This window comes from Lytechinus variegatus, chromosome 6 (genome assembly GCF_018143015.1).
Source record: "Lytechinus variegatus isolate NC3 chromosome 6, Lvar_3.0, whole genome shotgun sequence".
NCBI lineage: Eukaryota > Metazoa > Echinodermata > Echinoidea > Temnopleuroida > Toxopneustidae > Lytechinus > Lytechinus variegatus.
Window position 1 is genome coordinate 36,398,210 of NC_054745.1, and position 72,089 is coordinate 36,470,298.

At 35.5% G+C, this 72,089-nt stretch overlaps 3 protein-coding genes across 3 annotated transcripts; all 3 read left to right on the plus strand.

Moving 5' to 3' along the window:
- Positions 1-11,767: 11,767 nt before the first annotated feature.
- On the plus strand, positions 11,768-14,618 carry LOC121417784 (ankyrin-1-like). The gene is made up of 2 exons (XM_041611519.1): positions 11,768-14,246; positions 14,598-14,618. Exons 1-2 carry the CDS (start codon positions 12,141-12,143, stop codon positions 14,616-14,618), a joined length of 2,127 nt encoding a protein of 708 aa, XP_041467453.1. The 5' UTR covers positions 11,768-12,140.
- A 116-nt stretch (positions 14,619-14,734) lies between these two features.
- On the plus strand, positions 14,735-20,833 carry LOC121417417. The gene is made up of 8 exons (XM_041611114.1): positions 14,735-14,905; positions 15,522-15,679; positions 16,076-16,107; positions 16,492-16,824; positions 17,687-17,934; positions 19,905-20,033; positions 20,218-20,380; positions 20,749-20,833. The coding sequence occupies exons 1-8, from the start codon at positions 14,864-14,866 to the stop codon at positions 20,796-20,798; spliced, it is 1,155 nt and encodes a 384-aa protein (XP_041467048.1). The 5' UTR covers positions 14,735-14,863; the 3' UTR covers positions 20,799-20,833.
- Positions 20,834-21,582: 749 nt separating this feature from the next.
- On the plus strand, positions 21,583-43,888 carry LOC121417785. The gene is made up of 12 exons (XM_041611520.1): positions 21,583-21,863; positions 22,261-22,276; positions 22,708-22,967; positions 23,732-23,875; positions 24,160-24,453; positions 24,641-24,889; positions 26,023-26,370; positions 34,366-34,586; positions 39,995-40,132; positions 40,647-40,791; positions 42,556-42,583; positions 43,274-43,888. Exons 1-12 carry the CDS (start codon positions 21,668-21,670, stop codon positions 43,569-43,571), a joined length of 2,337 nt encoding a protein of 778 aa, XP_041467454.1. The 5' UTR covers positions 21,583-21,667; the 3' UTR covers positions 43,572-43,888.
- The last annotated feature ends 28,201 nt before the right edge of the window (positions 43,889-72,089 follow it).

The following is a 72,089-nucleotide window of genomic DNA, read 5'->3' on the forward strand; positions in this document are numbered from 1 at the left end:
CAGAATAAATGTAGAGTGATTATAGGATTATATAAAAGATGCAGAATAGAGAGAGGTCACCTGCTGTTCTGTATACCTCAGTCGTCAGTCTCAATCATATTTCAGATATTAAACACCCCGACAAAATTATCATTATAAACTGATTAATAGCTGGTTTGTGTGAACGGTATAAAGTCAAATTAAGATCCCCGAACAAGCGGAGTTCCCCTAAGGAAAAGTGGGAGGTCCCCTTTTGTTTTCTGTATACCTCATTGGTCACCACCCTGTTATTAAGTATCACTGTTACGCTGACAATGTCCAGTTGTATCCATCATTCGCCGCTGGTCAAGACAACACAGAACTGGTTATCAATACGTTTGAAGAATGTATTAACGATGTAATAGATTTGATATGCTCACACTCTCTTAAAGTAAATAATGCCAAGTCTTAATTCACGTTGCTTGGTTCTGGCACAGTTATCTAAGTATTAACGGTGTAATAGATAGGATGTGCTTCCACTCTCTTAAAGTAAATAATTCTAACTCTGAATTCATGTTGCTTGGTTCTAGTCTAAGTCATCTAAGCCCGGGGGCGGGGGGCACTCGACCAAAAAAGTGGTAGGGGTGTGCCGCGGTCGAGACAAAAAACGGGGGCCTTAGAGAGGGGTTATTGTAAAAAGGAAGGTCCTCGGAATGGTCTTCGGAACTACAATTTTGTGAAAACGGGGGTCCTTGGGACAGATCGCCAGCGTGTGAGTACCGTACGTGCGTATGCACCCCTATGAAACGGTGCAAGGTAAACATGGCAGAGGTAATAATGGCAGAGGTAAAAATGGCAGAGGTAATAATGGTAGAGGTAAAAATGGCAGAGGTAAAAATGGCAGAGGTAAAAATGGCAGAGGTAAAATTGGAGGAGGTAAAGATGATTAAAATAGGCTACATTATGATTATCATCCATGACCGGACTCTTGTCGACGAAATGGGCTATAAAAACTGCTTAAATATTATGTTGTTTTTCGTCATTTAAGATCTATACTCTGTCATTTATATGACTAAACTCAAGCATCTTTTTGCCAAAATGATTTCAATTAGTGACTGCATGATGAAAAGATCTTAAGCTCGTAAGCAGAACAACGCTTTACATACAAACCCAACGATTTTTAAATTGTAAACACCAATGTGTGCAGCCACTAACCCTCTGAAATGAACAAGATCGGGTCTACGTTGAACTACTTTCATAATTTAAACTGGATAAATAATGACTGAACATTCTGTATAAAAGTATTTTTGTTAATTTCCATATCATGATGGATCATGATGAATAGATTCACCAGTGATGTCACTGGCGGATCCATGGGGCACAGCTGGCCCGTGCCCCCCCCCCTTGAGAGGTACAATTAAAATCTTAGCAAATATGCTAACTCAAGTGTGCCCCCTTTTTAAGGGGGGTGGTGGACACTTGCCGTTCAATTGTTATGAGGATGGGAAGGCAAGGGCGGCCAAACGAATTTTCGTTTGGGGGTAAAGCCAAAAAAATGAAACTTATATGTAAAAATGGGCACTTTGGTTATATTTTCACCTTAAGATTATCTAACCAACTTGTTTGAAATGACTTCTTGTTATGGCCAAATGTATATTTAGCCTTTATTTTTCAGGAGAGAGTATAATGAGCGAGCGGCTGGGTGAAAAAAATCAAAGGTGAAGTTATAAAACTCGTTTTGGGGGTCAATTATTCGTTAAATGGCATTATTGCGAGGTGTTGCGAGCGTGAATCACAAGCTAAAACTTTAGGGAATTTCAATCAAAATGGAAATAAGTTTTTAAAAATGCGAGCAGATTTCTACTGTCACTAAGAGATGTACATCTAACTAAAGAATTAACACCAGCGCAAAACACGAGCTTAAACATACTGACCAAAAATGAATCTTAAAGAAAGAATTTAGTGACCTCTTTAGGATTATTTCACCAATCGAATAACTGAAAGTTCGAAGCGCAAGTTGAAAATTTGCAATATTCCAGCCTGAAAACTTAACTTTAATAAAAAAAAGTATTTTATTTCGAAAACACAAAAAACAGCATATTTATTTTTGAAAAAGGATCTTTCCCATTTTTGGAAAAATATGCATTTCCCGGTTTTTTTTTATTTCATTTTGGGGTGCAAGTGCGCCCTGCCTCCCTCCCGGCGGATCCAACTTTTGTCATATGGGGGGGGGGCATTTTTTCAGCCATATTTTCCTCGATCGGCAGCTTAAAGTATAATTTAATTTGTTTTTTTGAAAGGGTAGTCCTAACAGTCAATAATTAGCTTCATACTTATAAAATAAAGTAAATATGTAACAACATGATAAACCCTTTTTAAGTAATGCGAGCGCGAGCTATATTTTTTTAAATGGGCAATATGTTTCTAATCTTCAAAACGAGATGCCTATGTAACTAGATAATAACTGCGCGCAAGAAGCGCGAACAGAAATTATATATATAAGCTCTGACCTGATTTAAAGAGGACATTTTAAAAACCTTTTGCAGTTAGCCATGAAGACGATGCGTGTTTCATCCAATGGCGGCGGAACGTATTTTCCTTTGGGGGAGCCAAAAAAGGGGCCAATAGGGGCATTTTGTGGCAAACGGATATTTTCGCCATAAGATTATCATCTGTGTAAAAAGGTTGTGTGTTTTGTAGTAATTAAGTTAAGCAAAAATTTTTAAGTGATCTCTGATTGGTAAGTTATGTATTTACGTTTCATTTCTGCACTCTTAAAAATATTGGGTAAAAATGCTCCATGATGGTAATTATGTATCCAACCAACATTGGGCATTTCTTTTGGGCATTATTATTTATCCAGTGTGATGAAAATTTGCTCATTCTAAAGTAATTTCTGCTTATTTTTTAACCATACTGGACAATATGCTTCCCGCATTGTGTAAAATACTGCCCAAAATTGGTTGGATACATAATTACCCTCGTGCTGGTTAAAATTTTGCCCAATATTTTTTACAGTGTGCGAGCGTAGCGAGCAAGCGGTTTGGGGGAAAATGTAAAATTCGCCTATTTGGTCAATTATTGTTAAAAGGGCATCCTTGTGAGATGTTGCCAGCGAATCACGTGCTCAAACTTTTGGAAATTTCATGTAGGCCTAAAATTATAAAAATATTATTTACCCAGGGAAGCCACTTCAGTTCTGAAAACTGTTCTCCCAGCTATTATTATTATTATCCGTGTTTGTTACCAAAATGAATAATTTTCATTTTCGGAAATACGAACCCTATTCAATGTTCGGATTAACGAACCTTATTTCGTTTTCGGATAAACGAACCTTCGGAATTACGAACCTTATTTCGTTTTCGGATTGACGAACCTTCGGAATTACGAACCTTCGGAAAAACGAACCTTCGGAAATACGAACCTTCGGAACAACCGAACCTTCGGAATTACGAAGCTTCGGAATTACGAATGTATGCGGCCATTTTTACACCGAGCCTATGAAACGGGTATGCGTGCATGATGCAACTAGCGCGGCTTCCGAAAAAGCCGCGAAAAATATGCGAAGCTTTGAAGCGAATTTCTTCCTTTTTTTCCAATAAGAACAAAATGCCATTCCTTGAAGCGGCTTTCTTTTTTTTCTCTCAATCAGACAAAAATGCTATGCCTTGGAACGGAAATTTCGGTGTAAAAATGGGGGATCAAAGTCTAATGTTGGCTCCATTGAATAAGATTTTCTGTAATGTGAGTTTCAGGTAAGTGTAGAAATCTTGGGGTTGTGTTTGATTCTAATATGTCCATGTCTACCCAGGGTTGTGGTATGTCAAACAGTACAGTATCAATTACGGAATTCAGGGTTTATTATGAAGTACATCTCACCTAGTGTTCTAAAGAGAAGATTTCACATGCACTTATTACCTCCCGTCTTGATTTCTGCAAAGCTATACTGTTTGCGTTGCACAATCTGAGTTAGATCGCCTAAGGGAATGCCACATATTGCTGCCCGTATAGTAACTATGTCCCCCAAGGGGAATCTCATAACCCCTATACTTGTCTCTCTTCACTGGTTACCTGTTGCACAGCGCGTAACTTTTAAATCGCTTCTACTTGATTTCCATTCACTACACGGAACTGCTTCACAATATTTTTTTTTTCTTGATTACTCCTTACAATCCATCTTACAATCTTATGTCTGCTAGTTCATTCTTACTTGCTGTGCACTAATCTCATAATTCATGGGGGATCGATCATTTTAACATGCTGGGCCATTCCTATCTATGGAAAAAAAAACTTCCAAAAGAACTCCGCAATGTTTCTTGTCTCACCACTTTCTGAAAACCTGGCTATTCACACGAGCTCCTAGGTAATGATTATTCCCCTCTCCTTTGGTTGTAGGTTTTCTATCTTCCTTTCTTTTCTTTATTGCGCCACGGGCATTTTTTAATATTATTTGTTATTATTAATCGCCCGCCACTAATAGTCTGGTCTGTTAATTACCGTAATAAATTCCCCAGATTTGGACACGGCGGACAAAATCATGATTTTTTTTTCTCTCCAGACATTTGTATGTGTATAAGGAGTAAAAAAAACAACAACAACTGACGGTATGAACAGTGAAACAAATGGGTTAAAATGTCAGAATTTATTAATTTAAAGGGATCTGATACAAAGACTAGTGCTGTGGCAAAACCATATAACAGTCCATGATTTGGAATTTTCTTAGTTGTTAATTTAGACAATTTTGAAGAGGTATTCTGTTTGTCCTGAAATCCCAAATGCACCAAAATATCTGAATTCAGATGTATAATAGGCTGAAGGGCTGGTGGTGTGTAAACATTGGACTTGTGGTAAGGATATGCAATACACATTTTTCGCATGTGTTGGAAATTGTGCTGTCATGGGAACAATAACTTATCGTAAAATAGGTAAATATTTTGCAGTAAGAATTTCCTCGGTTTTTAAGCAATTCTCATGAAATTTTTCACACACATTGGTCTTGAAATTTAAATGTGCAATACGCATTTTAGGGTTTCAGAAATCGTGCTGCCATGCCCATTTTTTTTTCACTTCATTTCTTGTTTTGCAAATTAACAAACAAAGAAAATAAATACCAAAATATTTAATAATAATGTTTTTAAAAAGTATGAACAAGGTTACGGTATTTTCTATAACATAACGATTTTTAAAATGTTGCCACGGTAACCACATACATGTATTATATAGGGAAGTGCCAGAAAAACTTCCTGCGGATCAAACTTCTTGCCCGGTTTATAGCCGGTGCTCACAAACGTTGGCACAAGGTTCATTTTCCCTTCTGAATGTCATCCAAACTGCATTACAATGTTAACGTCATAGGGCTGGGGAATTAGTGATACATTTTTTTTTTGGGGGGGGGGGGCGCTGGAGGTCGTAAGAATTGACAACATTAGAATAAAGAAGATTAAAGGACGTGACCATCGGGAACTTGAATATGCTTCTAATAAAGTAAAATAAGAAGGGGGTGTTTCTTTGCATTTTTAAAGCAAAATGTTACTTCTCTTTACTGGGGGGGGGGGGGGTCCTTGGAAAATGACCACATACATTTGAAAGTTAAATTATTACGACTAGGAACTTTACCCCTGTTACAACCACAAATGTAATAATCGCCCACAAATGTAATAACGGGGTCTGGAAAAAAGACTTTGGACTTATATTATAATTTTCTTATCATCTGGGTCTGGAAATAAAGATTTTGGACTTTTGTGCGATATGAACGTATAACTATAGGATTTTAGTTGAGAACGGATTCGCCAAAAATCCCTTCAAATTTATTACATTTGTGGGCGATCAAAAATTATTACATTTGTGGGTAAAGTGCATTATTACATTTGTGGCTGAAATTATTACATTTGTGGGTAAAGTGTTATTACATTTGTGGGTAAAGTGTTATTACATTTGTGGGTGCAGCAACCCCCCCCCAAAAAAAAAAAAATAAAACAAAATAAAATGAATAAATAGAATAAAATAAAAATAAAAAATAAATTTAAAAATATAATAATTATAATAAAGAAGTAAAAATAATACGAAAATATTTAAACAGGTAAAAAAAAGGGTGTGAAAACTGATTGATATAATTAAAATATTTACTAAGGTACAATTTTCATAAATAACTAATTCCATTATTATCTGGCAACATTTATTCCACTTCAGTCACCACTATCTGGGGGTGCCAATTAAAAATTGCAGATGTAATTATGGTGGAGGCCGAAAATGGAAGAGGTAGTACAAAAAAACTAGAGGTAAAAAAATAACAGAGGTAAAAATAACATGCTACATCGACAAAGAAAAGAGACCAGAGCCTTTCCTTTCAACATCAATCAGAATTACTGAATTCGATTGGACTATTGCACAGGAAATAGGCCGAATGAACGAGTTACATATTATTTGTGTTATCATTTTAGGTTTGTGCTTTATCAGTTGATGTGATTAAAGTCAAACACTTTCCTGCCCAAAATAGCTTCAATTAGTGAGTGATGAAACGATTTATCTTCTTAGGGTCTCTGTAAGAATAGCGCTCCGGCCGCATGCATTCCAACAAATTTTAACATAAACACCAATGTGCACTACCATGAACCCAATAAATCAGAAAAGTGCGGGGATAATTCGGACCACTTGCAGGCGTTCCATTTTTGACACTTTCACGCCTTGACTAGTCATGCGCAAGTGTGAAGAATGCCATTTTTTACTGAAAGGTATGCATGATCATGGATAACAGAAGCATACAAAAACAAAACATATTGTGTAATAAAATGATTTCTTTGTTTTCTCATCCTAATGGATCCGAATAGATATCGATATGACACGTATAGTTTTAAGAAAATTATACGATTGTATCAATTATTGTTGAGTCTGTCATAGCGATACTTTATTGCAGCTATACTAGTCAAGTTTCCATGGTAACGTTCACCGCATGAATTCGAGAAATGTGAATCAGGGGATTGACATTTGGGGGAAAGTTTTTTTTTTCTTTGGTACCATTATACCGACCTGTGTAAAAGGAGAAGTTCACCCTGACGAAAAAAAGTTAGTTGTAAAAAAATAGCAAAAAAATATGCATTGGTGAAGGTCCGAGAAAAATCATTTAAGATAAATAGAAATATTTGAATCTTAAGTTCTTGATTTTATGACGTGTTATACGAACAGCTGTCCGAAGTGTATATGCCCTATAAATGTATATTTTATTTCTCAATTTTTTAACGGCTCATGACTAATAAATAATTGTTTCAGGAATAGATGTGAATTGACTATATATTGAAGGTATGACATTTCACTGCACATGAGAAAGCTGCTGCACATGACGTCACCAGTAAAAATTCTTATTGCTTTGTTTATCTTTGATAGATTTACTCAAACCTTAACCAATTTTTAAAAATGATTTTCTGCTTTTTACAATAAATTTTGCGTCAGGTTGAACTTCCTTTCCGTTAGTCCAACCTTATAATTTGTATTACCTTATCAGAACCTTTAATTTTTAATCCATACGCGGATTTTCTCTAAATACTTTTTATGCATGGGTGTTTTTACCTCTGCCATTATTATCTCTGCAAATTTTACCTCTGCCATTATTATCTTTGCCAATTTTACCTCTGCCATTTTAACCTCTGCCATTTTACCTCTACCGTTGTTACCTCTGCTACTTTCCCACCGGACCCATCTAAAAGGGCCATGGTAATATGAAAGTAATACATGTATATTCGTAGAGAAGCAAAATTCATCAATTCATCTAAAAGGGCCATGGTAATATGAAAGTAATACATGTATATTCGTAGAGAAGCAAAATTCATCATTTTCTCAATTGTCAGTGAATAAGTTTGTCTCTATTCCAATGGAAAAAAGTTTTGAACTATTATTTGAAAATGACGGCAGGTGCGTGCCCTCACCAATTAGGCAACTGAACCATAATATTCGTGTTTTGGCAATGAAAAATAAACGACGTAGAAAGCAGGGACGATGAAAAAAAATGTAACATTTCTTAACTCTTTGCACGCTGAGTTGATTTTAGGGTGATAATAATGACAATTGTTTCCATCTTATTTTCTAGTATTTAAGATTTCCATATTCCACTATTGATACTTATTATTATTACATACATGTTTAATATCCAAGAACTGTTGCCTTTTATTAGCTTATGTAATTTGAAGATATATGTAGGGGAGAAAACTTACTATTACGATTGTTGAACTTAATTGTTGTACGAATGTGCGAAATTGCAACATCAGCAAGCAAAGGGTTACACACCCAACCCCTGCCCCCTAAAAGAAGTAAGAAATATTTCGTTGACAACAAAAAATGCAAAGAACTCACTTATTAGTTTTCTTTAAGGGGGTTCTTATTTTCAGAGTGTTTCAGTTCCTAATGGTCACGGTCGTTAACGTTCTTTAGTTTTATGTTGTCAATTTTACAAACTCCCCCCCTGTTACACCCACAAATGTAATAATCGCCCACAAATGTAATAACGCCCACAAATGTAATAACACTTTACCCACAAATGTAATAACGCCCACAAATGTAATAACACTTTACCCACAAATGTAATAATTTTTGATCGCCCACAAATGTAATAACACTTTACCCACAAATGTAATAACGCCCACAAATGTAATAACACTTTACCCACAAATGTAATAATGCACTTTACTCACAAATTTAATAAATTTGAAGTGATTTTTGGCGAATTCGTTCTAAACTAATATCCTATAGTAATGCGTTCATATAGCACAAAAGTTCAAAGTCTATTTTTCCAGACCCGGTTAATGAAATATTACAGTACAAGTCTAAGTCTTTTTCCAGACCCGGTTTTTCAAAATTATAATATACGTCCAAAGTCTTTTTACCAGACCCAGTTGTTTCAAAATTATAATATGCGTCTAAAGTCTTTTTTCCAGACCCGGTTAATTCAAAAATTATAAATGCAAGTCCAAAGTCTTTTTTTCAGACCCGGTCGTTTCAAAAGTTATAATATACGTCGGTGAGGGGTAAAGACAACACTCTAAGCCCAAGCATTTTAAGTGGTTTAATTTTGAAGATTGGTCTCAGCTGTCATTTTTTTTCAATATTTCTTTATCTTTTAAATAACCGGGTCCAGACGAAAGACTAAGCATAATACTCGTGTTATTCCACAAGAATAAGAATATGAGTCTTGTTTTTAGGATTGTTTAAATCATGTTTAAATCACCGGGTCTGGAATAAAGACAACGCTATAAACATGTGCTTTTCTACATTTGAAGTTTTTCAGTTACCTTTTTTAATAGCCGGGTCTGGAGGAAAGAGTACGTTTTAAAACTCGTGTTATTGCACGAGAATAAGAATATAATGTCTTATGTTAGAAGATTTTGTTTCGTAACTGTTTTAGGTTTGGAATAAAGACAACACTCTAAACCTCTTTTAAAACGGGTGCATAGGTTGAAGGTTTGTTTGGTCTTAGACTTCTGGAGAAAAGACTACACTTGATTCTCAATTTACTCTTAGTGCATATATTCACAATATACACCGTATAAGTTGAAACAACAACAAAGACACTAATTCCACCAGTTTTAATTAACTGGGTCTGGAGAAAAGACTAAGCTCGATTCCCATTTTTTCCACAGGAATATCATTATCGTATCTTAGTTTGGACTTATAATATAAATTTTGAAATAACTGGGTCTGGAAAAAGACTTTGAACTTATAAAAATTCTTGAAACAACCGGGTCTGGAAAAAAGACTTTTGATTAATATTATAATTTTTGAAACAACCGGGTCTGGAAAAAAGACTTTGGACTTATATCACAATTTTTGAAACAACCGGGTCTGGAAAAAAGACTTTGGATTTATATTATAATTTTTGAAACAACCGGGTCTGGAAAAAGACTTTGGATTTGTACTTTGATGTTTTATTACCACGGTCTGAAAAAAAGACTTTGCATTTTTGTGCTATATGAACGCATTACTATAGGATTTTAGTTTAGAACGGATTCGCCAAAAATCCCTTCAAATTTATTACATTTGTGGGTAAAGTCATTATTACATTTGTGGGCGATCAAAAATTATTACATTTGTGGGTAAAGTGTTATTACATTTGTGGGCGTTATTACATTTGTGGGTGCAACACCCCCCCCCCCAAAAAAAAAAAATCGATAAATAAATAAATAAATAAAATAAAATAAATAAATAAAACATCGAGAAATATCACTGAAGGTGATTAATACACCCGCACTAGGATGTTAACGTTGTAATGGAGTTTTGAAGACATTTAGAAAGGAATATGAATCTTTACCCAAAGACGAATATTAGTGCCAACTTGTATGAGCACTAGCAAAATGAGGGAAGTAGTCTGATAAATTTCTGTCAATAGTATGTGGTAACCATGGCAAGGCAATGCCCGCCAAATGCAAAATAAGTCTCCTGTACATCTTTATATCAACCATTGTGTGTGCCGAATTTCATGAGAATTGATTCAAAGTAGTTCGAATCGCAAAATTCCCCCCCCCCCCCTAATTTTTACCGTATAGTATCGTTTGTGTCTTGCACATCTTTGCTTCAAGACTAATGTGTGTGCTAAATTGTATGATAATTGGTTGAAAACTGACAAGAATTTTAACAAATTTAGACATATATTATATTGTTACCATGGCAATACGATTTCCGAAACACACATAAAATGTGTCTTGCATATCTTCGCCCAAGACCAATGTGTTTCCTAAATTCCATGAGAATTGTTAAAGATAGAGTAAATAGTGCTAACTTCAAAATTTTACTTAATTTGTGTTATTTGTGTACTGTTACCTTTTTAACAAACTTTTCAACATATGCAAAAAAAGGAAGAAATGTGTTTCACATCTCTACCCCAAGACCAATGTAAAACACAAATACCCACAAACCCTTCACCACAACCACTACCATCTCTTCAGCCTGTTTATGCATCTGCATTGAGATATTTTTGTGCATTAGATTTTAGGACAAATAGAAAATCTATTCAAAAAGTTATAAAGGTGTGTATTAAACAACTAAGCGAAGGGAAATATTTTTACTGATATAGAGTTTTGCACTGGCACAAATCTGTATACCAGACCTCTTTAAATTAATAAATTCTAATATTTTGACCAAGTTTTTCACAATTCCCGCAGTCAGATTTGTGGGAGCATACCTTTATTTTAAATCCTTATCATTGATATATACAAAGGTCTGAAGAGAGAGAGAAAAAATGTCTTTGTGCACCGTGTCCACATAATTTCACTAACATACCACACTATAATAAATAATAATGATTACATTGATTTGGCGATGTGCTAGTTTTCATTGATTATGCACTGCCATGATTTAAACCGGACCCAGTAAATACTTTGCCTTTTCGGGTTCGAAAAAAAAGAAAGAATACGCATTAAGCGTATTGTACTAGCAAAATAAAGAAATACAGTTTAATCGACCTCAGCACAGATATCTCTGGGAACGGTGCAATGAACTAAAATATTTTTTGCAAATCTCTTGAAGTTTTCGTATAGACCTGACGATGTGTTGCTGTCTTGTAGAGTATGAGGCAAAGTCGATTCGACGCGTGATACGATACTATGGCCGGTAGGCCGATAACTCAGCAGAATCAAGGTATTCAGAGTGCAGTATTTCAAGATGATCATGGACCAGTTGAAAGTCCGTTAAAGCAAGAATCAAACATCAATCAACCTACCGCTGATGGAAGCACAATTCGACTACCAAGATAACTCCTTTGAAGTTTAAATTAGACCTGACTTCGCCTTGTATGTTCTATAGCACTGATGCGTGGTGCCATACGATCTTCAGAGTGCACCATCAAGTTACGAGGTGATCTCCAAGCAGTTGACAGTCTACAACACATTTTAAGTGGAGAACCATCATTCAATAGAAACACATTTCTGCAATCAAATAACTTATTTTCGGTTTACAGTTATGTAGACCTACGGTCGTCGGGCTCTTTTAGTTTACTAGCAATCAAGACCTTTGCATTTTATTGAGGTGATCAACAAGCAATTGAAACTCGACTGCAACAAGATTCAAACATACAATCAATCATACCAGAAGAGGAACACATTTCTGCTACTAAAAAAACTGATATGACGTTTACATTAGACCCAAGGAAATCGGGCTGTGTTCGAGAGTGCTTGATAAAATATAGTGAGTGACGTCATACAATGGCCAGTAGCGATTGTCAGAATCAAGATCTTCAGAGTGCAGTGTCGCGAGATGATCTTCAAGCGGTCAAAGGCCTATTACAACAAGGTACTGACGTAAACCAACCAGATAAAAATGGAAACACTCCATTACACATGGCTGCACAACGTGGCAAGAAAGATATCATAGAGTTTCTCCTTAAACATGGTGGTGATGTAGAGAAGGAGAATAAAGATGGAAAAAGACCCTTACATCTTGTCACATCGCATGGAAACCTTGAAGCAACGAAAGTAATACTTAGCCACAGTGGAAATGTGGAAGCAGAGGACAACACAGGCTACAGTGCATTACTGAACGCTGTAAAGAATGGTCACAATGATATAGTGCGATACTTCCTCAGTCAAGGCGCCGGCGTGAATAAGGGAAATTCGAAGGGCTGGACACCTTTATACATTGCAGCAGGATTCGGTAAGCTTCACATGGTGCAATACCTCATCAGTCAAGGAGCTGATGTTAGAAAGGAAAATCATGACCGATGTTTTTTTTGCAGACAGCGCCCGGGTGAAGAAGGCTACACTGTTTTGACTGAGAATAACTTGGTAGGGGAATATGAAGTGGAGGGGGTAGGTGAAGTGGGTCATTGTAAACTGCTAAGTGCTGCTTTCAATGATCAGCTTGATCTGATCAGTAAAGAAGAGGAGGAAGATGAGGTACTTGACCTGGACTGTGATCGATGGACTGCATTACATAGTGCTGCTATGAATGGGCACCTCAATATTATCGATTACCTGATAAGTCAAGGATCGGAAGTGAACGAAGGGAATGCCGAGGGTTTGAATGCTTTACACGGTGCTGCTGCTAATGGTCATCTTAATATCACCAAATATCTGATTAATAAGGGAGCTGAAGCAAATACAAGAAATGATGCAGATCATACCGCTTTACACGTTGCTTCCGTTTTTGGTCATCTTGATGTAGTCAAATATTTGATCAGTCAAGGAGCTGAGGTGAATAAGAGAGATAGTAAAGATAACACTCCATTACACAATGCTGCTCTCTTTGGTCATCTGAATGTAGTCAAATATTTGATCAGTCAAGGAGCTGAGGTAAATAAGGGAGATAAAGATGCTGAGGTGAATAAGGAAAATAATGAGGGCATAACTCTATTACAATGTGAAGCATACTATGGTCATCTGGATATGACCAAATATTTGATCAGTCAAGGAGCTGAGGTGAATAAGGGAGATAGTAAAGATGGCATAACTGCATTACACATTGCAGCACAATGTGGTCATCTGGATATGACCAAATATTTGATCAGTCAAGGAGCTGAGGTGAATAAGGCAAGTAATGATGGCATAACTGTATTACAATGTGCAGCATGCTTTGATCATCATAATTTGACTAAATATTTGATCAGTCAAGGAGCAGAGGTGAATACGGAAGATAGTGACGGCTGCACTCCACTACAGGCTGCTGCTGAAGAAGGTCATCTTGACATGTGCGATTATCTGATCAGTGAAGGAGCTGAGGTTGGCAAGGGAGATGGCGATGGTTGGACCCTCGGTAATGCTGCTCTAAACGGTCACCAATTCATCACCAAATATTTGATCAGACAAGGTGCTAAGGTGAATGATAGATATAGCAATGGCCGAACTGCCTTACACTTTGCTGCTCAGAATGACCATCTTGAAGTCACCAAGTGTCTCATTAGCCATGAAGCTAATGTCAATACAACTGATAATCAGGGATGGATCCCCTTGCACGTTGCTGTTGAATGCGGTCATTTTGATATGTGCAAGTTTCTGATTGGTCAAGGAGCTGAGGTTAATTATGCTGATAACAAGGGCTGCACAGCTTTACACTTTGCTGTTGAAAGCGCCAATCTTGATATCACCAAGCATTTGCTTCGTAAAGGAGCTGAGGTTAACAAAGAAAATTACCAGGGTGATACACCACTACACATTGCCATCAAACAAGAATACTTCGAGCTTGTTCAAGTTCTACTTTCAGGAGGAGCATGCTGCTTTTCTGATAACAAGGACGACCAGACGCCATTACATCACGCATTGACTCTTGGGTTCAAAGATATCACCGATATACTCCTTGCTGATTGGAATTCAAAGGTATTAATATTATTTTACTACAATCATCATCATGAATAATACAATCATTATTTTCCAGTAGTAGTAGTAGAGTACATGTAGTAATATAGTAGCGTTTAATAGTTAATTCAACTCCAGTTGACCACAAAGACTACACAGGCTACAAAATTTTATAACGGGTACAGGGAAATTAGATACAATAATGCATCATTTGAATTATGGCAATGTGTTTGACTGCATTAGAAAGCTTGTCGAGTAAACCGCTTTCGAATAAAATATAAGGTAAATTAGATTACAATGTAGAATATCTTTTTTTATTACATTCTATTTCAATTTGACATGATTTAATGTTTGTGTCTGGCATATCAACAGAAAGGGAAAAAAATCATCTAGTTTTATCTATGCTTTTGGGTAGTATACACATATTAAGATAATTTGGTCATTCTGGCTCACATACCAATTGAAAAAAAAATGCATTACGTATTTCAATCCATCAGAACAATCTACCGATTCTTCACATTGCTGTCCTCCGCGGTGATGCATCCCTAGTAGAGAAATTAATTCTTTATGGGTGTGATCTCAACACTCAGTCAACTGATGGTCAGACGTGTCTGCACAAAGCCATTAAGTTATGCTACATGACTGAGAGGACTATGAAGGAAACTGACACATTAAAAAAGGTGACATGGGCATGCATATTTTTAAACAAAAAAACAGGAATAAATGTAGAGTTATAGTTCACAAGAGGGAGAGTTTTTTGATAATCTTCCTTCTTGTTTCTTCCCCTTCCCTCTTTTTCACCAATTGAAAACTGATGCGGCCGGGGGGATTTTGCCACCAGGAATTACACTGTTTCACTTTATTATTATTATTAATGTATTCACCAATGAATTTCCTTTTGTGCCACTACACAGTGGGTTGAAATTAAGGCAAGAGAAACGTATGCATACCTCAACAAAAGCTTATAACAAATTTTTTTTTTTTTTTTTTGAGATATGTAATCAAATGAAAGTATTTTAACATTCCCTGGCATACTAATGGAAATTATAATGGTATCAAGATGGAATTATCACATTATATGTTTTGCTGACATAGACATAGTTGATACTAAATAAAAGCTGGACATATTTTCTAAGGTCACTTTCAAATCTCTAGATTAAAACCTGAAGAAGAGAGTTTTCCACTAACAACCTTTAGAATGGCTAAGTAATTAATCTACACAGAAAGGACATTCTTTTGACTTTAGTTTGAACGCAGCCCCGGCAGGAAAATGGGTGACTTGTTATTCTTTTACAGATATCCAATGAATACTACAATGGGGCGTTACCTCCTGAGAAGGGACTGGTGTTCTATCTTCTTGACAATGGAGCTAGTTTAGATATAAAGGACGATGCAGGCAATCTACCAATCGACTATGCTAAGGATCACGTGATCAATCAGATGATCTTGCTAAGGTTGCATTCTTTGATATCACTTGGTTTTATTTTATCAAAACTGCTAGCTAAATGTTTTGATATAATTTCTGAGATGTATCATGAGGGTCAACGAAAACGTATTTTATGCTTTCAATTGATTTAATTTGATTTTTTTTTCTTGAAAACATTAATACGAACTTCCTTCAGCTATCACAAAGCCAGCACTTATATTGCGAAATTTAAAGTTCTATATACATACGGTAAACAAATTCCAACAAATTGTATATTTTCTTTTGCAGAAGTTGATGCATTATCATTTTAGTAATTTGTAAATTGCATAATTTATGGAAATGCATGAACTAATTTACTTATATTACAAAACATAAAATTATTTAGATACTAAAGTAATTATGAATGTTATTTATCTTATTTTAGGTCACCTATAGAGGATATTGTATATTCAAAAGGTAAGATTTGAAATTTCAGACATTTATTATTGCTCCTCATTAAATTCACCCCCTAGATATTGTACCAATATTTGCTTTTGCTCACCATGAAAAATGTTTCCATCTCCAGGTATTAAACATTCAATTGACAAATTTCTTCTTAATATTACAGTCTAGTTTGACATTTCAAGCTAGTAAAAGTGTTTGATATCAGTTCCAAACGTGAACACGAATGGGAAAATGTAATGTTCATGTAACTAAAATTCGTCAAACAATTCGTAATGATAATTGCAGATTCTGTAATGTACCGTATTTCGTAGGGATATGTTTTATACTTAAATTTGTATGTACATTTAAAACTAAGTTTGATATTGTAATGCTGTTTTACTATCTTAAAAAAAATAGATGCACCACCAAGTACTAGTAATCTTTCCGTTGAAGTCAAGTCATCAAACAACCAAAAAGTTGATCTAGGATACCATGACGTGTCAATCTTTATCCCTCCTGGCGCTGTTCTCCATGATGACAAGGGCGAGATCACACTTACAGTCTTACGAGAGCTACCCGGTTTCGACCTTCACGAAGATGAATCAGTTGCCTGCTATGGAATCAGATGTGATCCTCCACATATGGTCTTCCAGTATCCTGTTGAAATTAAAATACCACACTCTTCAGTGGTCATTAATCCAGATCAAGTGAAACCAGACATCGTTTCTCGTGTATGGGACTCGGTCAATGGTAAGTTAATCTGCGTCGTCAGGTTTGATCAACTTTGTTTAATTTCATCAAAGTTAAGTCTCGCCCCCATTTCACGTCATCTGTATTGACTCATTTCTATTATCGTCACTGTCACGAACCCCTCCCAAGTCCCAAATGTCTTCGCCATCATCATTAACATCACCGTCATTACGATCATCATTATAATCATCACTTATCTTCCTTATCACCCTCCATACTTTTCTCAACGTCGTCATCCGCCATCATAGCAATTTCAACTCATCATAATCATCTCCATCATCACCAACATCATTGATAAACATATGGTCAGTCATTGACATCAACAGCATTAGGGTGGTGATTTTTATTAGACTGCCAATGCCATTTTAATTGTCGTATATAATCAATGCATACATAGTGCACCAAGAGAATGGTCACCACATCTCCTGAAGCACCGGGCATGGTGGCTCAGCGGTAGAGCGTCCGCCTCATGAACGGGAGGTCGTGGGTTCGATCCTCGGCCGAGTCACACCAAAGACTTATAAAAATGGGACCTTCTGCCTTCTTGCTAGGCGCTCAGCATTTAAATTGGAGAAGGGTAATAATAACATGTTATGTTATGCAGGGCCCGCTGGTAGAGCAGTTTCCTAACTGAAGTGGCTACCCTGGGTAAATAAAACGTTATTATTATTATTGTTATTATGGCAGCACGAGACCTAGCATAGCCCTCCCAGAATTGCGTGCAAGGTTTTTTTTAGGGAGGGGGAAGGGGGGGGGGAGACGAGTACTTCTTTAAGGTTCGAGATTATTATCTTAATTTAACAATTAATGAGAATCGCCAGGCATGTAAATTTAATTGTATAAATTATTTTATCTCCATAAGATCTACCAAGAACTTCAAGACAGAGATCATCCAACTCATCGGACGAGCCACCATTCTGCAGAATATACGAAAGGCATCTAGAGCTCTACATCACCCACTGTGCTGAGTGGTGGGTTCTTATTCCTCTTGAACAACAGGTGATCCGACGGAAACTTATGTGCACTCCATACATCCCAGATAAGATAGAGAAGAGTCAAGAATTTTCAATAAATCTCCAGATGTATAACGATCTTCCTGGGACCGAACGGGTAAGAATAATCAATGTTGATGACATCTTGGAATACTTTTCAGGATTTCATAATTTAGCAATCACCACTTGTCATTAAAACCCTACTAAAATTTCACCTTAAGTTTAACTTTGTTTTGCCACAATTTTCATTTTGAGCTAATGGCTTGGGCTACATATATATATATATTAGTATGGTGTCAAGCTACATCATCTGTTCATCACTTCAATCGTAGATGAGGTAAAAAACTTGCATGTCGAAAGGAATTTATTGATTGCTCGCCCATTTTCATTTTGTTGTCTTGATTATACCATGGTAATTATATGTAGAACGAAGATATGTTTATATTTGGTGCTTTCATGATAACAATAGAAACAATATAGGATTAATACAGTGCGTCCCAGAATAAAAAACCGAAACTGATAATAAGCGATGATTTATTCTAAATTTATTCATAAAAACAATAGACAAATGACCTACCAATGTAAAGCTTAGAATCTCCTCTTTCATCTGATATTTCTTAGATTATTCCTCATTCAGGCATGAGTGAGCAAAAACAATTTGAAGAAAGGAAACTAAAAACTCATTTGGTGGGGGTATCTAAATGTCAAAAAGAAAATCACATGCCTAAAAAGTTCAATATCTGCTCTTTTATTTGTGACCTTAATCACAAAAAATGGCCAAGAAGTAAAAAAGTAATGTTCCCTCTACACAATGGTTGTATTTTAATAATTTCATTAAATAAACGTGTTTTCACCGGTTTCCCACAGAAGCTATCGCATGGTTAACAAAAGAAATAAAGTTAAATGCCAGTTTTGGTAACGATATGAAAATGAGTTCGTACAAAATCCAATGAAATGACCACCAAAGTGTCTGTTTGTGTAAATAAAGAATATGTGCCAAAGGATTCTGGTAGAAATTGTTTAATTGCTGAGAAATTAGCAAATAAGCACATGATTCGGGTCAAGCGTTGGGCACGACATTCAAAGCAATAATAATACACTGTCCCACGTGCGTTTATCTGTGTTGGTGATCTTCAGTGTAATTATTTTTCAGCGTAGATTTCAAGATTTCACAAAGTTCAGTTTATATGACTGTACCAGATCCAGATCCTCGATGATATACTGACAATTAAGCCTGGTTTTATAGACTTTCTCATGAAATCAGTTTTTACTGCAACTACTGGCATTTCTCTTTAATGCATGGCTGATCGTCAACAAAACGGAGTGTCGAGTGAGTTCAAACGTCAGCCTGTAAAACCTCTTCATTTTATGAAATTATTGAAATTCAGCCTTTATTTCAAATTACCAGAACTTTTTTTTATTTCTCGACCATTTTTTGTAATTGAGGTATCAAAATAAAGAGCAGATATTGAACTTTTTAAAAATGTGGTTTTCTTTTTGAAACCAAGATACAGCCCAAAAATGACATTTTGGTATCCCTAGCCTTCTTCAAATTATTTTTTTTTCGGTTTTTGTGGGACGCACTGTATAGCGCACATATCGTCTTTAGAATATCAAGGCGCTTCTACATGTCTGGGCTACGCTAGACTACCGATTCCGGTGCTTACAGCTTTTTGAAGAATTACTTCCTGCCGGTACCTATTTACCTCATCAGGGTTGAGTGAAACAAAACTGAGTGTAAATCAGTTGCTGAAGAAAAACCCGCCATGACTGGGAATCGAACCGATGTCCATCATATTGAAAGGCGATAGACTTAACCACTAAATCACGACGTTTCAATACTCTTATGATTATTGGTATTATTGTATATTGTCTTGATCATGTTGATCAAGCTATTGACCCCTTCCAAATGGGTGCAAAATTAACTTACTTGAAAATTTCTAAAAATGGAACTGAAATTCAATCGATTTTCAGATAATTTTGAACAAGTTGCATTTAAAATATATCCACAATAATTATTATTATTATGGTAAAGTGGTAAATGTAATATATTTAATGATGCTAATTAAACATCAATATTCTGAACAGATTTTACGAGAGGAGGCGAAGCAACAATTTTACCACAGATGTCACTGCTCAGTACCTTTCAGCATTGAACCCAGGTCTGGTGACGTCATCATCACGTGCCAACGTGATGGAGAAGAAATCGAAAGCCAGGTAAAGTTAACATGCATGATATATTGTTATATTGGTTTATATTTATAAAATTTAAATGCGACATACAAAACAAGTATAAAATCCTTGACTATTAACTGAAATAAAATACATTTTAAAAAGGGGTCCCTATGGTTTCAAGAAAAATATTTTCAGCAATATGGTGTTGTTCTTCTTTGTCAAATAGGTCCTCTCTGTGAGGGATCTTCAAACCAAGTTGAAACAGTGCGTTTCACTATACGTACCTCCATGTACAGATGATGTTGACTTTACAGCGATTACAATAACAATTGCACAGTCTGGAAAGCACGGGATATCACGATCTATTGCTTTTGTCCCAAGATACATAGGTAATAAAACTGTCCTTATTTCGACTTCTCTATTTCGATAGTGAGATTCCTCTATCAAATCTTAAAACAAATACACACGATTGGTAAAATCATTTATTATCCTGATGTTGTATTTATTTTCTAGGTCACTCATGTCAATGAAATATCATCAAAGAAAATAAAATAGTATTTAACCATATATTATTACAGAATACTATACTAGCTACATATATGCGGAAGAATTTGTAAACGATTGCTGTGAGTGAAAAGCCTACTCGTGTTAAAAGAATACGGATTTGATATTCTTATAGCCATGAATAAAAAATGCCTCGAAAAGGTTTGCTTCTCTTATTTTCAAATTTCGTCATACTTATTATCCGTATTTTCAGATGGACCAGAGTGGCCATCTCCATCTGAACACATAAACTTCAGTCGGTAAGTCTCCATCAGTTTAAACGTTTAGAAGCCGGGTTGTTAAGGTTGAGAAAGCCCGTCAGGTCTTCTTCAAAATTAACAAGAAAAGAAAGGCCATTTTAGAATCGGCTGACATAGCGATGTCATTTTCACAATACACGAACAATACTTTCTGAAAGCTAATGCGTAATTACAATTTGTTGGATATATCGATTGAATATTAATTTGTTTTTTTTTGCTTTTTTAAAATTTCATTTCAAGGAACACAGTACGTATGGAGCAAATTCTCAAATGAATCTTCACTGTTGAAAAAGCCCCGTGATTTGACAGAAAAAAAAGATTTTGCAGAAAGCAATAACAGGATCATTCTGTAAATTATAAAAACATAATTTTTTTTCCGCAATTTACAGGTCTGTTTAAAAAGGGGAAAATGTGTTTTATTTAAGGAAATTTGGGAAAAAATCCATACACCAAATACCAATTTCTTGTAAGATTTCGCAATCTGGTAAAGATTACAGGTGTTATTGAGACTCTAATGCAGGAACTTCTTTTATTTCAAAGATAAATTTTCTCACAGTGTACATGATGACCAATGGCTGAGGATTTCCTAAATAAATAATTATTTCAGTATAAAGGCTTTCCGCATTTGTTGTTTTTAAAAATGTATACTAACAAAATATACATGTACATAATGGCAGCAAGAAGAATGAAACAATATGAAAAGACATGTTTAGGGCATTTGCCAGGAAACCAGTAAATTTCAATCATAATAGTATTAAATATTATAATATCGTAACATCCAGGACGTTAGAAGAAGTCGAGAAAAGTGACTTGCGGTCGGACATTGATGTCCTTACCATAGCCCAATCAATTGATGTAAATCAGTTTTATGACATGGGAGTAGCTCTTGGTTTCACCATTGCTGAGTTAAATTGCATAGAGTACAGAAGATTCAACGACAGACAACAAGCCACCTATGACATGCTGGTGATATGGAGAGGGAGACAAGAATCTATCCTAGCAGCGAAGAATACCCTAATTGCACTCATGGAATCTCTCCAGTCATTAGCAACTGAAATAACTATCTCAGGTTTGGGTATTGCTCTATTCGGGTTCATCATATTTGACTATCACCAGGTCACGAATGGTTCCTTAGTTGCACTTAAAGTGACAAAAATAAAGATCTTAAAGTATACTTATTTGAGAAAATAAAATTTTCAGATTTATGGTACAATTCCAACCTCGAATAATTTTGAATTCTAATTCAGAAAGGAAATTAGAGAAATTGACACATATATCTTTATAATTTCTAGTCGTCCAAGACTTCTAAATTCGCAATTTATATATCATCACGTAGTTCTTTTTATAATATGAAGAAGAAAATATAATGCTTAGTATTGTCTTTATACTATACATGTGTAAATTAATGGATTTTGTCTTCTCTTTATTTATTTTTTTTTAACTCGGACTTGACTGCGGTCATCAAGACATTGGACCAAATGAGTAAGTTTGTATTTTCTGTTAAAAAGATGTTTAAGATATGAAAATAGCAGCCGAAACTTCATATTTATCATGCTCTTTACAATTTTCAGAATGTTTCGGCCAATATAATGTATATGAATAATAAAACAGATTTCCGTCAATATGTCTTCTTCAGTCAAATTAAATGCATTTTGTTTATAATGTTCCCTCTCTGTTGGTATCATACCCTCTCAGAAATGGTCTCAAACAACCTGTGGACTAGCTTTACATTCAAGTTTCTTGCAGCCAAAATTTCGATAGGTTCATGTCCACCAACCTAATTATTTGTTTTTTATTGGGACTGTTATGAAACTGAAATAAGCTGGAGGTAAAAAAAAATAGAATAAACATTTAAATTGGGTTGGGTTCATTATTTTTCATTTACCTACATTGATCTTAATTCAACGTCACAGAGAGATTCCTGATAGCATGTTGTTACAAGTTGCCCGTCGCATCAGCAAAGAAAGGTTTTATGAGATCGGCAATCAACTGGGATTTGACAGGACAGAATTACAGCACATCGAGCATCGATCGTTGTACAATAGAAAGGATGCTAACATTCAAATGCTCTCGAGTTGGAAGGCATCCCAAACATCAATGGATAAAGGAGAGGAGAAACTGCAGATTGTATGGAAATCTGTTACCGAATCGTCCAAAGCAACTTGCACGAATGGTATCCACTACTTTTTTGTTTTTTCCTTAGAAAATGCACTTATTGTCAGTTTCATTTTCTTTGTGTTATTTAGGGCCTAATTATTCGAATATCGTCGATTTTTTTTACTCAAATGATCCAACTGAAAAGGCTATTTTTGTAAAGTGTAAATGGTGCCCAGTACTTATAAATCCTTTTGAATACTTATCCAGATAAAACAAAGACCCGAAACTCCAAATTACGTGCTGTATTTTTTTTAAAATAAAATTTGTAAATTACCAATAGATACACTTTTTTTCAATTTAATTCCATTCAAGTTTATTCAACCATAAAAATGTGTATATACAAATCATACATAATTATGCAATCAAAATATGGCTAGGACCATAAAAAAGCAAACTGCTTGTAGATAATGGCCCCCAATGTATATGGAGTCAACGAGATGATAGGGTCAATGGAGGATGGAAACGCTAAAGACGGCAATATGAATCAATAGAACAAAAATATTTTTCTAATCTTTTCCTATTCTACTCATGCGACAATGATAGTTCATTTCGTTCTCTGCTTGCTCTTAGCGTAATAAAAATGCATGTAGTATGGTTTTGTGAACAGAAGAAAGCAAGATAATTCCACTTCGACCTTGCGTTTTGGAAATTTGTACTTTTATACATTACCTGTATTTGCATGTAGATGATCAACGGCATTCTATTGAAGTGTTTAACTTTTTTGAAACGTCCTGTCTCCAAAACGGTCTGTTATTACTCTATGACAATAATACATTGCAGATGCCGGGGATGAAAAAGACGAAACTGATTGTGAGACCCCTCTTGTCCCGGAGGTGAATTCCAACCCATCTCCTCAAGAAGGATCAGAACTAGATGAAGACAAAGACCATGAAGAATGGAAGATCATTGAATACACAGAGTCAGGTATGAAATAAGATTAAGAAACGGAGAAGGCGTGGATAGACGACAGATATCGAAGGGTGGGAGAGTCTTAATGACACTGCAAGAATAGGAAAGAGTCAAGTCACAAATCAACATGTGTCGGAATACCCAAAAGCCTTTTTCTATGATAGAAAGTAATCAGAAATATAATTACGATGGTGATTATAGAATTCAGCTTTATAAATATAGTACAAGTGGGCCAGGTAACTGTTATTCTTGTCACAACTTCGAATAACATTCTATCAAAATGTAATTCTAAATCATAGACCGAGATGAGACTGCTGAAGACATCGACGTGCTTGGAGGTTCACCGAGTAATGGCGAACTATGTGGAGCCGTTCGTGTGGTTGGGAATCTCACTACGGCTTTGGACCTCAGTAGAGCTCTCCGTGTAGACGACAACGACATTATAGGTCTTATAGCTCCTTCCAACCCTGCACTAATGGAAAGACTAGCATGGCAATTCATCAACCAATGGTATAGACGTTTAGGAAAACTGGAAAAGGAAGAAAAGTTGGCTAGGCTTTTTCAAGGATATAACAGCAAAGACACTCAAACAGGTTTGATACCAACTATGTTTTTAGCATGCCTTGACACGTAAAGGAATTTTCTTTTTATTATGTAATGTTGTATAAATTATGTTTGTAAGCGTAAAAATATCTACATTAACCCCGAATTTGGGCATAATTGTAGACATATCGTTATTTATCAAGGACTGACACCACAACTATTTCCTTCTTTTTAAAGATATTTCTGAAATCTCCAAAAAGATCCACACGAATCCAGACCTCTTACACCTCTCTCAGTGGCTGGATCTATCAGCTTCCGAAGTTCTGCAAGTGATGGCTTCATCTCTGACCTTGGATCCTGCCATGATACGCCAGGTTGTTCTACAGATTCTTCAGAAATGGGCCAGACAAGGAGGAACAAGACTAAGGTTGCTTGAAATTGCTAAAGCTTTTCATTTAAATGATGCGGCAGAGCAGATAGCCACTGGTAATTATAATTGTGTTATGATACTCAATGTCATTATTATTCCAGGTGACAGTCATAGTGGCAGATCCAGGGGGGGGGGGTCATATTCATTATTTTTTTTGTCGTTCATACCCAAGTGTGCCCTCTTGCACATATTTTTAAAGGGAATTTGTCGTTCATGCTCAAATGGCTGCCTTTTCTTTTCTGTTTTCTCAAATTCTCAGACAAAAATACCCTCATTTTAGTGACATTTTTTGCTTCTTAGAATTTTCTTTGAGAAATTTGCCCTGCACCCTGGAAAAGTCTGGGTCCACCCCATAATTTTTTAGTCATTAATTGGTCCTGTCTTACAAAAAATTGTGCTTAGTTTAATCAATTAGCATCAAATATATGGAAATTCATCGTCCTCGTATATTCGTTGCCAGAAAATTAAACAATGCCCTGTATAAAGAAATAGGAAGAACACGCACTTGTCAAGACAAAGATGAAATATGACTGTCTACACTTCATGGCAAAAAATATTTTGAAATGTTATTTTAGAAGTTGGCATTGCTGGCCTTTGAAGCGAATCAATAGCAATTCCTATCAACTCAGGGTCTAGTACTTTCACAATCTTTCTCAGAATTTAATAGTAATATGAAATCGCATAACAACTTCAAAGTATTCACGTTTCATTATTCCCTCAGTTAGGGAAATACCAGGTACTACTTCTATCCAATAAAGGTAGCAGCCTATTGATTAATAATAATAATGATAATATTAATAATACTTCTCTTATGTAGCGCATAACAAACTGAAAGTTTGTCTACGCGTTTTACAATAAAGGAAGAAATAAAATACCTTATCATACAAACAAAGAAAAAAAGACCTGTGACATAGAGAATTACTTAATATCTAAGCTTTATAAAATGTTATTAATAAAATAATTGCCAATACTCTACCTAGTTATGAGTTTCGGAAATGATGGATTTTGAATAAGGATTTGAAAGTTGAATAAGTTGATGCCTGACTGATATGAAGGGGTAAATTAATAACCTGTTTCTTAATCAATCATAACAAAAATAACATCCCAAAAGGCAGGCATACTATTGGAAGAACAGGAAGTCGATAACATCGTTTTGCTGAACGTATTTTCTTGTTCCTTCCTTTTCCAGCCATTTCACAACATCCAGGTTTCCCGGATCCCTTTACACATGCCACCATTGATCACAATGGTGGAGAGTTGAAGCTTCATGACCTTGGAATCAGAGTATCGATTCCTTCGGGTGCGATCTCGAAAGGAATGAGATCAGTTGTTACACTATGTGTCCCTAGGAGTAATTCATATAACACTCCCCTGGATGATGGAGAGGTTCTGGTCACACCCATCATCAGATGTTCCTTCTTGCAAGAGCTTCGTAAACCCGCGGCTGTGACGCTTCCACACTGCATCATCATTTCAGAGCGATATCAGCAGAAGAAGGAAGACTTGTGTTTGAAGTTGTATACCAAACTCGGACAAGGTAATGTTATATCACGGATACTGCTATCAATTTTAAGAATAGAACATTATGTGGACTTCTCAAATTACAAATTAACCAGCATAGCTTTGTGCTTTCAATAGGCTCATAAATGCCTGTTTATAGTTCAAAATAACTTGTACTGTGTGAAAACAAAGAGTAATACGGAATAACCTGAATTTATTATAATGAAATGATGTAAGATCTATTTCGTCAGTGAAATTGAAATATTCGTCACATATCTGAATATTGAGCCTATTGAAAGCACAAAGCTATGCTGGTTAATTTGTACTTAAACAAGAGATAAAATGTATTAGGTATAAGGGTTTGCATGTAATTGTATGTGGTGTAAGTGTGTACGTTTGGAGTGTAAAAGTGTTTAACTTCTTCTTCGGTTGATTTCCTCCAGTCCTGGAGAACTGCGAGATCCAGTGGATACGCAGAAAAAAGTGGTTTGATAAATATGTTTAGAGACAAAAGAGACTGGCTCAGAACGAAGTTGGAGTAAAGTGTATCACAAGGCTGTCTAGTTGTTGTTCACTGGTAACAGACAACGCTTGACATGAAGCTCATGCAAGAAATGAAGGGAGTAGTAATGAAGTTGGGGAACTGAAGCAGCAGGTATACTAGTTGCTTTAGTGTCCAATCCACGAAGTACAACATTAGTAATATCAGCTGCAACTTGTGATGCAGGGGTCATGGCAAGATCATGTTGGAGATACGGAGGAAGGTTGGCAAGGAACCCTTTCCTTTCATCCGCGTAGAGGGTACATTCTCCTATAAGGTGGATTACAGTCTCATCCTTGACTGCGGGGGTGAGTCCCATACGGAATGCTCCCACGCCTGTAAGAGCATAGAGAGTCTTGTTGCCGGTAGATATCATCTTGGAAGTAGCATCAAGTTTGTGTGAGGACCGGGTAATACCCAGATGAGGGTGCTTGTCTACGAGAGGTATGGTACTAGAACCAAACTGCCATACTTCTGAGGTCTTGGGACCAGATCCAGTGATGATGACAGCACTCTTAGACGGATTGATGGTATAGCGCCACCTGCAGGAGTAGTCAAAGACAAGTTGAAGCATACTGTTCAATTCTTTTGCTGAGGTAGCCACTAGTGCAACGTCATCGGCGAGTACAAGAATGCCTGTGTATATGGATTGAGTGAAAGCTCCAAGGCCTGACGACTGGAGGCTGTTGATCAAACCATCGATGAAGGCCAAATAGAGTAGGGGGGAAAGGATTCCTCCTTGTCTTACACCTTGCCTCACAGGAAAGCTTTCACTTATTCTGCCTTTCCACCACACAACAGAGCTTAGATCTTCATATAATCTCTTTATAATAAGCCAGAGATTACCCCGAACACCAGCCTTGTATAGCTTGAAGAGAAGACCATTGTGCCAAACTGTATCGAAAGCTTTGGCAGCGTCCAAATAAGCAATGAATATTTGCTTCTTACAGCTTTCGATGATGAGATTCAATGTTTCCGCTACCAATAGGCATGAGTGTCCTTCCTGAAATCCACTTTGAAGCTCATGAGGTATGTTGGACTTATGAAGAGTCTCTTCTAATTCTGGTTTAATGAGAAGTTCTAAGATCTTGCAGAACAAAGTAGTGAAAGATATACCCCTGTAGTTCGAAGGATCAGTGGGAGATTTCCCCTTTCCTTTGTGAATTGGAAGGATTAAGTTAGTCTTGAAGTTGGACGGTATGTGACAGTGGAATAGGATTGAGTTATAAATCTGCACCAGTAGAAGACGAATGATTGGTCCGGAATACTTTACATGCTCAGGGGAGACCTGGTCTATTCCTCCTGCTTTGCCGGACTTTAGCTGGGCAATTGCGATGTTCAGCTGCGAGGATGTGACTTGCAGTTGGGTTCCTTCGAGAAAAGCTTCTGCCCGAGCTACTTCCTCATCCACCTGGCAGGGAGAGCAGGGGTCAGGATTGGAAAGAGCACGGAAGTATTGCTCCCATCCTTCAAGGAGTTGGTGTCCTGTATGCTTCTTATCAGAGACAATAAGAGAATCTGTTTCAGTCCTGATGTTACTGGGGGATCTGTGCTGCTTGACAAGCTTGCTGAAGAGTAGAGGGTTGTCTTCTTTGGAAGATTCCACTTCTTTTATGATTTCATTACGACATCGTTGCCTGCTTTGCCGGAGAGATCGTCTGAACATGTTCTTGGATTTTTTGTAGGAAATCCAAGCCGTATTTTCCTTACACCGAGGGCGACCCTGATCTTTCCAGCTCTTCCAATTGACCTTCATTTTTACATACGACTTGTCGACATCTTTGTTCCATTCTGGTTTCCTGTTCCTTGGAGTACTAGAGAAGGAGTGAGGTAGGTTTGAAGTAGACGTCTGAACCATGACACTACAAATTGCATCAAGGAGCCGTTCTGCAGTATCTGGTTGTAGAATTCTAGCTTTGTCTTTGTGCTGAGCCCAGAATTTCCTACACTGAGCCTCCAGAGGTTGTGTGTAAAGTCGTTCGGTACTTGTAGGATCTAATTTATCCCAATGAACTCTGAGTCTCGACAGTTTCTTGCCATAGGGCATTTCACTGGGATCATGTTGAGGGGTTACTGAGCTGGGGTCACTGCAGGTGTGAGAGTAGGTCACTCTAACAGGGAGGTGGTCAGATGTGTTTTTTGGTTCCTCGGTGCAGATGTGAAACTCTTTGAAACAGTGTTCACTGGGAGTTTTGACCAGGACAAGATCGAGGTTAGACTTCGTGCATCCATCATCGCTGGAATAAGTGTAGACTCCTGGAATATGGAGCAGGGTGTTCAGACAACTGAAGTTGTGCTCTTCCATGAACTCTTTCAGGGCCTTAGCTGGTAGTCTGTGATGCTTTGCAGGGCAGAGGAGATCTACATTGAAATCTCCAAGTATGATGACCTCTGTTTTCGGATTCAAAGACTGTAAGATGTGAGTCAGTTCATCCAATACAGATATGTATTCTGTGGTCATGTCTGAGGAGTTGCCAGTAGGCATGTAAACGCTCATGATGGCTAGATCCTTGGGGCTACCAGGAGACTTCAACTTCATTCCAATAAGTCTTTCAGAGGTAGTTGGAATAGAGGAGGTGTATGGCTCTAAATCCTTGTTATAGAAAATAGCAAGACCACCATGGCCACGACGAGAGACTACAGTCTCTGCAGGACGACAAGAGGACTTACTTAATACCAAATGATTCTGACTAATTTCTGTCAGCCTACCAAGAGAGAGTTCATGCAGCCAGTGTTCTTGGATGCAGATGATGTCACAAGTACAAAGAAGATCATGTAAGTAAAACTGGGACGAGGCTATTCCACGCACATTGAGGGAGCATAGCTTGAGTGAGGATTGGTGGCTGGGAGCAGGTGCTGTTTGTGAAGGTTCAGCAGCCTTATGTGATAGGAGATGTTGTGGAGGTGCGCTTGCATGAGAAACTGTGTCCCTGTCTGGTTCCATATGTTGGGAGTTTGTAGCACCGCCAATGATGCCATTGCTGCCCTGGTTATGACTGCCATAATGTTTAGGTAAGTGGCATGGGATGCTCTGCCATGCCGAAAAACCTGCTCTTGTCGTTTTTCTGCACTGTCAGTGTTAGGTAAAGGTGTAGATGCAGGATTGGGGATATCCTGGGTACGAGGTCCACTATTGTCTGTCGCTCTTGGTGAGGCAGGTATGTTTTGACCTACAGAATCAGGCATATTAGTTTTTACTATATTGGCATATGTGTGGTTCAGTCTGCTGGTGGTGGTTGGTGTAGAGGTGGGCGAGTCAAGAAGAACTGCATCATCATCTTCAGTCACAGGTGTCTCGAAGTCCATTTTTGAAGGGATGTTGATTTCACCTTTTCTTTCTGCATCTTGCACCTCGACAGGATGGGCATTGAGTGTGGTCTCTCCTGCCATTGCGCTAGATCGGTTGCCTATAGACTGGCGTCTGTCTTTCCTTGGGGAGTGGGCCAGGCCAATCTTATGTCCATTAAGGGGTTGTGAAGGGTGGGGCCCTGAGTTAAGACCTTTACTGTGTCTTTGGTCAGTGTGTATTGCTTGCTCGCTGGCCAGTGTCTTGACCTGACCTTGCTTTACAGTTTGATTTTGCTGTTTGGGCTTCGCCCCCTCTTTGGTCCATCTCCCATTGCTAGATGAGGGCTCAGTAACTTCGATAACATCATTTTGGGTATGCTCGTCTCTGAGAACAGTGAATCTGTTATTCTGAGGGCTCTCTGTGCCTTGAATGTGTGACGAAGCAGGGTGAGCCTTGTTACCATCTGGAACCAGTCTCCAGTCTTGTTCTGCCAAAGCTTCTTCTATGTCGTATCTAAGACATAGCGCAAGGAGGTTGTCGTTTTGAAGTTGAATTTCTTTGTTCTTCTTTGCCAGTTTTTGCCTTTCTCGTTCAGCAGAGTCGCAGGATTCTTTGGATCGCCTCAGTCGACTTCGAACATGCTGTAAATCATCCTCGGCCTTGTTTACAGCAGCTTTCATCTCCTGAAGGTCACGAAGAAGGGCTTCATTTTCCCCCTCAAGAGTTCTGTTGACAGAGCGTGCGGTGCGTAGATCTGCCGTCAGTTTTGAAACTGTGTTCTCAAGTTTGCTCAAGTCACCCTTTGGCGATTCGATGGCAGTTTGTGACTCTTTGTCGATCTTCGCATGAGTTAGTGAGGTGCTGGTACTATCCTGGTGAGTGGGCAATGTTTCATGAAGTTCATCTACAGGTCTTTCGTCAGGCCCATCTTCGTTGATCCTGGATTCGCCAGGGATGCCTCCTGATTGATTTGTATTGGTTGGAGATGGCGGGGAGTTGGCAAAAGGGATGCTGGGGGGCCAATCGTCATTGAGTGATATAGTGCTATCTTTGTCTGAATGGGTTTCGTCTGGTTCATTTATGGAATTTAAAGATTGAAGAGCTGAACATAAATGGCAAATGTACGTTTGGGACTCATCCGCCTCGTGGGTAGCTATTTCTTCATCATTCATAGGTGTACATGAGTAGTGAAGCCAATTACTACATGAGGAGCAGAATATTGTCCCATTACATGAATGAGTTTGGCAAACTGGACAGAGAAGTAGCATATCTGATGATGAACAAGGACACTGACTGGAAGTTTGATCATTGCTTGAGTGGTCTTTCCCTTGCTGTGCTTTGTCAAGAGGTACTATGTTTTTTGTGGCATGTTCTACACAGATTCGCCTCAGGAGTTCTATTTCCATGTGTACTGTGAGGTCACATGACTTGACAGTATCTAAGATCTGAGGAAGGTACGATCTCATGAAGTCTTGGCATAGGGATCCTGTAGCTATAATAGAGCAACTGTCATCCTGCACAGACACTGTGAGCTTCGTTCTTTGGCCAGGGTTCCCATTGATTGCTAGCTTATTACATACACGTATGCTGTCTTTTCCAGTGGTGTCAATGGCAAGAATTTTGCTTGCGCTGCAGAGATTTTCAAAGAATTTTGGCATTTCTTTTCTTAGAATTTTCAGTAGATTGGAGCTGACAACAATTACAGCCCTGCGACCTTTGTCCTTAATTTCTAGATGAGGATGCTTCATGTTGTGGTGAATACTTCTTCTAGGTCGGGTCCGCTTTGTTGTCGAGATGCTTGCACTTGCCATTGGGATAACAAAGAAGGGTTGATAAGAGTGGATGTCGATGGGTTGGTGGTGGGTATGAGCAGATTGACCGTGAGTATCCCAAGGATAGTTTTAGTACAACACAGTACTCAGTGGCAGTGAACTAGTTCATGTAGTATTGTACATGTACAAGTTACGATGCGTGTAGAGGTTGACTGGACACAAACAGACTAAGAACTACCAACATCTAAAGCTTTGAGTTAGGAGGTGTCTCCAAAAGTGGTGAACACAATAGGTGTCACAATAACATTTACATACATAAACGGTCAGTCACGGACACAGAGGCAGTACAATTACAAGTAACGTTACATGTACGATGACGTAGCACACAACATGCAGAGGCAGAGCAGAACATGCAACTCCACCGGAACAGAACATGCAGAGACAGATCACAGTATTATACAATACCAGTTCTATGGAGAGGTAGACGTCTCTATGCCGACTATGCAGACTACTGAGCTTGCACTGTTGCAGAAATTTATTGCAGATGTAACGTCAGTGACTGTCCTCCGTGGGATGGGTGGTCCAGCCTGGTTGCACGATGTATACACGTTGATCTAGAGCTGACGTGGATATGCATGTGTGGGGCATATGTAGATTCACTGTGAGACTCCCGCGTTTTAAGTGAGTTTAATGTTTGCGGATGATACAAAGATGTATGTACGTTCTGATAGTGCTGTCGGTGTCAAACAACTCCAAAAAGATATCTCCCTTTTAGAAGAATGGGCTAAAAAATGGCAGCTACGATTCCATCCGGATAAATGCACCGTCTTAAAGCTAGGAAAAAAACATTACAGAAGAGCAGACCCAGTATTACATGAAAGGAGAGTCTAATCTAATTACTCTTAAGGAGGTACAAGCTCAAAAAGACCTAGGGATATTAATTGACTCAAAGCTGTCTTTTAAAGACCAAGTGTCACAAGCAGCATTAAAGGGAAACAGAGTCCTAGGAATCATTAGAAGATCTTTTGTTCATCTGGATGCAGTTACAATGTCATATTTGTTTAAAGGTCTTATCAGACCCCTATTAGAGTATGGACAAGCTGCATGGTCACCATATAAATTGAGTGAACAAAGAAAGTTAGAAAGTGTACAGAGGCGAGCCACAAAAATGATTCCAGGTTTTAGAAATCTGTCTTATATGGAACGTCTCATGAAACTAAAATTACCGAGTCTTGCTCATAGGCGAAGGAGAGGTGACATGATTGATGTCTACAAGTACATGACTGGAATATATTACACACAACACAACCCTTTCACTAAGTCACAGAGGAGGTCTAGAGGTCATAGGTTGAAGTTGGAGAAGAAATTTTCTAGGCTTGATATTAGAAAGTACTTTTTCAGTAACAGGGTTGTAGATGTGTGGAATAGTCTTCCTGACAGTGTTATTTCAGCCTCTTCAGTCAACTCTTTCAAAATTCGTCTAGATAGGCACTGGTCAAGGAATTATGATTTGCTCTATAAGCCAGTGTAGGCAGTATTGTCTTTGTTTTTCCACGGTTTCTAGCATACATGTACACACTTCTGTCAGTCCTTACTCGTCTTAAGTACCGGTATATATATTTTGTTTTAATACAATGGATACTGTACTACCACCAGAGGAGATACTCTGATCGATGAACAGGCACTCAACTCAAGACTACAGCATCGAGGACTTAAAGTAAAGTAAGTAAGTATTAATGAGAATATCCGCCAGGAAAAAGGTGATTTAATGGATCCAAAATGAAAGCCAGAAAAAAAAAGCAATGAACTAATCAAATCATATATGCGAAAAGAATATGAAAATATAACAAAAGTGAAGAAAATAGGGAGCTCTATTGGATGGTACGCCTATCACACAACGTCTGTATTGACCACACAGGAAGTCCTGTGTTTTAATACAACTGTAGGTATGTTTGATAGTGTTTCCCTAACTTGATAATGTGTTTATAGATATGTGTCGCTGTGATTGTGCTGTGATGTATGTATTCTTTGTTTTAAATGCGGGTTATCTGTGTATAGTAAGTAATCGGTAGTAATGCATCTAAGTGTGTGTTGGTCGGTGGGTTTGATAGGAGCTTGGGGTTAAAGTGGTACTGTATGTGTGTATGGCTGTGTAGGTTCGTGCGTGTGTGCGCCTGTGTATGTTGATATTGCATGGTATTAAATGAGGGTGAGGCTTGTATACGGTTAGGGGTTGAGGTCTTTCAGCAAACAGTTCAGAAACCACACGTTAAGTGTTTCTGACAGAAAACAGTCACTTGAACTGATTCACATTCATACCGAAAAAATCATAGCTTTCTATTGTCTGGTATATAATTATTCATATGAATATGGAATCGAAATGCTTGTGACACCATTTTTTTTTTCCTGATGTATTTTACATTCACATAGGAAAATTCGGTTACAGGGCTATTGAATCATCGAAAGATTTTGAGATCTCAGAAGACAGGATTACGTTCTCGACACGTCATCTTCAGTACTTTGCTTTGTCTTCGAATGATGTCCGAGGAATTCAGTTCATCTGTGAGGTATCACAACCTCTCTTCAAGTGCAACACTCCACAGCCCACGCTACGAATCCGCATAGCACATCCTTACAACAAGGACTCTGTAGTAAGTTACAACCGTGCATTACTTCTGATAGTGATTTTAGACACCAATGCCTGATAAAACTACACTTTATAACAAATTTAGCTCTTAAAGAGCGTGTATAGTGACTGCACTTCGGAGTGCTGATTTGTCTAGTTCAAATTTGAACGAGAAAATTCCGCACTCCGAAGGAATGCTGAATTTAAGAGCTAAATTAACTTTTTTCGTTTTTAAAAGTGTAGTTTTGAGAGTGGATATGATTTTGATCTGTGATAGCATTTCCTCTTTAGCATTTTCCGTGACGTATATTATGTTGTTGTATCTAATGTATTATATTGATTACTTTAAAATAAAACCAATAAACGCAAATTAAACAAAACATTACATGTATCTGAATACTGAAGAAAAATACATTGTGTGTAGACATTATGTAGAATCCATTCCTTTTAAATCATTGCCCTTTGTTTATATTAAAAAAAAGTTTGTAAATAGATGTATTGTCATGAACAACTTTCATAATTCTAGATTAGATTTATTGATTCATTTCATTTCTTTTCTTTCCATTTTTCACATACAAATCAAAAATACATAAAAACAAATACATAAATACAATTACAAAAATGAACAAAAGTAACGACCTTACATTTGCAAAGATTTGGCAATTATACAAACAAAATACGATACTTATATCATCATTTTATAAAACTTAACATTCTTAAAACCATGGGTACTCGTGTGTATGTAAACAAAAAAGAAAGGGATGAAATGAAAAGAGAGGCCAGCTTAGAAGCTTGGCTTGTTGGACGCTGATCTCTCAAATACGTAAATAATGTAAATATCGTAATATAATGTGAACTTGGAAAATGATCAATCGAATCAAGGGAACGTAAATACATGTAGTAGAAAATCGCTGAACATATGGAAAATAAATGCATGGTCATGAATGCTTAACCAAAAAAAAAACAAAAAACAGAAACAAACAAACAAACAAACAAACGAAACAAAGCAAACACAAAAAACAGAAAAATGGACATGGGACAAGGAGAGAGAATAAGAAGAAGAAAAAAGAGGACTGGGGAAAGGGTGTCGGTGGGATCTGTATGATTATTATCAAGTAATTGAGGTTTGTTGTGAGTAGGGGGCAAGTAGTGATTTTTTAACTTTAAATTTAAATGTGCCTATACTTAAGCTCTCTCTCGTATTCAGGGGAAGGGAATTCCAAAATTTGGGGGCAGTAAATATAAAAGTGTTCTGTGTAAATGCTGTACGAGTCCTTGGCAGGTGATACAAATTGATTTGTCTAGTTGGGTAACGGTGAATTTCATTATTGACTCGAAATATGTTGTTAAAAATGGAGGGTAACCCTTGGTTGTTATACTGATACATGAGAATCGCAAGATTCAATCGATAAATATCGTAAATTTTTAGAATATTGTTTGAGTGGAAAAGACCGTCTGTATGATGTCTAAAATCAACGCGACTTATGATCCGCATAGCTTTTTTTTGTAAGAGTAGTACTTTATTTAACATATATGTTGCGCTGTTTCCCCAGGCGAGTATTCCGTAATTCAAGTGGGGTAAAACTAATGTTGAATATAAAGATTTTAGAATGTTAGGGGGGAATACCCATTTGAGCTTGTTTATTACACCAACATTTCTAGATATTACCTTACATATATTATTAATGTGATATTTCCATGAAAGTTTGTCATCAATGAATGCACCTAAAAATTTTGTTGTAGTTACTTGTTTTATTTTTATGTTATCTATTAGAATTGGATAAGGTAGTTCATTAAATGTGTTGCTAAATAACATGAAATTAGTTTTTTTCTAGATTTAGGGATAATTTGTTGGCCTTAACCCATGTTGACACTAAGTTTAATTCGGAGTTGACTATCTGATAAAGAGTTTCTATGTTTGTGTGTGAAAGAAAAAGATTGGTATCATCTGCATACATCATAAATAAAAATAAGTCCGAGGATCTGTTAAAGTCGTTGATATAAAGTATAAAAAGCAGCGGGCCAAGTATGGAACCCTGGGGACACCGCAATTAATATTTCTAAAATGTGACATATGATTTTCAATGCTAACATATTGTTGGCGTTCGTGTAAATAATTACGGAACCAGTCTAACACAATGCCTCTAATACCATAATGTGACAGTTTATATAAAAGAATTTGGTGATCTATTGTGTCGAACGCTTTAGAAAAAAAAAACAAAACATTCCTATCGTATGGGAGCCTTTGTCAAAAGAGTTAGCTACTTTGTTGATTAGGGACAAGATAGCATGAGATGTATTATGATGTTTTCTAAAACCAAACTGACAGCAAGTTAGAATTTCGTTATTATTCAAAAAGTCCATTGTACGTGAAAATACTACCTTTTCTAATATTTTTGAAAAAGTTTATAATAATGATATGGGTCTGTAGTTAAAAATAGGTATTATCTTGGCTAATTTCATTTTGTTTGGAAAAACACCAGTTCTCAAAGACAAATTACATATATAAGTAAAAGGTTCAATAATACAAGAAATAATCTTTTTCGTTATGGCATTATCAAAACCGTCATGTCCACAACTTCGTTTGCTATGTAAATTATTAGCTATATCAAGAATTTCACTCTCATCCACCGGGGCAAAAAACATAGAGTTCGGGTTAGGATTAGGTAAATATTCATGAAAACTTTTGTTACTGTCTGGTATCTTATTGGCTAAATTTTGGCCAATCTCTACAAAAAAAAGTTATCAAAATGATCGGAAATTTCTTGTACATTATCAATAATTCTATTATCGATTTGTATCTTAGATACAGAATTTTTCTTTTTATGTTTATTCAATACTTCTTTTATAATTTTCCATGTGTTTCTTGCGTCTCTTTTACATTTCGTGAACTGGCAAGAAAAATAATTCTTTTTTTCTCTTCATAATAGCCCTGTCAGTGTGTTTTTGTAATTTAAATATCCGGATTTATTATTCACAGTTGGCTTTGCTTTATATTTCAGATAGATAGTATTCTTCCTATTTATACATCTGAGTAAGCTTGCTGTGATCCATGGAGATCTGGGCTTCTTTTCCTACTACGCTGATTAGAATGTCTTACCGGGAGACATTCATTAAATAAATTAGTCAATTTATCCATAAAATCGTCAAAACAATGATTTACTTCAGTCATATTAAAATATTACCCCAGTCTAGTTCATCAAGTCTTTCTGTGAATGTGTTAATATTGGCCTCAGAAAAAAATCGTGTGTGTATTTTAGAAGGTTGTTGAGTCTGCTGTAAAATTGAGAAATTTGCAAATATTGGGAAGTGATCCGTGATATCAGAGATAACCACTCCAGCGTGTGGAAAAGGATGCATATTGGTAAATATGTTGTCTAAAAGAGTGGAGGAGTGTTCCGAAATGCGAGTTGGTTTTGATATAAGTGGAATAAATGATGACGTGTGGAATGTTCCATAGAACTCCTGAACAAAGGAATCAGAATCATATTTCAGTAGATTAGCATTAAAATCACCCATTAAAAAGCAATCCTTACTCCGTAAAATTGGGTTAGAAAGAATATTTTCGAGATGTAACAAAAAATCATTATGACTGGAATTAGGAGGTCGATATATTATTCCAATTACGATATTTTTTCTACCGACGAATTCAATTTCTATAAAAATTGTTTCTATGGAGTCATTGACATGGTTTAAGACATTTTTTCAGTATAATTAAAGTCAGTTTTAATGTATAACGCAACGCCACCTCCCTGTCTGTTGGGTCTATTGTTCACTATTAAGTCATAACCTTGTAGGGAATATAATGAGTGAGGTGTATCTGAAAGCCAAGTTTCGGTTAAGCCGATTACAGAGCAATTTAGATTAAGCCTATGGTCAAGAAGGTTGCGGAGGCACTCAAAATTGGTATTCATACTCCTAATGTTAGTGTGGAACATTGAAAATACAGTCTTATCTAAATTTTTAAAGTGAGAAACAAGTTGATTTTCAGTGTAGTATGAGGAAGGGTTAACCTGTTCTTGCTCATTATCATCAAAAGGGGCTACAAAATCCAAATTATTTGAGTTGAGAGTAGAGATCATATCATTAACAAAATCACTGTCGCGATCGTTTGAGTGGGAATGGAAATTCCTCTAGAATTGATATTAAAAAGCAGGGATACTTCATGGACGGCTTAAACTACATGTATAAAGTATAAAAAATTATGAAAAACTCGAATATTAATTCTTTACCTATAAATATTCAATTTTATGTAATTATAAGTAATTCATTTTCCAGTATCACAATGAATATTAACTGTAATTAAGAGGAGAATGAGAGCCTGTTGAAAGCAGGCTTGTATGAAATAGGAAAACCCACGAATCAAAGACTAATGAAATTTTGACAACTATTATGCAAGTACCAGGACAGTTAAGAGCATGTCGAAATTCGAATATTGAATTACTAGAATGTGGAGAACACAAAGGCTATATATATATATATATATATATATATATATATATATATATATATATATATATATATATATATATATATATATATATACAACCGTTGCCGATGCGACCAGTATTTGCAATTCTAGCAAAGTCTACACCTAAAAATGGTAATGAAAATACATCCTCTGTCTTTGTATTTTTGGTGAATCCTCTCCATGTCATCCTCTGAAGAATTATTTTTGGCCCATTATACAAAGAGACGCGATTGATCCGATCAATCTCAATTGTATGGAAATCCATAAAAGGTCATTTGTTCTTTCTTGGAAATGTGCACATTGTCCTTTATAAACAAAGAGAACGATGCTGAACCGTGGAAGACAACAATGAACGTATGTATATACATCACATATCTAGAAAACATTCTGAATAAACATTCATTTTATATGTTGGTGCTGTTGGTTGTCCATAGTTGTGGTTGATTGGATCAATCGTAACGATTTGTAAGATACAAAGGTGCTAAGTTTAAAAAGTGGCAGTTTAAGCAAAGTATATGTAGACTTAATCGGAGGCTGTTCAATATTGTGTGACATTAGTCGCACACCTCATTCACCTTGCCAATGAGAGGATGTACAAAGTAAAAACGCTGTTTAGGATTTTATACAAAGCTGTTTACTATATGAACCTTACAGTATTTGTTTAACCGTTAAACAATCATGTTTAATTGATCAAAGATTAGATATTGAGCATTAAACTTTGTTGCTTAAGATTTAAACACTTGTTTAAACTGTTTAAGCAATTACTATAAGGTTCACATAGTAAACAGCTTTGTATATTTGTTTTACTGTGTACATATATGATATGTGGTCTCATCATTCAAGTACCCATATTTTTTTCTATTCACCTTTTCTAAAATTTTCATCAACGTTTGTCACCTTCTTTATAACATGTAACTTATTCCATGAGCTTCCTGCTCACTTAACAATTTTTTTGCCTTCAGGAGTTTCGGCAAAGAAATGACAGCCGTTCGCAAGAAATCTTCTACCAAGTTACGAATGTTATCAAATTCACTCTGGATTCAGCAGAAGACGATATAATGGTATTGTGTGTTTCTGACTCAAAGAAGACACAGGAAACCGTAAGCATCTTTAAACTTTGTTGGTCGTATGTACATGTATTATTTTCTCCTGTAACAGCTTCCTCCTTCGGTTTCAAGTCACAATTCAAGATTTTATTTGAATATAATATGAAAGACATAATTTTTTAAAAGGGCTATGTTCATGATCAACTAGGACATGAAGGACACAAATAATTGAAGTGTACAACATATTGTCATGAATGATGAGATGAATAATAAATGATAAATGCTAGTTACGATATGTTACGTTTTTGCCAATCTACCAACAAGACCTTGTACATATTCATGTTTAATATGATATGAGAGGTGACAATACTAGCCAGCTGCGTCTAAATTATTAGGATGAGCGCAATATCGTAACAACATCACGCTACGCATCCCTTTTTCTCTCTGCTTTTTGTGTTCTGGATTTCTTTTGGTGTATTGTTTATTCATTTGAATCTCTCGTGTTTCTTTACTTTATTCCACATCTTTCGTTTTTAAATGTCCATCTTTCGTTTTGTTTCTTCTCCAGGTTCATGTTGGTTCCCTACTCTCAGGAGGATGTATTATAGCACACTTCAATCTACCGCCCTCTAGCGGCCATAAAAGTGTCGGTGTCTGCATTGAGCAGGGATCATCCACACTGGCAGAGCAAGAAATACACATTGCTAGTGAAGGTAAACAAAACTCATATGGAGAAAGAATCCTCAAGTTTTTAAAGAGACGGGAGGTTTTGTAGATAATATTGATATCCTTCAAACGTTTTACATTTTTTTCATTTTACAAAGTTCTAGAAAGTTTCATTTCGAGTTAAGATTGCAATTCATGAAAAGTCATGACTCAACCATTTTGCTCCCCACTTACGGATCCACACCCTCACAGTACAGAACACAATTAAAATAAAATTCTTATCCACTTGTAGTGACCAGTAACTCTCTACTATTACTGCAGATTTAAACTAGATTTTGCAAAGGATGTAAATGTAATGGAAGCAAACATACTACGGGGACTAACTGATCTTCCGGAAAGCACAGGCCTACTCGATTTCTTAGGTGCATGACATCTAGTTAAAAGGGAGTGCATCCATAATAATAAATAAATCATTGCAAACATGTCATCCTTGCAGTGTTAAGAGCAGTATACTCACTGTAAGATGTCTTTACCCTAAAAAGACTGGGCTATTTTGGAGGCTAGAAAAACTGGGGGGGGGGGGCCTTTTGGCCCCCCCCCCCAAGATCTGGGCCGTTGGTCGTCCGATCGCAACCAAATTTGGCACACACATCCTTTGTCATGTCCTCTAAAAGAAAACAAAGTCAAAATATTGATATTTATTGTATTTTTTAATATATGCATAATTATGCGAATATACAATTTTTTATCCAAAAAATGAATTTTTCATACTTTGGTACCTATTGCGGTCCATAAATTCCCGTTTCAAGGTTTTCACCTGTAAGGAGAGGTTGTTTATCATAGAATTGTGTTATTTCGTGCTTGAATTATTAGATATGCTTATGCAAATTAGTAATTACTAAATATGCAAATAAGTACTCTGCACGCGTTATGTAGAGAAATACAACATTTGGCATGTTTTATTGCATTACACTATCTTGCAATGAGCCAAAGCAATCTTGGAAGATGAACAGGTGATGTGTTACATGTACACTAGCTGGTGAAAACAAAGCATAAAGGATATCACATAATTTATGCAAATTATATTCATAATTAATTATGTGAATATGCAAATTTTTATCAAAAAAACTTTAGGACATTAGATATTGCATATTGCAAATTCTTGAGTATTCTAGATATATTTTGGGTTTGTGTAATATATAACTTATTCAATATCAATTATAGCATAATCAACTAAAGTGTGACATTACTTGTCTATCCAGTGTTTCCTGCACCCAAGAATATAGTTGTGCAAGCGATTCTGGTATTTTGCACTACTTTTCTTATGTTTTTCTTTGATTTTAATTTCTTATGTATTTCTTTAGTTTGCATTTCTTATGTATTTCTCTATTTTTTATGCAATATTTTTCATAATATTCATATCCTAGAACTGCTACTTGAATTCACAAGTGACATAATATAGAAAGAAATAAATAAAAATGTAGTTAGAAAACAATGTGTGTAACATTCATTCAAATACCATACACTTTACACACAAACGAATACAAATTTCAATTTCTTACGTGACATGTGATACGAAAATGTTACGTAACTCCGCAACCGCGGCATGGGGGTATACAAGTTTTGTATCAAAAGTTGCGCAGAACTCAAGAGAAAAGTCATGAAATGTCGGCGCGAACGCTTCATTTTCCAAAAATTTATTGCGATTTATGTATAGGGGGGGGGGCCTAAAAGCCCCCCCCCCAGTCTTTTTAGGGTTAAGGAAAGATCATGGAGTATTACAATATGTTTTTTTTTATTCTTCTGTACAGTGGAACCTAATTACGAACAGCCTCACAGGTGAGAGCTCAGTAAATCTTTTCAACAATTTGTTAGGTTAAATCACAGAGATAACATTAACGATGATTGAAGAGGGGTGCTCGTTACGAAAAATATATAATGAAACAAAAGTTAGGTGTCTTTGGTATGAGATAGTGGGTGAAGGCTTAAAAATGAAGGTGATTTTATCAAACCTATATATATATTAGCGTATCAACTTGATTGTCAGAGGAAACATCACGGGGTGCTTCAGCATCCCCGCTTAATTCCAAAGGCCATATTGAATTTTCATCAAGGTATCGTGGCATATTATTCAATATTAAGTTAAATTAATAGCAAAAACTCGTCAAATAATTTTTGAGGAGTGAATAATGATAATAATAATAATTATTGATTATGGTTGTAAAATCATATCGCAATAAGGCATTGAAAATATATTGAGAATTATATCGCGTATAAACAAATGACATGAAATTGGATACCTAATAGTTATTGACGTCTTGTTACCTTTTTTGTCATTTACTTTCAAATTTGAATGGATGAATAACTCTCAGTAGCCCTACTTTTTGTAAGGTATAGTATGTTTTAACTTTTAACAGTCTTGCCATGAACGTGACATAGCAAACATGACGAATCTCTAAATTTAATATTTTAAAGTCTTTGGAAAGTATGATCTATTGCAATTCATTTTCACTGCTGTTGATTTCGCAGAAGAGGAAGAATTCGGTTCGTTTCAAACCACATGCTACAAATGCTTTCTGGTTTAGTATGTGAAATAAAGGATGCGCGTGAGCTTGGCTACAAACTAGGTTTCTCCAATTCGATGGTCAGCAAGTACCTTTCCAGAGCAGACTCCTCGGCCAGCAGTGTCTCAGGATCAGGTCTTAAAGAGATGCTTCAAGACTGGAGAAGGCGTGTACGACCTAGTGAGCAGGTTAATGAACTTCGCCTTGCTTTAGAGGCCGCGGGATTGAGACGTGAATCCGAAGTAATCTTTCAAGAAAATTGAAATGACGTCGGCCACCATTTGACAAACTGAACATCTTAGCGCATTTTGTATATTCGGAAATACACACTTAAAGAATTGTGTACAAGGATTTTTTTTCTTCTACGACTTCTTTTTTGCACATGAACATACAACATTGTGTGAAAAGCTTTGCATCATTGCAGTAATTATGTTTGCATCAATATGATTTATTTTTGTTCTCTTTTTCGTTCTTGTAATACATGTATGTACGCATATAATGAATAAGTCAACTATGATTTGTTTATTTCCAAGGGGATCCCCCTCATTTCCATTTATGCTCTATATTATACTGTTATTTTTTTGGCCCTATAAAATCGTACTTGATTTGTATTGTTTTATATTACTTTGTATTGTGTTTTGGGTGGAAATGAAATAAAAGAATTGAATTGAAAAATAGCTATTCATCTGGAAATAAAAAAAAAGAAATGTCACATGTATTCATGTTTTTTAGATGCAGGCGGTCTCAAAGGTACCAAAGAAAAGTGGCTCAATTAGAGCACCCGACTCTCGTATATTACCTGTATTAATAAAGATATAGGGACTTCTACCTTGTTGTCAGAAACATGGATGGGGTTTTACAATTGAGAAAGAAAATAATAACTTTCTAACATTTACAAGAAATGTTGATAAAATATACTGTCCGCTGGAAGATCAGCTTAATTTAATGTGTTTACATTGTCGTAGATAAATGAGACTCATGAATATTATCATTTTCATTGTTATCATTATCACAAAGCCTTTTTAAATCATATTCAAGTGTCTTTATGAAGACGGTGTACATAAATCAGTTCAATTCTGTAGGACACAAACTTGTTGATGATGATCCACAGCATTTATATTGCGCCATATTATATGTTTAAAGCATTCAAAGGCGCAGGCTCATCCAATACATTAATCTCTACACATCTGCCGAAATAAGTGAGTTTTGAGAGATTAATGTTATAATCTAGTCATTAAAATGAAAAAGAGAGTAATAATAAAAAAATCCCAACGTTTTATGGCAGTGTTGCATTTTGAACATCATGATCATGTACGCTGCGAGATCAGCGTTTGACAGTGCTTGCCTTATTTCTTTATTTTTTTTATTATTATTTGTTTTTGCTTTCAAGGTCTTGTAAGCCTATAGCAGCACAGTTGATACTGACAATATTTCACAAATTTAAAAAAAGTTCTACGCTGCAGTTCATTCAAAACCAATGTAGTATTTACTAAAAGTCGTTTGGAAGGTAAGCGAAAGAGGTGCAGTCATTAAACAAAAGATAGGGTTTATTTGTATGTTTGGAAACTGTCAAGTTTTGAAGGAACAAAAGTGTTATAAACACTAGAAACGATTAAGATAATGAAAAATACATAATGTCATGAATGTTTAATGGAACTTTTGGATCTCCTCCTAATTTTATATAGGGCAATTAGCGATTTCTATGTACATTGAATGTTTTATGAATTCATAAGGTTTTATAAAGTGTCTTCCAAGGTCTTGAAACATTTTATCACGCTGTAAATTACGTTATGCAATGTTCCATTTAAATAGAGCTGAATATTTAACAGTTTCTTCCAAAGTTATGAAATATATACACACACATATGGTTGATAACAAGGATGTCTATCGAAACAGTGGCCGACTTGTCATTGAGTATAACATTTAGCCGTAGACTTTTCTCACTCTCTCCGCGAGTAAAATTGTGTATATATTTGATTGTATATACTGCCCGCCCATGACAAAAGGGAGTATGGGACAATTTTTTCAAAATTCACTTTTTCATCCCAAACTGTTGTTATAGTCATGTTACACAAACTGCACCATATTGCAACCCCCTTAATACCATAATTAATGAGTAATTAAGATATTAAAAAGGAAGTATCTTGGGTTTTCAGAGTTAAACCCACCACAGAAGGGAGTATGAGACACCAGCGAGTTAAGGGTGGCTTACAATCTCAGCTTATCCCCTGAACAAACAAGAGTAGGAAGCCTGAATGCACAGACACAACACCATGTCATCTTTAGGCTTGTAATGAAGAGCTTAGCTGTCTTGTTTGCAAAGAAAAACCCATGACAGAAGGAAGCAGAGCTTGAGTTCAATGCTACTTTATGCATTGCTTGATTATTTAGCTTTTTCCTGAACCATGACTTGTATGCAGTGCATATTAATTATAATAGGTTGATACAATTAATATATAAATAATTTTAAAATCTCTATCATACTGGATTTTATGAAGACGGTTCTATGTGGTACTTGCACTATGCAGTACCAATCGACTTCATCATACATTATGATTTGGAAATTGGCGTCTCTCGTTTCCATGGCAATTATTAAACTACCAACCCCCTATTTCTATATCAAGAGTTTTCAATAATTACACTATTGTTTAGTTCTCTGCTTGAAAAATAGTGAGAAATACAGCAGACCAAATACACGATATATACATGTGTCCATGAACATGGACTCAAAATACATATTTACATATTTATGATTGAGGGTAGCCAACAGTTACCATTGATATTTTAAAAACATGTTAATTTTGTTGTCTTTTGTTTTGGGGTTAAGATATATTGCTGTTTGAGCATTTCCCACAAAAAGAAGACCCATTTTGAATATTTGCTTCCTTTTGTCATGGTTAAAGAGTGGGAGTAACTTCAGGAAACCCAGTACAAAAGGAAGTATGGGACATTTTTTCGTAAAATATGCCGGGCAACCACAAAATTCATAAGTGGTCAAATAGTATACCGGACTGACTACAAAACTGGTACAACAGCTTTGGATCTGTTACGATACTGCAACAAATAACAATCCAGAAATTGATGTATAAAGTTTAATTTCCTCTCTTTTTTTATTACAGGAAATAATTATACATAAATAAAACAAATAATGATCTTACATAAATCTCTTGAAGTGTCCGATGTAAAATCCCGAAGTGATGATACTATATCCAAGTAATAATCCAAATGATAAAATCCCAGTTGACTGGCGAAAATTCACAATGATGGCGATGATGAAACTGATGTTGAAGTCCGATGAATAATAAGAGTCACTGCAACGAGTTGAAATGTCCGTGAAGACGATGTTGATGATGATTAACAGTCAATTTCAGCAATCCATGGGTTGAAGCGTGTTCATTGAACAGGTTGATGATGTTGATGAGAACTGATAATTTCTCTCTCAAAATAACTGCAAACAGTTCATTGATGCATAAACTGCTCTGATCTGATCTGGTGAAGTGATCTCATATGATGTGATGTGATCTCCTGCTCTCATATGATGTGATGATCAAGTGATCTAATATGATATGATGATAATCTTGAAGAATCCGCCAGCTTTATATAGTTTGCAGCTATTCTTCTAGAACTCACTATTAAGGAAGGTTCTAGCATTTTCTTTAAAAAAACTTTCTCCTTTCAGGAGCAGTCAAAATCCAGAACACTCTTGAATGACCTCATTGAAATCAAGAGTGTCAATAGCATAGCTAAGCCTATTGTTCCTAATCTCTATTCAGAAATAACAATACAACTCCTTGGCCTTTTAAATAGGCAAGGCCTGCATAATAAAAAGACATTCTTGAATGTTCTTTACAATTCTTGGCTAACCTTAAAGGGAAATAACTAATAGATGAATGTAATTGCTTTTAAAATTCTTTTACAATTATTCTTATATGTAACAGATCAAATTCAAACACTTCTTGGGGCTGTTGAAAAAACACGTTTTGCTTCATAAAATGAAATCACTGCAATGTCCCATACTTCCTTCTGTCGTGGGTGGGCAGTATAGGCCTATATTTGATTGTGATCACAGGTTGTGAAACATTTTGCCTAGTCATGACCGTAAAGAGTTAGGCTGAGGCACGGGCCAGTTGCTTCTCCCCGAATTATCTTTTGAAAACCTACAATTATATACTGAAAAGTATGCACGAAGTTCTTATATTTTACATTTTGTATGTATACAAAACGCCGCAATGGCAAGCTTGGTCGTTTCGTTGTCTCATCTATTTTGGTTTCTTCGAGAATTTCTACAGCCATGTTTGGTATTGTAAATAGATATAATGTAGTATTTGTAATGGATCACAATAGTACACCAGCTATTCATTTAAAGGTCGTGTATCAGTTCAATTGGTGCAAATAATTGGTAAAAATAATAATTCATAAAGATGTAATGGTAAAGTTTGCCTTTCATCTAAGGATTATAGGAGAGGCACGAGAGGGATGTTGGTAGGTCGGGTTTAGGGCCGATGGTAGGTTATTAGGATATGGAATATTTGAGGGAAAAGGCCCAGGTAATAGGGATTTAAGAATATGATTCGGCTAGGTTTCATTAAATATTTTTTTTCTGTATTGGAAAATTTCCTTTTTATGTTCTGTTCAGAATATTTGACACTCAAAAAAAAGGAATATGTACAGCTTATAAGTAGTTTTCACTTAATGTAAATATAATTTACCATCATATATAATTTATAAGTATGTATTGGAAGAGTGTACAATAGAATTTCAGTGATATACTCAATAATATGTCACTGGGTTAATAATGCATCATTAAACCATTTATAAAGAAAGAAACAAGTAGCAAGTTATAATAAAATGATATACAATGTTAGAGCCCCAAAAAAGCGAAGAACAGAAAATATATGGATTCAAATGTGCATTGGCTATGTATCTACCACTTTGCAAAGAGTTGATATTTTATTTGCTAGTGGCATTTCATTAAGTTATTATCAAATAAACACCACTAGATACAAAATAAATAGATGAATAAATAATTGACATGTAAAAGTTGCGAACGACTCAGACCGACTCGACTGTATTAACCCGTTCGCGACGGCATAGTAGAATAGGTTCTAACACCCCAAACGAGATTAATCATCCGACCATGTCAAGTTCGAACAGCTCCATTGTTCCGTGCGTGCGAGCTGGATCGTTGATTACAAAAGCGTGTGTGCGATCCACGATGAGTGAATTGATCGATCGATAGTTTTCGCGCATGCGTAGTTCATTTCCTGTTTTGGCTGCACGGAGTTCAGAGCTCACCTGTCGCTCAAGAACTATAATTATGTCCGCACAAAGTTACTTCTTTGAGAATGTATTGTTTGTGATGTGGGTTTTGAAGTTCTTCTTGGACTTCTTCTTTTTTGATATTACTATTATCATAATATTATTATTCTCCCTTCCTTTCTTCTTCCTTTTCTTCTTTTGCGATCTTATTATTATCAAAATTATTATTCTCATTTCTTTTCTTCTCATATTCTTCTTTTTCGATATTCTTCTTATCTTATCATCCTCATTTCCTTTCTTCTTCTTTTCGATCTGTGTCTCATCTTTTTGTTCTTACACTTCCTATTTATAGACCCCCCCCCCCTTCTCCCTTGATATAGTCTTGCTTTGTTTCCTCTTGCAAATGAAATCCTCCTTTTTTTCCTTTTTCTTTTTTATAATGCTCCCTTTTCCTTTTCTCCTCCTTCTTCTTCACTAATAATTGTGCAATCCTACACCTCCTCCATCTCCTAAGTTTTCTTTTTCTATTTCCCTTCTATTTATTCTTGTTATGATTTTGCTTGTGCTTCTTCCTTTTCGTTTTTTTTTCTTCGTCGTCTTATCTTCTCTTACCTATTCTCATTCTTTTACTCCTGTCATCCTATTTTGCTTTATTTTGTTCTCCCTCTGTTTTTCTATTCTTGCAAAATGAAAAAATGAAGAATATGATATTTCTTTTTAAAAGTATGTCCGCCAAAACATGAATCTTCAAAATATCTTTATATGCATACAAGTAATATTTTCTGAACAAGAAATCATAATCTTCTCGATAGGAAGCAGTTCTTACCAATCCAAAAGTTTGCAAGGTGGTATACGACAATTATTTTGAAGATTATTTATCATTTATCATCCAAGTATTTAAGTTAGCACACCCCATCCCGCATGATCACCATTATCTTCTCCTTTCATCTATTTTTTTCTGTTTCGTCTGCTTTTTTTATTTTATCTTTTTCTTTGTCTTATCATTATTATATTCATAATCTTGATCATTGTTGTTATTATTGTCAAAATCATTATTATTATTTTTATTATCCGATTGTTATATTTTCTTTTATTATTTGTTATTATCATTGTTAGTGTTGATAGTAATATTTATAATTGTTATAATTGATATTATGTAAACATTTGAATATTTGCATGTAAAGAATAAAAGAATTTAGTTTAATTCGATTGAAAAATATTATTGCTATTGTCATGTTTGTTTGGCGCAGACCGAAAGAAGAATCAGTTTCGCAGAATGCCATCCCCTCTACCCTCCCTAATCCCCTTACCTCTAGTCAACCTCTACTCTCCTCTATTTTCCCTTAACTTTTTCCCTTCTTTTCAATCAGTAGCTTACGCAGGGGGGGTAGGGTTCTATTTCATACGAGGCGCTTTTAATCGAAAAAACAATGTACTACAACACTGCGCAGACAAGTGGGTTATGTTCTCCCTCTCTTCTTCATTTCGTGTTCCGTGCCCCCGGCCCTCTCTCTATTTTTTCCCTTCTTAGTATTATCTCGTCATCACAGAAATATTTCCAAACCCGGCCCTCCAAGCCCAACCCATAATAGGATAGGTGCCCGGCATATTCGGCACATAATCAATTTCAAATGATGTCTAGATTTTACGTCGTCTAGAAATGTTCAACAATAAACTCCAAATTATTTCCTTAATTCAAAATCCAAAGGAGACGTTGCCATGTATTTGTGTAAAAAAAGTGAATATTATGTATCACATGATTCTAGTAATTAAATTTGTATTATAAACAAGACATTCTGCCTTTCTTTCATTATCCAAGAATATACAATAAGTCCCTGCAATCCGTTTTATTTATTGTGGACTTACTCAATTCTCAGTTTATTTCACTAGTTTAGAACGTGTGTGGTTATTTTCTTGACATTTATGTGCAAAGGATTTAATGATCAACAAATGATTAGTAATGCATGGAAAAATGCAAGAAAGAATAACATAAGTATATGTTGGACAATTTAAAATGGAAAAAAAAATGAGTGTGACCAGAAAGACATTTTCGGTTTTGCTGGTAATCTATTTGTTAGAGATCGGCGGTGAACCAAGGAATTCTCGGTGGAGGGGACTATAAATGCGCTACTTTTTCTTTACTTTTTTTCTGACAAGCAAAGGGGGGGAGGAAATAGAGGTCAGCAATGAAATCGCAACCGAAGTTACACCATTACTATTTTATACCCTTTTTTTCTAATTCTAGTGCATATGAATTATATTCCATCGTCTAACCCCCACCCCCTATTTGATTCGCCACACTCACTCAAATTTTCGGACAATATGATTTGATTACATTTTAGGAACTTTCCTTTTGGAAATTATTATTTCCTGCGTTCAGTTTGTTTTAATATACAATTTCGTCAAGATGGAAAAGGACTCTGAAAATGATAACCTGCATTGCCAAAGTAAAATTCTAAAATGTCGTAAGTGTATATAATTTCTCACCCGGTACATTCACCTTTACAGAATTTCGATGTATTAAATAATTCTTATGTTGTATTTCTCCCCATCCTTTTTCCTTGTAGCCAACAATCCATAAGAGCTCCGATGAAAATACAAATATAACGAGTTAATTAGAGAACTGTAAGAGGAAGAGCGTGCTTAAAAAGAGATACATAGAAAGGCCATTCTCGCCTGCCTAAATATCATATTCCAGTTCATATTGACTTATACATATTTTCTCTAATTAATTAATTAATTTATTTATTGTCTTTATTAATTAATTCATGTACTGATTGCTTTATCTCATATCTTTATCCAACTTGAGCGTCTGTTATGGTCTATGGAGTACGGCTAAAAATAAAACAAATAACCGAATGGACGTATATGGAATCACAATATGCTTCATGCCGTTTTTCTCGCACCCTTCTAACAAGCAATTAAAAAAAAAATAAAACGAGCCGCATGATGATAATGATTAATAATTCATATAATATCCACTAAACATTGTGATGAAGGCGCTCTACTTATTTATTACCCGGCTTACATCAATTTTGTTCCATGAAAAGCATTATAGGCCTGTTTGCAGACATAAACATAGATATTTTATTTTAATATATTCTGCTTTTCATTCCCTCTATCTTCTCGAATAATATATCCATGGAATGCATATTTACTCCATGCTCTGGATTCCTATCGCATCACATTTTTTATATGCAGGTCAAACCAAACCACGATAACATGCATCAGAATAAAATCAATCGGGGAAACCTTAGATTTTTCGAATATTCATAAAATGAGATTATATGGATAAAACATGCTTCATATACTTTGTACATCGTAAATAACACATATTAGTCTTCATTAGCATGATTATGCCTATGTCACGGTGTTTATCACTCTTTGGTGTTAAACCAAACTGACAAAGGGTGAATTCATCCGTACATCCTTCCCTTTCAAGTCACTCGTTTACATTGTTAGTAAGTGGCATCTTTATTGATCTTCGCTGGATGCCCTTTTGTTATTTTCAAAGGAAAGGGGGCCATGCCTCCATCAATTACCCCATCCGTGTCGTTAGAACAAAATAGAGTGTATGTACGATCCGAGGTATTCTCAATAGCAGCTGTATACACTTTTGTTTAGGATTATAGAAATCGATATCAACTTAAAGTCGTGTACTCTCTTCTAGTTTAATATAGCTTGATCAGTTCATGAAGTTGAATATTATGACAACCATTTTCAAGAGGCAAAATAATGCACCTAAATGAAAGAAGAAAACACAAATCGATGTGTTATAAACTGAAATCATGATTTTTTTCTTCCTATATTCTACCAACGGCGCCATTTTGAAACCTCACTAGCATTTTTTTTTTGTATTGAGTAGTTTTTATTGACAACTTCAATTCATATACAAAATAAAATATATGTAATAAATAAAACTTTGAAACATAATATTTTCATGAATGTTACAATAAAACACAATGTCAGACATCTTCCAATACATAATTATAAATAACATTGAATATAATATATGCATCAAGAAGAAACTTCTACAGAAAATTCCAACATATTGATTTTTTTCCAGTGTCAAATAAAAAACATAAGAGAAATTTTCCAAATACAAAAATAAGTCATTAATAAAACCTAAACGAAATTGAAGCCATCAGCATATATATTTTTGACCCATCACCTCGGCCTCCTCACCCAAATAAATTCAAACACAAACTCAGCCCTTGTCATTACCCCCCCCCCCAACCCTCCCTTGAACACCCCCATCCCCTATCCGGTGGAGAACTGGCTCTGGGCTCCAATACACGGTCTAATATTTAAGTTTTCCCATTTAGAGAAAGCAATCTAATATAGTATCGATCATGTCGATCGTTTTCGATCTATCGTTGATCATATCAGCGCACGCACGCAGCTCTGCGTGCGTTTTGGGTTGCATTTCGCTGCTCCCATTATTTTCCCTCACTCTTATTGATTACGGTGTATACGTGGTCCTGCGAAACTGAAAATCATTGAAATCAAGCTTTCATCGCGGCAATGCCCACTGTACGCGAATATTGGACTCTCATCGAAGCATAACTCGTTTTATAATGCTTTATAAACTATAGAAACAAAAGGTAAAAACGTATGACTTTCTGGAATGTGTAGTTTAATTAATGGACATTGTAATTATAACACAGAAAAGGCAGAAACATAGTATGAAATTGTATTTTTAAGGCCTGCAAATGGATTCGAGTAATAGACTTTGGGGAACCGACTATATACGGCTCCCGTACATGAATGAGTTTTAGGGAACCGTATATATCCGGCTCCCGTTGGCAACGGGTTAAAACGACTATTAAAATGAATTAGTATACACCATATCTAGAAACAAATAATTTTGAAAAAAAAACACATGACTTTTAGATGTTGGTGATACTGGCTTTCCATAATAGTCTTTGAAAGACGATGCCAGCTTGTTATAATGGCCAATGGTGCCCGAAAAGTCGTTGAAATGTGTATAGATTTGTGTTTGCCTACATTTGTGTGTGGTAAAAAATATGAATATGGTCGAATTTCAAATGTTATGTTAAGTACACAAAAACATACGTTTTTAAAAAGCGATAGTTGATTTGCACATATAGATAAATAGGGATAAACCGATGGGAAAATGCATGTAAATATGAAAAGTCACACTGAAGAAACCAAAATAAACCTTATGACTGATAATGTATATGTATCAAAGGTATGTGTGCATGAAGTTCCATTCAACATTGCTTATTGGTGAATGCATTTTTCTCTTTACTGACAGCACGGTTTCTGTACATAACTTGCTGTAACTGTACAAAGGAAATACAAAGAAATATCTAAACTCCAATACATTTAAGAGTGTCATTATACCGCAATTTATATAGAATTAGAATTATGAAAATGTAAAGCTGCATTTTAATTTCCTCAGAACATCTTAGCCTTGCTTAAGTACAATAATCATGATTATTGGAGGTTTGTAAAGATAATGTCTTGTCATGTTTATCTTTATTCCAAATAAGTGTATTAACGTGATTGATATCTTTCAAAATGTAAAATCGGCTATGATAAAGTCTGTCTTTATTACATCGCTCTATGAGTACAACTTTCTGTAAGGTAATCACAACACGGGGGGGGACCATACGAACTATAACCTAATGATTAACTTTGAATTTAGGATGCTGATGTAATGTGGTAAAATACATGTACATTGTATGATATGTAGAACAGAAGGATAACAATGACAATTCCATAGAGCGCACATTATGGCATAAATATATATCAAAACGTGTGAAGCTGCTGAATCCAGATGTATTTGATGTCAATTAAAATAAATGGCAAAGGATGTAATCTATTCTCACACAACATAGGCCTATATATTTTAAACGCATGCCTCAACAAAATTTTTCTATAATGTAAATAAGAGATGAATATCACAAAATGAGACAACATGACAAAGTTAATAAATGAAGAAGCTCAGAAAACATTGGTTGGTTTATTGTTTTCACTATTTTTCAGTTTATGTAATAAATGAAGTTTTGAATTGATTTATATTATTAAATACATACATCTTTTTTGAGTATCTTTTTAACCCCCCCCCCCCTTTTTTTGGGTGGGGGGTGTTGCACCCACAAATGTAATAACGCCCACAAATGTAATAACACTTTACCCACAAATGTAATAACGCCCACAAATGTAATAACACTTTACCCACAAATGTAATAATTTTTGATCGCCCACAAATGTAATAATGACTTTACCCACAAATGTAATAAATTTGAAGGGATTTTTGGCGAATCCGTTCTAAACTAAAATCCTATAGTAATGCGTTCATATAGCACAAAAGTGCAAAGTCTTTTTTTCAGACCGGGTTAATAAAACATCAAAGTACAAGTCCAAAGTCTTTTTACCAGACCCGGTTGTTTCAAAAATTAAAATATATATATCCAAAGTCTTGTTTCCAGACCCGGTTGTTTAAAAAAAATATAATAAAAGTCCAAAGTCTTTTTTTCCAGACCCGGTTGTTTCAAAAATTGTGATATAAGTCCAAAGTCTTTTTTCCAGACCCGGTTGTTTCAAAAATTATAATAAAAGTCCAAAGTCTTTTTTTCCAGACCCGGTTGTTTAAAAAATTGTGATATAAGTCCAAAGTCTTTTTTCCAGACCCGGTTGTTTCAAAAATTATAATATAAATCCAAAGTCTTTTTTCCAGACCCAGTTATTTCAAAATTTATAATATAAGTCCAAACTAAGATACGATAATGATATTCCTGTGGAAAAATGGGAATCGAGCTTAGTCTTTTCTCCAGACCCAGTTAATTAAAACTGATGGAATTAATGTCTTTGTTGTTGTTTCAACTTATACGGTGTATATTGTGAATATATGCACTAAGAGTAAATTGAGAATCAAGCGTAGTCTTTTCTCCAGACCCGGTTACCTGTTATTGAAACATTATGAATAACAGTTTAAAAACAGTATAAAGACCCCATAATCTTATCAATGCTGGATATAGCGTAGTCTTTCAGCCCGACCATTTTTTTCTTTAAAAAAATGCTAATAGTAAGAATTAAAAAAAATCAAAGTCTAAGACCAAACAAACCTTCAACCTAAGAACCTGTTTTAAAAGAGGTTTAGAGTGTTGTCTTTATTCCAGACCTAAAACAGTTACAAAAAAATCTTCTAACATAAGACCTTATATTCTTATTCTCGTGGAATAACACGAGTTTTAAAACGTAATCTTTCCTCCAGACCCGGCTATTAAAAAAAAGTAACTGAAAAACTTCAAATCTAAGACCAAATTTCCAAAGTTTCACCCAGTAAAAATATGTCTGTTTTTAAATAATACTACTACCCCTACAAAACATTGTAATAACGCGTGGGTAAAGCAGACATCTTTCTCCAGACTTGGTTACTATTTGAAAAATAAAATAGTTTTTACAAATATTCTAAAACGAATACCCAATAATCTAATTACTGTGGAACAACATGAAGACCGATTGTCGAAGATCGACTTTCCTCCAGACACAATTATTTCAGGAATAAAAAATCAATAAAACTCAACCCCCAACAACGAATCTAAGAACCAACAATCCTCCAATTAAGACCATGCATGTAGAAAAGCACATGTTTAGAGCGTTGTCTTTATTCCAGACCCGGTGATTTAAAAATGATTTAAACAATCCTAAAAACAAAAGACTCATATTCTTATTCTTGTGGAATAACACGAGTATTATGCTTAGTCTTTCGTCTGGACCCGGTTATTCAAAAGATAAAGAAATATTTTTAAAAAATGACAGCTGAGACCAATCTTCAAAATTAAACCCACTTAAAATGCTTGGGCTTAGAGTGTTGTCTTTATTATAATTTTTTAAACGACCGGGTCTGAAAAAAAGACTTTGGACTTGCATTATAATTTTTGAATTAACCGGGTCTGGAAAAAAGACTTTGGACGTATATTATAATTTTGAAACAACCGGGTCTGGTAAAAAGACTTTGGACGTATATTATAATTTTGAAAAACCGGGTCTGGAAAAAAGACTTGTACTGTAATATTTCATTAACCGGGTCTGGAAAAAAGACTTTGAACTTTTGTGCTATAAGAACGCATTACTATAGGATATTAGTTTAGAACGAATTCGCCAAAAATCACTTCAAATTTATTACATTTGTGGGTAAAGTCATTATTACATTTGTGGGTAAAGTGCATTATTACATTTGTGGGTAAAGTGTTATTACATTTGTGGGCGATCAAAAATTATTACATTTGTGGGTAAAGTGTTATTACATTTGTGGGCGTTATTACATTTGTGGGTAAAGTGTTATTACATTTGTGGGCGTTATTACATTTGTGGGCGATTATTACATTTGTGGGTGTAACAGGGGGTTAAGTGTGAAAGATATTTGGTCAATAGACGTTAGCATCAAATGGTTGTTACATTCTAGATTTTGCGTAGACAATATCGGTATTTGATGAACGGACCAAATGGCTGTAACACGAATTGACTATATATTAACTGGCCATTGAACCACACAACAATTGGACCAAACAGTTACTTTGAATGAAACATCGGCCATGGCTCTGGGATTTGGCTGTAGATGTTGTGTGTGAGGATGTGTGTGTGTGTGTCGGAGCCATCGCCAAAATACCTATACAAACAAAAATAAAACAAATTGTAATGATAATGTTTTCGTAATCGATTATAATTGTCTGTACTCGACCTTACTTTAAGACATATGTTATATTGGTCGGTTGATTTTTTTTTGGTTTCCATTTTACTTTGAAAAATAGTAAAACAAATTTTTTTAGATATCAAAAAAAAATTATTAATTGGGCAAAAAAAAATTGAATATTTGTCACGGAGAATATTTTTTTTTTTTTTGAAAAAAGAAATCCACCCCAACAAAAATTAATATAAATTAAAAAAAGAAAATCTAACAAGCACTGGAAATTTCATCACCATCGGATGTAAAATTGGAAAGTTATGACATCTTGAAATTTCGCATTATTTCACAAAAAAACTTATATGCACATCCTTGTTGGTATGCAAATGAGGTGACTGATGAGACTGTCCACTCACTTTTTCTGTCGTATTTTATTAAACGAAATGTGAAATATTCAAAATTTTTCACTGTCATGTGAAAGGTATTTTACTCCTTTCTAGATATGTAAAATTGCCATTGCTATGACATCGCGTGGGTCATTCAGGTTGGTCATTAACGTAAAATCTTTGAAAATTGAAATAATTTAATTTCAAACAATAAAAAACAAAATAAAAACTGAGTGAGGGGCATCATCAAACTATGTCATATACATGACACTAAGTGGTGCAATAACTATTTTTTGTGAAAGATAAGCGAAACTTCACGGTGTCATAAGTTTCTTATTTTACATCCGATTTGCTTGTAAGATTTTTCTGCATTGATTCGAATAAAAAAAATATGTGGCGGACTTGACCTTTAAATCGATTATACTGATGGTGTTTATAAGTATTGTATTACCCTGAACATGCTGAAGATGTTGAACCACGAAGATTATAATCCAGTGACGTTGAAATGATTGGCATAAATTATGATACACTTCCCGTCAGCTGGAAGAGAAATAGGAGAAAAGATAGATACATGATTACTGATGAACCTGACAACATTTTTCAGGAAGAAATATTGCATTAATAAATGATATTGCATTAAAAAATATACATTTCTTTACCAGAAAGAAATAGCACATGGAGAATTCACAAGACTAAAATGCAACTATTGTTTTAAGATAAAGACAGAGGACAGAAAGATGATAACAAGATGATTAAGTAGCCGACTTAGAGAGTACAGATTTAAATTAATACACGGAATCATTCATTTGTATTTATTTGGAAAAGTTTATTCTGATCTATGTGGTTACTTTAAAAAAAGAAGAGTCTTAGGCAAAATCAAGATGGAAGGAATGCGAGAATAGCTTCGAATTTGTTTCATCACGATTTTTTTTTTTTGGGGGGGGGGTAAAATTAGCAGATCAAGGAAAACAAAAAATGATTAATTACTTCATAATCCTTGTGAAGTGTTTGGTTTTCAATGGAAAATGAAAAAAAAATCAGAAATAAATTTGAATGAAATTAAACATAAATTTAAAGACAGAAAATTGGCATCAAACTTAGGAGTCCATATATTTCATTCTTACCACTCATCAGAGGAAGAAAAAAGGGCTTTCCGCCCCCACACGAGTAGAATGGAGGAAAGGTGGTGACGGCATGAAAGAGCAGAGGGGGGGGGGGGAGCTATGCGGAGGGGTAGCAAGCAGGGGACACAAACATACATGTACCATGGGGTTTTGAGGGGTTCTGTTTCTTGTTTTTTTTGTTTTGTTTTGCTTCTGTTTTTTATGTTTGCTTCTTTGCTATTTTTCAAACTCCTAAAACGTTCCTCATGCAGGTGCATATATATGCACTGCACATGTATGGGTTTATGTAAGTGTATGTATGTTTCGATATAACAAAACAAAAGGGAGGGGGTGGGACGTAAGGTCCAGCGCCGAGACTATGTTGCTATGATATGAAATATTTGAGTTATTAGGCCGAGGTGATGATAATTTTCATGGAAAAAAATGTTGTTAGTGGTTTAAATTCGACTAAATTAAATTAATGATGTGTTTTTATGCATCCGGAAAATCTCTTTTTTATTTTGAGAATAATTGAGTACGTTGAGTTTTAATAGGTTTGATTGTAGCACGCAAGAAAAGAAAGTGTCTTTAATGTACCTCTTAAACATTTTCATGTTCACATCGGTTACCTCAGCTGTCCTCACATTTCTCAAGCAATCAAACTTTATTTTTTGATGTTGGAAAGAGTATTTATCACCAAAAAGAAACTCTGTCATGGTCATGTGTCTTAGCTGGATTGCCCTCCCTATAGAAAAAAATAAAATTGTCAAACATATTTTCTAAAACTTAATTAAAAATATTAATATTTGAAAAGTTTCATATGTGATATTGTGTGAGAAAAAAATGTGAATTAAAAAAAGGTTTTTTTGCTAACGAACGTTAGTAGGTGATTATGCAGTGTAAGACGATATTTGATTTCATGGATTATCAATGCGTTGCCATGTATGATAAAAAAAATAACTGAACGAAGCTGTATGGGGACGGGTGCTCTACAAAGAAAAAGTAAGATACAACAAAACCTTAATGGAAAGGGTCGAAGATGGTATAAGTAAGTTTTGCAATATTCGAAGGGGGGGGGGGGAGTTGGAAGTAGGAGGCAAAAAGGTGAATTCTTAAACTTTTAGTTTATTGAAAGTGTTTAAGCTTAGACACTCTCTTTTATTCAGAGGGAGGAAATTCCAAAGTTTGTGGGCAGTGAATATAAAAATGTTCTGTGAAAGTTCTGTACGAGTCCTTGTGAGGTGATACAAATTAATATGTCTAGTTTATGTTGAATATAATGTACCTTTTACATAAGTATAGTCATGGTCAGGGTGGTTAACTGATTTGCCTTGGAAATAGTTGGAAATATGAAATGAAATAAGCTTGTTATATTATAATGAAGTCTTTTAGTGGTATTGTGATAGCTTAACCACATGATCAATTCAGTTTAAATTTTCCATATTTTTATCTGTAACTCGTTCGTTTAAACGTTTATTTCCCCTTTCTGTCTCGTCACTAATGCTGCTTTTCGTGTTTGGTAAAATATGAAGCCGTAATTTAGAGACTGACCATGCACTATTAAAGTTGATGGAAAAATAGTTCTAGTTGATTCTTTTTCTCTGGAACATTATTATCTTCGTTGAACATGTTGAAAGACCCTCATATTACAGGCGGACTGAACTTTTTTTAATACTCGTAAAGAAGTCTGACAAAAACAGCATTAACCGTTTTTTGCACGTCATTTTCCTTTATAATAAAAATATCAATTATCATACAATACAAGTCAATAAAATCATCCGAAAATAAATATTCTTCTGCTGAGAGTGCATTTTCTGTTTACCACTAGACTCCTATAAGTGATCATTAACTCTTAATTGAGGAAATTGTTATAGACCTTATCGATTTATAACCGTTAATTGGATATTGTTACAAGGAGTTATATATTTGTCCAACTCTGTAAAGCATGCGACCTGTGATTGTTTGCCAACAGTTTGTATTCTGTCCAATTTATCCCGACTAAATCACAGACATTAAGATGAAACGAGAGCTAAAGGTGCGCTTGTAACCTACATATTATATATTCAGGGTGTGTATGGGTCTTCCATTTTTTTTTTTGGGGGGGGCGGGGGGTGTTGTTGGGGTATGTCGCAATAGCTGATCTAGGATTTCATAGGGAAGGGGCCAATACATGGCCCTGACAAGCGGGGATGCTGGGTGTTTATTATCCATAGGCAGCATCCCTCGGAATTATGTAAAAAAATATATGGTAAATGCAGAAATATAACAAAATCAACCTGCATTTTGTAGTGAATACCATTTTTTTTTTTGCTTATCCCATACTTAGAGATCAAAGTGAATTTCCCATTCCCCTCAAGAAGGAAATGAGAGGAAAAACATGAAAAACTATGAAATATGATATATGTTTTGAAAATACTTCTTTATCATGTCTATAACAAAAAAAATATATTAAAATGGTCAAAATTCTGCTCGCTAAGTTTGCTCGCTCGCAGCTTAAAAAAAGCTTATTGCTTTTGTGCCATGTTTGGCCCCCCTAAAAATGCTAGACCTGTAATACCACTGACCCCCCCCCCCCAAAAAAAAAAGGTAAAAGGAAAAGAATCCCAGAGAACAATAGGCCTATTGTTTTGTACTAGTCATCTCCCCCACGATGGGCACCCATGTATCACAGGAGGTTACGGGGTGAATGAATCTTTGTAATATCCAGTTTAAGTTATTTTTATCATATGACATCCCGATAGGATATATTCACTTATTTTCAAAATAAAGGGGCGTTTCATTTACCATAGTGTCATAAAAATGACCTGTGAAGTAATTTGTCTATTTTTGGTTATGAAACTTCTGCATTCATTTTGATTGGCTAAGGAATCTTTGGGCATGAAGTCATGTGATACATGCTAAAATGACGAGCGATTCGGGTGTTGTTTTGAAAAGCAAACTAAGACTTTTACCTTGAGCTTTACTCACTCTCACACGAGATCGGAGTAGACTGAAGGAGAATTCTTTGCCGTCTGGAGTGTCGGATATATCTTCTGAAATTTCTCTAAATCAAAAGGAACAACAGCTCTTTAAAGAAGCAATTGTTAAAATCATTGGTCAATATTTCCGTTTGCATGATATGATTTTGTATCTACTCATTTTGTTCCATCTATGTTTTTATGGTTCTTGGTCGTCTATTGTAACTGCTACACGTTTAGCCAAAGGAAATCATTACTTCTTCGGGTTAACTTGAACGATACTATTGGATTTTCATTAATAAAGAAGTAAGTATATTTCAGAAGAGAGTATTGTTAATAAAAAAGAACTTCAAGCAATAGAGATGGGATAAGAACGAAAATGATGATGAAGGGAGAAGGAAAAGAAGTAGAGTTCTGAGAGGCAATGGGGATAGAGAGAGATGGATGATAGAGAGAGAGAGAGAGAGCATGGGCAGAAATCCCAGGAGGACAGGTGTGGGCGCCCCTCCCCACTTTTTTGAAGGGGTCGGGCTCAATACCAAATACCCCCTCCCCCTATTTGCCGTCTTTTATGATGGAAAAAAATGCAACATTTAAAATCGTATTAACACGTGTATCTTTGAATTTCGAAATAAATATTTATCGATATAATTATTTTAAGAACTTGGGTAGAAAAAAGCCTATTTGTTCGGCTAGTCTCCAACTCGATTATCATTTAGCACTAGCGACTACTTTGATGCCTCCACCCATCGAGCTGACACCACTGCACCTATTACACAAAACGTTCCCAAATGGAGTAAATTTGAGTTTTTGAAGAATTTGGAGGTAAAAGTTTGGGAATAGAACCCGTTTCCAAGCCTAATTCTCATGTTTTGACAACGTAATTTACATGAACAAACTTGCTGCCTAATTGACAATTTAGAATATTATTTGTACACCATTCTTGTCTTCGCGTTCACAGACGGACACTGCAAAATCGTGCATATTTACCATTCGGCATGTGCGGAAAATCGGTTATTTTTGTTTGCAGTTAATTAATGATGGAAATTTTTGCATATTTTGCAATATTACGCTACAATTTGATAACTTCTGCTCAAATGTTTATTATTTTTTATTACAATTAGCAAATGCATCATTATGAATAATTGTACGGTCAGTTTTTGCGTATTTTATCATTCCTTCAATCTTTGTGTAGTTCTTTGTACAGTGGTGTACCGTAGGTCACGGCATGGGGGGGGGGGGGGAGGCACCAACAAAAGAAAAAAAAAATAACTTAGTGTGTGAGCGAAGCGCGCTCATTTTCTAGAGGCAATGACGAATAGAGACAGTTTAAGGACTGTGCCATTAAACGGAGACATGGCATTGGATTTCACTGATCAAATAATGCGAGCATGAAAAGCGAGTTTTTGTTTATATTTAGTCCTAAAAATGTCCTCGGTTGTACTGCCATAATCACTACAGTGATGCCAGTCCAACCTCGGATGAACAATTCCAGCTATGCTTACTCAAAGCCTGAAATATTAGTATAATATATCTCGCCGTTAGTAATGATGATTTGCTTACATTACTTGCAGTCTAGTGATCTTTTTTTGGTGAAAAATTATTATGACTTTCATGGGTAATTTGCATATTTTGGCGGCTTATTGGATTTTGCCAAAATGCAGAAAATGCTCAAGGTTACACTTGTGGCATCATTCTAGGGTGGTATCTAAAATCTCTGGCACGCCCAATATTCTGTCATCAACCAATTATTAAAGATGTTATATGCTTAGGTCAACCAATAGAAGCGTCTCTTCTAGCCCGGGAGCCAGGTGCATTTTGATCAAACGAACGAGGTACCAACATCTGACCATTGGAACATATAGAAATGAATGTAGTATTTGCAAATATGGGCGTCTGCCGTGGCCTATCTGCTGCATGTGGCCACTGGGGCCAGTTAAAAATGGCCCAAAATTGGTTTTGATCAAACATGCTAGGTACCACTTCATATTCCTATCAAAGATACAAGTGTACCCCGCAGTTAAATAAATAGCCCATGACAGACAAATTTTCTGCTGTTTAGGGCCCGACAGACGCCCCCAAAGGCCCATAATTTGGGGTCTCAATCAAACATAAGAAATACCACTTGAAACCAGTTTTAAATGAAAGCATGAATGATTCAGCGGACAGAATGGCCCATGACAAACAAAATTTCTGCTGCATTGGCCCCAACAGACACCGTTAAAATGTGGCCCAAAGGCCCATTACTGTATAATTGACCAAGATAAAATGTTCGAGGTACCAATTCAAACCCATTTGAGATTGTCAGACCAATCTTGCAAACTATAGTAATCACCCTGACAGACAAATTTTCTGCTGCCCAGTGCCCAACAGATGGCCCTAAAGGCCCCTAAATTTGGGTGTCAATCAAACATAAGAAATACCACTTGAAACCAGTTTTAAATGAAAGCATGAATGATTCAGCGGACAGAATGGCCCATGACAGACAAAATTTCTGCTGCATTGGCCCTGACAGACGCCCTTGAAATGTGACCAAAAGGCCATTTTGGCCCATTGACCTAGATGAAATATTTTAGGTACCAATTCAAACCCATTTGAGATTGTTAGAATAAGTTTGCAAACTATAGTAATCACCCTGACAGACAAATTTCCTGCTGCCCTGGGTCTGACAGACCTAATATTTATTAAATCTGTAAATACCCCATAGCACAGAATGGCCCAAGACAGGCAACATTTCTGCTGCATTGTGCCTGACAGATGTCCTTCAAATTTGGCCAAAAGTCCCAGTTTAGCCCATTGACCTCGATGAAACATTCAAGAAACTTATTTGAACAAACACAAACTAATCAAGTGTATTTCGTATAGTACAAATGTATTTATGGCAGAATTTTTGCTGCATTTTGCCATTCAGGGTGTCTTTGGACACCAGAAAAGTTACAATCTTTTTGAAAATATTGTATGTTATGATCATTTGAATATATCCCTATCAAAATAAACAAATACCTTAAAATGCCCTAAAGGTCAAATCCAACCCAGACAATTTTATTTTGAATTAATAGAGATAAATAAAACAAGCATAACACTGACCAGTGGCGTACCTGGCATATTTCGTCAGGGGGGGCAAGCAAAAAAAAAAAATGAGCAAGGTTGGGGGTGGGGTAGTAGGCATGGACGTATAGGTACAATTTTTCAAGGGGGGGGTGATAATCATTACCCAAATATCAACTTCACAGTTTTTTTAATTTTCGAGCGAGCGAATATTTATTATTATTATCATTTAGCCTTTTCCATGAAATGAAACTTGTAGAAATTGTACATTCGGTCATCAAATTAACAATACACAAGGATATATGGGAACCTCGCACTACGAGGCTCGTAATCCTTTTTGCCCTGCATTTTACAGCCCCCCCCCCCCACCATACACGTTTAGATGTGTAGGTCTGGAAGTGGCACTGAAGGTGGGAAAGGTTAGCCAGGGGATGCCCGATCCTGGTGCCAGATAAAACAGTTGGAATCTTGCTACTTCTGATATTTGCTATCGGGCGATTGCACTTTATTGTCGAAATTATTTTTTTTTGTATATTATTCCAGAAATGAAATGTATTTGATCGTGATTAATATATTTCTAACCAAGTGGTAATTGCAACGTTTATATTAAAATACTTTTTTTTTATTCCTCTTTGAAGGTGTTTCCATTATGTTCCCAATTCTGCTCATTGGAGACGTTGTAAAAAGAGGTTTTTGACATTGAAATCAGTTGTATTCATGTATTGATTTGCATTTGTTTTATTTCCATATACACAGTTAAACAAAAATAAATGCATCGATTCACTCATTAAAAAATAAATATGAAATATAAAATATATGAGACAGTAACATAATATATCACTAGATATGGGGGAAGATCACTCACTCACTGGGAGGAATGTCAGAAGGTTGAGGAAATTAAAATTGGAAAAAGATAGATAGGCGGACGAAGGAATCATGTACATAGGGGGACGGTACTAACCAGAGGAATGTGTAAGCAGGGGTTTAGCTAGACCTTTACATGACAGATATTCAATTCAATTCATTTTATTTCCACAATTCAATAAAAAATTACATCAAAATTGCACAAAGTGATAAAAAAAAACAATGAATAATACAATACATAGACTTACTTGGTACAAAACAAAAGGATAAACAAGTACGGAACATTAACAGAATATTAAAGAGTGGAGGGACAAACAAAGGCCTGGGGCCTATCAAAGGCTTGTCCCCAACATATAAAGATAACATATGACTGATCATAAACAAACAAGCAAATAAACAAACATAAAAAGCAATAAAGTTATTCAAAAATTAAAAATAGAAGTAAAATCAGGGAGTATAAGAATTAATTAGATTATTTATGTACATCTTCTTAAACCTAGACAATGTAGGGGCAACTCTTCATATCAGAATCTAAACAGTTCCATAGCTTTGGACCAGTGAAAATGATTGTGGACCGAGAAAACTCATATTTTAATTTAGGAACACGGATGTGATTTGATTGTCTGGTTGTGTAAGGAACAGTTAAATTATTCTCTTGAAAACAATCATTTAAAAATTTAGGTAGTATATTGTGTAAATAAGAAAACATAAAGATTGCAACTTGTAATTTATGAATATCCTGAATTTTCAGTTGTCTGAATTTGAAAAATAAAGGATTGGTATGTGAAAAGGGAGCTGAGTTTGTAATGACGCGTATTACCCGTTTCTGCAACAAAAAGAGTCTATTGAGATGTGTTGAAGAACATCCTCCCCACACAATATTACAATACATCAAATGAGATCCTATTAGAGATTGATAAATGGACAATAGAATGTTGTGAGGTAAGACCTTCTTCAATCTACTTATTGCACCAATAACCCTTGATATTTTGTTAGAAATGTAACTAATATGATTTTTCCAAGTTAATTTATCATCAATAACGACGCCCAAGAAATGAGTGGAATGTACTAATGGAATACGACAATTGTCAATAAATAATTCGATATCAGAAAAATTGATTTGTTTATTCTTTGGTTTAAAGAGCATACAACATGTCTTAGTGATGTTGATTTTTAACTTGTTAGATGCAAACCATTCTGAAAACTTCACTAATTCGGAATTAGCTGTGTTACACAAAAAATCACTTTTATCCCCAGACAAAAAAAGATTGGTATCATCGGCATAAATAATAGCATGAAACATTTTGCTTACATATTGGATGTCGTTGATATACAAAAGAAAAAGTAAAGGCCCCAGGACAGACCCCTGGGGGACGCCTATATTAATATTACGCATAGTTGAAGATGTATTGTTCATATAAACATACTGCAAGCGATTAGACAAATAACTTGAAAACCAATCTAAAACTGTACCTCGAATACCATAATATTCCATTTTCTTTATAAGGATTTGGTGATCAACACAGTCAAAGGCTTTGGATAAATCTAAGAAAATACCAATGATAGAATTTTTATTTTCATATGCTTTAGAAATATTATTTGTAAGTTCAAGCAAAGCCATATACGAAGAATAACCTTCTCTGAATCCGAATTGTTTTGAATAAAGAATATTATGTTTAAGTAAAAAAGTAACTAAACGATTATACATGAGTTTTTCAAAGATTTTAGAAAATACTGATAAAACTGAAATCGGTCTGTAATTAGTCAACAAATCCTTATTTCCTTTTTTGAACACTGGAACAACTCTAGCTATTTTCATACTAGAGGGGAATATACCTGATTGAATGGAGAAATTAAATATTTCACTTAATGGTTGAGCTAATAAAACAATGGCTACTTTTATAACACAAATATTAATATTATCATAACCAGGACTCTTGTTATTATCAAGGTTTTTCACAACTTCCATGATCTCATGAGGCTGTATAGGATTTATGTACAAAGATTGAATATTACGTTCACTTGATAAAAAATGTGAGAAGTCAGTATGTGTATTAGGTAAAGTGTTTACAATATCTGAAGCAACTGTACAAAAATATTCATTAAATGTATTAACTATGTCCTCAGCTTTATCAATACGCACACCATTTTTCTCAATATAATCACATTGCACTTTACCCCGGGCAGAGGACAATAATTCATTAATGATCTTCCAAGTTGCTTTTTTGTTGGAACGAACATGATCAAATTTATTATAGTAATATTCCTTTTTACATTTACGTATAGCACAAGTTACTTCATTTCTAAGTGTTATATAAACAGATTTCCGGTAACTGCTGGGATTCTTGATATATTTACGGTACAACAAATTTTTCTTTTTACAAAGCTTTTTTAGATCAGGAGTAAACCAGGCTTTAGAAATGCGATTTCTCTTCCTATTAATATCTACTAAAGGAAAGCATCTATCATATATGTCATTCAATACATGCATAAAACTTTCAAATCGTTTATCAACTTGTGAATCATGTAAATGTACATTCCAATCAACTTCAGCTAACGTGTTACAAAATTCAGCAATATTTCTGTCATTAATGATACGTTTAGTAATAACATTTGGTTTATAAAAATCTCTTGAACCCTTAATACATGAAAAAATTGGAAGATGATCACCGATATCACACAACAAAATACCAGCCTTAACAAAATTCTCAGGTCTGTTTGAAAATATATTATCAATAAGAGTTGCTGAGGTCTTAGAGAACCTGGTTGGCTTAAGTATAAAAGGTGTAAAAGAATATGTCATAAGTAAATCAGAAAAATTATCAACATGTGTAGAAATTGTATTGTGTAATAAATCAATATTAAAGTCACCAATCAAAAGACACTCTTTATTTTCATCTGAGATTTTAAGGAGTGGTGCTTCTAAAATATCTAAAAATGCAGTTACAGATTGATTTGGAGGTCTATATACAATGGCAAGAATGGCTTTGTCATGATCACCATATAATTCAATAAATAACATTTCTACAACTTCACTAAAGATATCCAAGTCTTTTCGTCTTCGAAATTTGATACATCTGTTATAAAGAAACCAATACCACCACCACGTTTACCAATCCTACCTTGGCCAACAAAAGTGTAACCATCTATATTCAAAGATTCTTCACCACTAAGCCAAGTTTCAGATAAAGCTATGATCGAAAAATGATGAGAAAAGGATGAAAGAGTGCATATAAAATTATCAAAGTTTTTCTTCAGACTTCTACAATTGAAATGAACTATAGAAATTGAACTGCCACAATTATTTATACTACACATAATATTATCATCAAAGTCCTGTGGAAGAATGCATTGAGTGTCAAATACAAAATTATGCTGTATTGCCCTCATAGATTCATAAACTGGATCTTTGCAATTACACCCTGTATTTTCATTCCTGATTCTAAAAATTTGCTTATTACATACATGACAAAACTGAGTAGCTGACATTATGAAAGTAGCACATAAAACATACAAAGTTCAGTAAAAGAAAAAAAATAAAATGAAATAAAAAGATACTACAAATAACAAGAAATATTCATTCTCACTCACTCCTGGGGGAAAATAAGGATGAAAATTCAAGCATCGATAGTTCTGGATATAAGTTCAGGAGGATCATCACAAGGCTCTAAGGTCCACATCAGAATGTATAACTTTGGTAATCGATTTACCGTCTGAAGCTTGTAGCATAGCGATGATTCTTCCGTCTTGGGTCCATGCAGCCCGTACTTTCGGATGTCTATATGTTCTGGTGTAGAGTTGAGCATTCTGTTGAGTGAGGTCTTCCTGAATCGTGATCCCTGTCTTCTTTAGAGACCTGCGAGCTTTGATGACTTCTGTACGCTTCCTATAGGAACAAAACTTGACAATGATGGCTCTTGCATTTCTTTCACTACGCTTTCCAACACGATGAGAGCGGTCTACATCACTGGCTGAAAGCTGGATACCAAGATGCTTCTGAGCAATATCACACACAATATCATCTGTGTTCTCCTTTGGTTTCTCAGCAACACCGAAGATGCGAAGTGAAGACCGTCGGGAATACTGCTGGAGATCATTAGTCTCATGTTCTAACTTTGATATTCTATCTTCCTTTTGTTCAACTATCTTTTCTAGATCCGCTACACGATGAGATTGCTCTTCTAAGTAAGTACCGATTACTGACGTCCGACGAACAATACAGATCCAGGATTTTCAAGGGGGACATTTCGTTTACAAAAATATGACAAGTACCACCTCCAAAATTCTTCACTTTCAATCGCACGTGCCTAACAATTTACACTAAAATTATATAAAAATAATAATTGCGAGCGCAAAGCGCGAGCTGAAATTTTCTATAGAAAATAGACCTAAAACGATACATTTTTTATGCACTTAACTATGAATAAGATGTATATCTTCTTTAATAGATTATGCGAGCGCGAAGCACGAGCTAAAAAATTTTAATATTCCTAACTGGACACTAGACATTCTAATCAGTTTTATAAGATGGGTATCTCTAAACCTGAAAACTGGACATTTATTTTAGGTACCCATTACTACCCAACTAAAAAATTGATGAGAGCGCGTAGCGCGAGCGAAATATTTATTGTTATAATTACATTACCAAAAAGTTGTTTTCTACCCTTTTCCTGTCCCTGGTCAGCCCAGTCCATGCTCAGAGAGCTCTAAAAGTCGCATTGGGTAAAAATCACAATTTACTGATAAAAGTGTACAGTTAAATTGACATTTACCGACGAAGATGGTGGAACTAAAAAAACAAATCAGTTGGAACAGCCCGTGTGTTCGACAGTTTATCATTTTTTTCCGACAGTCTGCAGTCCAGTTTTTGTTTTCCCCTTTTCTTAACCTCTTTCTTTCTCCCCTTCCCCTTTTTTCTCTTTCCTTTTCCCTCTTTTCTTTTTTTCTTTCCCTTTTTTGCTTCTTTTTTTTTGCTTGTGACTCTTCGTGGGGGGGGGGGTGGCAGTCTTCCCCCTCCCTCCCTTAGGTACGCTAGTGACACTGACACTTTTATCAAAATCAGATGTAAAATAAGAAAGTTATGACACTTTAAAGTTTCTATTATTTTTCACAAAACAGTTATGCACAACTCAGTGATATGCAAATGAGAGAGTTGAACATTTCCTCAACTCACTATTTCAATACTTTTTAAAAGTGTTTGAATTATTTTTTTACAGATTTTTTTACAGGTTTGACCATAAGGACCAACTTGCCTGAACCTTATATTGTCAAACAATGATAGTTCCACATGTTCAGGGAAGTATGAAACTTTGTTTCACATGACAATGAGGTGAAATTAAAATATTTCATATACACACTATAGAAAATTAGTGAGTGGGTGACCTCATCAGTCTCCTCATTTGCATACCAATCAGGATGTGCATAACAGTTTTGTTCAATTCAGCAAAACCTTAAAATGTCATAACTTTTACACCCGATTTTTATGAAATTTTCGGTGTTATGCTTTTTGATTTTTTAAATCTTTTATTCAAATAAATTTCATTTGGGGTGGACTTGTCCTTTAATAGTTTGCCTGATGCCAGCCTGGTGTACAATACTCATCAAAATCATTTCTGAATACATGAATTTATCATATGATCTATATCAATCATGGTTATGATGGTAGGCTGCTGACCACTTTGCTGCCGTCATATGGGGATGTGCTGATTTGCCAAATCCTGGATATGGTTTGGACCCTGAGAACTATGGATGGAAGACAAAGAATGGATACTACAGCCCTGACTGGTTCACAGGTTCTGCTCTCCCAGATGATCTGTTTCAAGCTGGTGGACAATGCGAAGGACTCCAAAGTGATGAACTTGATGAGTTACTTGATGAGTTCATTAAATTTGACCTCGGGGATTCAAGTTCAGAACCATCTTGGAGTGACGACTCCGAGAATGATGCAGAGTTCTGAGCTTTCAAGTTATTTCAATATTGCATTTGAAACAGATGTTACAGTTTTTGTACATTGGTAGCCTACTCTTTCTTTTGAATCATGTTATTAATACCAAAGACATCAAATTCTAGTCTAAACCACTATCAAGTGTGTCTATCACGCCTTATACTGAGTATAATAAGTCAGTCTTGCATGGGCTATAATTGTTGTATTATCCCCATATTTGTTTTTAAATTTATGTTTTGAAGATGTTCAAGTATTTTCTCATTCCTGGCTACTGGTCAGCAGATAGTTTGCCTACCATCATAACCATGATTGAATAAATTCATGTATTCAGAAATGATTTTGATGAGTATTGTACACCAGGCTGGCATCAGGCAAACTATTTAAGGACAAGTCCACCCAAATGAAATTTATTTGAATAAAATATAAAAAATCAACAAGCATTTTAAAGTTTTGCTGAATTGCCCAAAACTGTTATAAACATCCTGATTAGTATGCAAATGAGGAAACTGATAAGGTCACCCACTCACTAATTTTCTATATTGTGTATAAGAAATGTTTTAATTT

Coding starts and splice junctions, on each gene's coding strand:
- LOC121417785 (XM_041611520.1), top strand. CDS start 21,668: ATGGGAGTAGCTCTTGGTTTCACCATTGCTGAGTTAAATTGCATAGAG. Junction 24,454..24,640: donor CAGCAAAGACACTCAAACAG/GTTTGATACCAA, acceptor TTCTTTTTAAAG/ATATTTCTGAAATCTCCAAA. Junction 42,584..43,273: donor AATTACGAACAGCCTCACAG/GTGAGAGCTCAG, acceptor TTGATTTCGCAG/AAGAGGAAGAATTCGGTTCG.
- LOC121417417 (XM_041611114.1), top strand. CDS start 14,864: ATGACTGAGAGGACTATGAAGGAAACTGACACATTAAAAAAG. Junction 16,825..17,686: donor TGTATGGGACTCGGTCAATG/GTAAGTTAATCT, acceptor TATCTCCATAAG/ATCTACCAAGAACTTCAAGA. Junction 20,381..20,748: donor TTTTGTCCCAAGATACATAG/GTAATAAAACTG, acceptor CCGTATTTTCAG/ATGGACCAGAGTGGCCATCT.
- LOC121417784 (XM_041611519.1), top strand. CDS start 12,141: ATGGCCAGTAGCGATTGTCAGAATCAAGATCTTCAGAGTGCAGTGTCG. Junction 14,247..14,597: donor TTGCTGATTGGAATTCAAAG/GTATTAATATTA, acceptor GCATATCAACAG/AAAGGGAAAAAAATCATCTA.